Source organism: Suncus etruscus, chromosome 8 (assembly GCF_024139225.1).
Source record: "Suncus etruscus isolate mSunEtr1 chromosome 8, mSunEtr1.pri.cur, whole genome shotgun sequence".
NCBI classification, from domain to species: domain Eukaryota; kingdom Metazoa; phylum Chordata; class Mammalia; order Eulipotyphla; family Soricidae; genus Suncus; species Suncus etruscus.
The window spans coordinates 100,899,538-100,971,626 of NC_064855.1; positions in this window are offsets into that span (position 1 = coordinate 100,899,538).

Here is a 72,089-nt window from a genome sequence, read left to right on the forward strand (position 1 = left end):
GAGTATAAAGTTTGCATTATCTGATATTAGTATGGCCACTCCAGCTTTTTTATGGGTGTTGTTTGCTTGGATAACTTTTCTCCAGCCTTTTATTTTGAGTCTATGTTTGTTCTGACTATTCAGGTGCGTTTCTTGTAGGCAGCAGAAGGTTGGATTGAGTTTTTTGATCCATTTAGCCACTCTGTGTCTCTTAACTGGTGCATTTAGTCCATTGACGTTGAGAGAAAGAATTGTCCTGGGATTTAACGCCATCTTTATTTCAAAATTTGGTGTGTCTTTTGGGTAGTCTTGTCTTAGATTAGGTCTTTCAGTTTTTCTCTTAAGACTGGTTTTGTGTCTGTGAAGTTTCTGAGCTGTTTTTTGTCTGTGAAACCATGTATTCTTCCATCAAACCGGAAAGTGAGTTTTGCTGGGTATAGTATTCTGGGTGAAGCATTCATTTCATTCAGTCTTGTCACAATATCCCACCACTGCTTTCTGGCATTGAGCGTTTCTGGTGACAGGTCTGCTGTAAATCTCAGGGAAGCTTGCTTGAACATGATTTCCCCTTTTGATCTTGCTGTTTTCAGAATTCTGTCTCTATCTGTGGGATTTGTCATTGTGACTAGGATGTGTCTTGGGGTGGTTTTTCTGGGGTCTCTTTTGGTTGGTACTCTTCGGGCATGCAGGATTTGATCACATATATTCTTTAGCTCTGGGAGTTTCTCTTTAATGATGTTCTTGACCATTGATTCTTCCTGGAAATTTTCTTCCTGGGTCTCTGGGACTCCAATGATTCTTAAATTGTTTCTGTTGATCTTATCATAGACTTCTATTTTCGTCTGTTCCCATTCTTTGACTAATTTTTCCATTGTCTGCTCATTTGCTTTAAGTTTTTTGTCCAATCTCTCCTGCTGTATGGAATTGTTATGTATCTCATCTTCCACAGCACCAAGTCTATTCTCAGCTTCTGATACCCTGTCCCAGAGCTTATCCATTTTGTCATTCACTTCGTTTACTGAGTTTTTCAGGCCTGTTAGTTGACATGTTATTTCAGTTTGGAGTTTTGTCATTTCTGCCTTCATATTTTCTTGGTTCTTATTAGTGTTCTGTTCAACTCGATCCATGGTTTCTTGGAGTCTGTTGAGCACCTTCCATATTGCTAGTCTAAAGTCCTTATCTGAGAGGTTGATTAGTTGTTCAGTCATTATCTGGTCCTCAGAATTGTCATCTTCATTCTCTATGTCTGATGCTGGCCTGCGTTGTTTCCCCATTGTCACACTTGTATTGTGGGTTTTTCTACGTGTTGTGGTGGTATTCATTGTCTATATGATGTAGGCAGCACACTCCTCTGGCTCCTCCCTTTCTGGATGGGCTGACTTGCCTCTAAGGGAGGGGAGTCCTCCGTGGATGAAGCCTCACACTGGGTCAAATCTTAGGCCCGAGCATGTAACAGAGAAGACAGTCCAGAGAGAAATGTTTGCTTCTGTGATATAGCGCCGTTCTTAGTGTGATTTTTCCTTCTTGTTGCAATGGAGTTCTTTCCTTAGAAAGAGTGCACGGCCGCGTAGCGAAGCGGAGCGGCCGTGCTCCTCTGAGCCTCTTTTTGCCCCACTCGCAAGAGTTTCACGCAAGAGGACAGTAGACAGACATAGACAGGTCACACTCACAGTCTTTCACAGCTGAGCCCCACTGGGCCGGTGTACTTTCGCGGATTTTCCCCGCCTGGTGTCACACACAGGGAGCCAGCTTTTGCAAAGGATAGCCGGTTTTTATGCTCTGAAGTCCCTCCCTGAAAATGGCGTCTGGGCGAGCGAGGTTTCTGGAGGCTCTTTTTGCCCCACTCGCAAGAGTTTCACGCAAGAGGACAGTAGACAGACATAGACAGGTCACACTCACAGTCTTTCACAGCTGAGCCCCACTGGGCCGGTGTACTTTCGCGGATTTTCCCCGCCTGGTGTCACACACAGGGAGCCAGCTTTTGCAAAGGATAGCCGGCTTTTATGCTCTGAAGTCCCTCCCTGAAAATGGCGTCTGGGCGAGCGAGGTTTCTGGAGGCTCTTTTTGCCCCACTCGCAAGAGTTTCACGCAAGAGGACAGTAGACAGACATAGACAGGTCACACTCACAGTCTTTCACAGCTGAGCCCCACTGGGCCGGTGTACTTTCGCGGATTTTCCCCGCCTGGTGTCACACACAGGGAGCCAGCTTTTGCAAAGGATAGCCGGCTTTTATGCTCTGAAGTCCCTCCCTGAAAAAATGATGATTTCTATCTAAGATCATAGGGAGTTAGCAATATAAAGGAACATAGAATCAATGCTATGATTGGTGAATTCAAATGCGTTGTCATCATTGTTCTAATCATTGTGTTATTGTTGATGAATTTTGAGAGAACTGGTAATAAAATAGATCAAAGAGGTGAATTGTTATTATTATGAATACATTGATGATCACTTAAAACTTAGTTGGCTTATTCTTATGGGTCAAGTTCTTGTATTAAAGCAACATTGTTTTTATGATAAAGTCTATTAATTTTTATTCAAATCTTATAATCATTTTAAAAATGCAAAAAAGGGCCAGTTTTTATGAAATAATAATATTAATTACTATAGTACAAGATCAATGAAATGTATATTTATATACTATTCTATACAAATTATAATTATATACTAGTTATATGTAATAATATTAAAATAAAATATTAGTATGATTAGTATAATTAGTATAATTGCAATTTTCTTACTAGAGAAGTAAAATAATTTTATATTAACTTGCTATAAGAGCTTATGAAGCATGATGTTTATAGCATATAAATTCATTTGTTGTTGTTGTTTTTAATATTTTTGACTCACATTCGGGTACACAGGAGTTATTCCTGGCTCTGTGCTCAGAAATCACTCCTGGCAGGCACGGCGGACCATATGGGATGCCGATTTTCGAACCATGATCAATCCTGGATTGGCTGCTTGCAAGGCAAACTCCCAACCGCTGTGCTATCTTTCCGGCCCAATTCATTTGTTTTGGAAATACTATATAAACATATCATTGGTCAAATAAAAGTTTACATACTTTAACTTAAGTAAACATCACAGTCATCTTAGGATCTAATATTCCATGAAGGCATATCAATCTAATAAATTATTTTTAAAGTAGTTACTAGATAACTTAGTTGTATATATATTTATATATATGTATATGTACACATATATATTGTTTATATACTTATACAATAATATATTTAATGATATGTACAAAAACCTCAGTCTTTTGCGGTTATTTTTACAGAGCAAATTATATAGTTTGGGGGCCACATCTAGTGGTGTTCAGGGGTTACTCCTGTCTCTGCACTCAGAAGTTGGTTCTGGCAGGCTTGGGAGAACTTATAGGATACCTAGAGTAGAAAACAGGTATGTCCCCATTCTGCTGTATGCAAAGCAAGTTCCTTACCAGCTATGCTATTTGTATGGCTCCATATAGTCTACCATATATTTTAATAGTTAAAATCTTTTTCTAGTCCTTTACTGTAAACACCAACATGCCAATATAGTATGCATCATTTTATTCTGAGATTATATTTTATCTCTCTATTCTATACTTACTATATAAAAATTTATACTGAAAAATCAGTTAAAATACTGCATCATTTAGCTTTGTTCTTAGTTCCTTATTAATATTTAGGTGTATACCTGAAATATTGTATTATTAATTTGAAATAATATTTTGAACTCCCAAATGTTTCACACACTATTGCAAATATTTATCAAATTTAATATATGTAACATATTTAATTGGATATAATGTATTTAGTTTTATATAGTTTTCAGTGAGTAGCAGACATTAAAAAATAGCTAGTAACATATAATAGTATATAATACTATCAATGATCAATTCCTAAAAATTAAATCACTTGAATTTCTTAGAAGATGCCACTGTGCTTTGTCTATTTTACAATTGGTACTCAAGTGACAATTGCCTAATTATAAAAAATATATGGAGTAAAGTAAAAAAATAACACGAGAAAAATTTAAAATTATAATATTCGGGGCCAGAGAGATAGCATGGAGATGCAGAAGGACAGTGGTTCAAATACCTACATCCCAAATGGTCTAACGAGCATGCCAGGAGCAATTTCTGAGCAGAGCCAGGAGTAACCCCTGAGCACTGCCGGGTGTGACCCAAAATAATATATAAATAAATAAATATATAAATAAATAAATAAAATTATAATTTTTACATGCATTTTAGAAATGAGATATTTATTAATCTTTTATGCTCTTGGTGCATATCTCATAATTCTGATATATGTAGAAGCAAATGCTAAGTCTTCTATTATGCTGAAGCATTCTCTCAAAAGATCAGGCCTATTAAAATAATTTTAGCACAAAAAAGATAGTTTAAATTTTAAAATGTGCTCAAACATGAATTTCTGGCTATGATTATGACCATCAAGAGAAATGAGACTTTCTAATTTTTATCTCTATAGTTATTGTGGGTGAGTGAGAATTTCTTCACCAGAGTAGGCCCTACTATTGAACCCAAACATATACACTCTTGTAACTTCTATCACTAAAATTTATTGTTTGAATTATTAGCATTTCCAAAAATTGAAAAAAAATAATTGAATAAACAATAATTTCTACATTGAAAAAAATAAGTGTATTTGTACTATCAGTTTTTTAATTTTGCTTTAGAACATTAGAACAATTTAACTGAAAAAGTGCAGTTTATGTTCATTTTCATTTGTATATTTGATTCTTATTTTACAGTACATTTCTCAGTAAAATATTCATGCTCACTGGGATGTGTAAAGCCATTACTTTCACTTTTAAGTAATATAAATTTGCGTTTTATTTTTTTTGCTCACTTCAAAATCTGACCCATAGAGATCAGTTTGTTTTGACAAATTTTACTAAATTTTCCATTTATTTCCAATTCCCCTACAAAGATGTCTCAGTTCTTAATAGCTTGTTTAATAATTTTTTAGACTCCTGACAGATTCACACAGAAAAAATTTAATTATTCATGGGGTCTAAAAACTTAAATATGACACATAAAATAATACATTTATTGACTTTCACAAAACCTCTATTTTTGTGAATATTTTTACAGCTCATTGAGATAACATGGGGTAGTAATTATATCATTTAGTCATATAAACAGATTCAGAAAATGGGTAATATTTGATTTTGATAATTTATATTTATGCAACTTTTACTTTATAGAAAACTACCCTTAGAACTTGAGTGAAACACAGCATATATAAAGAATAATGCTTAATTCATTTTAAAGAAAATTCAAGTGCATCTTCAAATATTCTGGTTGCAGGTTTTAGCAATCTGGAATAGTATTATATTCACCAGGATGTTTTCTGGATTTATGACATTCATTCATGAGGACTACATATAAATATTTCCATAATTAATTCATTACATAAAATTAGTGAATTCCTTATAATCATAAATATTTTGGCTATTCCATAAAATCATGGGTATTTCTGTATCATGCTAATTTATTAACCAATTGTTTTGCAGAATTTGAAATAAACATTTGGCTATAATTAATATTATGAAATACTAGTTTCATGTGCAACCCATCCTAACTGAAGTTTTAAGTATCATCTTTAAAATTGAGTAAATTTCCTCTTATATGATTATACAATTTACGTTATTTCTTCCTCCATCTTTTTATTTTTGTTGTTGTTGTTCTCTGAATTATCATTCCCTTATTTTTCTTAATAATTTATCTTATTTTTCTCACAGCGGACTCAGAGAACCAGAGATTGAATGATAATAGTGAACTGAGATTTAAAACTTCAAGTTAAATTGTAATTGTTAGCTCACAAAAATTTTTGATAATAGGTGGCATTAAGCTTGAATGTAGCGCTAAGTCATGCTGAGGAGGAAAAAAATGGGAGGAAATAAAATATGCTCTTAGTTATGATATTCAAATCCTGGGGAAGCTCACATCTTCTCATTGTGTCATAAATCATCTTAATGGTGATCAAGATTAAACTGAAGCCTTTTGAGCATCTACAGATTTCCATGCTGAGAGACAATGAGACAAGAATATTGGCATAGAAAAATTATTTTAGAACTTGTTGAACTCAAATACAAGCATATTTTTATCTCAGCTTTATAGTTATCTATATTTTCTATTTACACTCCAAATTTTATAAATAAAATAGTTATGTCTAAATCCAGTCTCACATTCTTTGTTAATTGTACTATTAAACTTATGTATACTGAATCTGTGTTATTATGTTTTGGAAAGTAAATCCACTATGTGGACAATTATTTTATGATTTTAGGTTTACAAAGGTTTTTTCCCCAATTTCTTTTTATGTTTGTATATAACCTTGTGTTATCCTAAAGGTTATATAAGCTTTTAGTATTTTTTTCAATGACTAATTAGTACTATAAGCAAGCAAAATATTATCAAGTCCTTGTACAGGAAATTAATTAGCTCCAAATTAGATATTGGTATTGTAAAGTGATATATATATGTCCATGTAGAGACAGATATATAACATCTCTTACATATATCTTAAATGTGAGACTATAGAACTGTTTTTTACAAAGTACCAGTCATTATTTTTTTTTGTTTTTACCATCTTAATTGTATTTATATCTTTGCCTATTTTAGTTTCCTATAGGAGCATTTTCCTTTTGTTTGAACATTACCGTAAATATACCCTTTAAAATGATAGAGGTAGTGCTTAATTTTCTCCAGTGAGATTTCTCGGGAAGAAAAAATAACTACTGTACATATGTATGTATATACATATGTATGTAAATATGTTCATTCATATATATGCAGGATATATATATGTACAAGAAAGCCAGCACATGGTTTTAGGATTTATGCATCAACCACATACTAGTTACTTATATAGTATATGTATAGCAGTGTATATGCAGCCTCAAACCCTTCTTCCACTGACCATGCAAACTACCAGCTATAGTCATGGAGGCCTTTGTGCACTGCTAAGAGTGACCCTAATTTTCCTTTGAGTCAAGCAGCACCATATCTCAGGTTCTCACAATAAATACTTGTCAGATTGACTAAGAATCACCAGGAGAGGTTCTTGGCCCCTGAAAACTGCTTAGGAAAACTACTCTCCAGAGTAGAAAAATGAAGAAAAGAAATATTCAACGAATTGAAGGAATTTCTTATGAGAGATAGAAAAATCTAGAATGCGTTATTATCTTTAACTTAAAAATACATAATAATCTAATTCCCTTTGAGATGTGGTTGGTAGAAGTAAGTTGATATTTTGTCCATGTTACTGTTTTGAAAGTACATCTGAGTCATTTCTTCTTAAAAAGGTACATTTTCTTCCTTAAGACTTTAATAACTTAATCACATAGCTAAATGTGACTTTCTTGTCATTCATCTGCAAACTTCTCTCTTGACTTATTTTAGGTTATATATATATATATCAGTTCTAAAATTATCATTTGATGATTTGCAAATTTTATCTTCTGCCAAAACTTGAGCATTTCCTTACTTCCTGTACAAATACTATCTAAAGAATTTTAAATGATTTTATTATAACATGTTTAGAATTACTTTGGTTTGTTTTGGACATAGATTTTATTTGTTTTTCTTCATTTTTTTAGTTTTCTGCTATAATAAATAAAGTATAAAATATTTAATTTTATTTATTAAATGTGTAATACTATAATGGTATATAAGTGTAATATTTTATATAGGATTTTAAATATTATCTTGTAATAGTGTAAGTATAGTGTAACTTATATAAAAATTTAGTTTTAACTTGATATAAACTTAAATTTTGTTTATTAGTTTTTTGTTTGTTTTTTGTTTGTTTTCTTGGTTTTTTGTTTGTTTTGGTTTTTGGACCATACCCGGTGGCGCTCAGGGATTACTCTGGCTATGTGCTCAGAAATTGCTCCTGACTCAGGTGACCCTATGGGAGACTCCTGGGATAGAACCAAGATCTATCCTAGGTTCGTCATATGCAAGGCAAACACCCTACCCTGTGCTATCCCTCCAGCCTCAAATTTCGTAATATTCTTTCAGCATTTTGCTCAAACTCAATTTAGTCATGATTCATCATGTTGCAGTATTCTTTAAACCCTCAGGGAAATAATCATTTGATATTCATTCTTGAGAAGCAATTTTATGAATGAATTATAATTTAAAAGTAATGACTTATTCATAATAAACTGTTATCATATACATTGCGACAACAGTAGCAATGCTTTATATTAAAATACACAACATCAAGGGAAAGAGCTATATTGCGCAGTAGTGGGGCATTTGGATAGCAAGTGGCTGGCCCAGAAAAAAACATACGTTTGATCCCTGGCATCCCATATGGTCCCTCGACTCAGGAGCAATTTCTGAGTGCATAGCCAGGAGTAACTCCTGAACATCACAGGTTGTGCTCTAAAAAGCAAAAAATAAAATAAAATAAAAAATCACAGTATTAAATAGGAAAAATGTTTTCATTAAAGTAATGCTATTTAACCATTAAATTAAATAAAAATAAAAATACCTTTTATATAAGATACAGCAATCTGAGGCCGGGCGGTGGCGCTAAAGGTAAGGTGCCTGCCTTACCTGCGCTACCCTAGGACGGACCACGGTTCGATCCCCCGGCGTCCCATATGGTCCCCCAAGCCAGGAGCGACTTCTGAGCGCATAGCCAGGAGTAACCCCTGAGCGTCACCGGGTGTGGCCCAAAAACCAAAAAAAAAAAAAAAAAAAAAAAAAAAAAGATACAGCAATCTGTTAAGTCAGGTGGATCTTTTAAAAGAATCGGGATATTTTATTTAATGAACTTACTAGTTGAATTCAAGTTTACTTCATTTAGAAATGGGGTCATAGTTAAAATAGAGATTCTGAGTAGCAAATTGTTAAATCCCTCTGCACTCCAGAATGAGAATAATTAGGTTAATGGGAACTAACTGAAAATAAATTCATTAGAAAGGTAAGTTGCCAAAACACACATTTTGTGGAATGGAAATTTAAGAAAAAAAGTCTCCTTGGCCCAGAGATAGTAAAACAGGTAGGACACTTGTCTTGCTTGTGGTCAAACTGAGTTGATCAAAGCATGTCACTAGGTCCTTCGAGTCCACCAGGACTGTTTCTGAGTGCAGAGTCAGAAGGAATAAATCCTAGGCACAGCTCTGTAGAACATTCCAAGAAAAAAATTTTAAATAATTTAGTTATAAATTTTTACTATAAATTATTATTACATTTTTCTAACTTTCCCTCATACTCCTATACTTGTTCTTTCAAAATAACTGAGATATGGTCAACCTTATATTAAGTGTGATGCTTTTGCTCATGTTGGGAACAAGGGAACGATATGAAATTTTATTGTTTAATGTGTACAGATTATTGGATCCCTGTGTATATTTAAGAATAAAAAATTGAATTTCACCTTTCCTCTTGCTATTGGTAACTATGGGGTCTCTGAGCAGGGGAGCTGGAGGACAGGACCCTTGTACTGAATTCAAGCGCAGGGATATGGGATCCCCAACCCAGACTAGACCTTCACGGCAAGGCCGGGCATCTGAGTTTCTGGGTGTATGTGGGAAGGGCAGCCAAATACTCCCAATGCATAAAACCCGGGTTAGGCTGGTGACTGGCTCAAAAGACCCCAGATACCAGGATTTCACCGTTCCTCTTGCAACTGGTAACTGTGGGGTCTCTGAGTCGGGTAGCTGGTGGACAGCACACCAGTACTGAACCTGAGTGCAGAGAGATGTGACCCCAAGCCAAGCAAGGCCCGTCTTTAGGGGAAGAGAAACCAGCCCCTTCCATGGCCATAAATGGGGCTTTGTGGGGGACTTTCTTGCAGGAGGGTCCTTTCTCATCAGACCTGTAATATTTTAACCATGATTCCACAATGCTCATAGTTTTAGATTGTTCCTAGTTAAAGTAATGGAATACCCAAGACGCGGAGGATAATACTTGAATATATCTCTAATGGCTGTCTATATGTAGGCATGAGTTTCTATAAAGTGATCTCGCTGATGGCCAAACCTAAACTATAATTATGTATATAGTGTAATATAGTGCCTCTTATATATTATTCCACCTCCTCACACCCTCCATTTCAGAAATCTATCCTCTCATCCTCCAATCCTGATCTCTTATCCCTCCTTATTTAACATTTTTTTACCCTCAGTTCTTAACTCAATAGGCACTCAATAGGTGCTGAAACGGACCTCCTGCCCTAACAAACCACCACCCAGCTCCCAAACTGAAAAGAAACCCTCTCAGTCCCGCATCTCCTGCCCCGGTAAGAAACTACAACCACCACACCTGCTGACTCATTCATGCTATGTGACCCTTCTCACACCCCTCAAAATGTGGACTGTTGCATGGTACCGAATTCACTTCAGAAAGACCCCCAGCTCATGAACACTACCTGATCACTTATTGCTGCAAATCTTGTATCAAACTAAACAGGACCACAGTGTGTGAAGTAAAAGTGCCTTGGATTTCATCTCCTACCAGAGTATCTCAAAAGACTTAATTGGATGCCTACATTGCCTTTGTATGTTTAATATCTTTATGATAATGCATCTTAGGATGTTTATTCTCAAACATAAAGGTAGACTCCTCCATCACTTTTAAGTACTTTTTAAATTCAGTTTTATTTATTTTTTTATTTATTTTATTTATTTATTCTATTATTTGCTATTTATTTCTTCTATTATATATTTTTTTCTTTAACCTCACCTGTTGTGGTTCTGTTTGATATGAAAACCGAAAATAAAAAACCTTGCCTGTGATAACCAGAGCATATTGTGTAGCCTGCCATTCTTATCCCCAAATGCACCCGCAATATAATATGACAACATATGCTTTTGTATAGGCACAGTAAAAAAGGAAAATTCTTATGCACATAAACAAGATCTTATTGTCTAGGGATAAGAACTCATACTTTTTTATAATACAGGAACCCCTCCCACCCTGAACATGTGTCATGTGGACACATCTCAGTCTCCATGAGATTGGACAGTGTTTGTCCAACCCTGAACCCCAGATATAGAACTGATATAGTTCCCTGCAACAACACCAGGAACCAAACTCTCCTGGGAAATTCCTAATACTGCTCTGGCACCAACTTACACCAGTTCTGATATGACATTCCAACAACGAGGAAATGACAACAATTTGATCTAAGGGCTGGTTGTCCTATCGCATCACCTAATAGTAAGATGAAATCAGAAGACATGTAGCCTTTGATATGTGCAAAAACCAAGAGCACTAACTACAGAAGACTGACTTTGACAACCATGACTGGACAGAACTTATCCTGGGACCAATAAGAATAACCCAGCTCCAGGCTTTAGCCTAGGACTTGTACAAAAATCAAGATCTCTAATTACATACATCTGACTTTGATAACAGAGACTGAGCAGAACTTCTGGAACCATAATGAAGATGCTATCCTAGCTAAAGCCTAGGATATCAGCAAAAACCAAGACTATTACAGAAGACTGATTACAACAATGATGGAACAGAACTTCTAGAACCGTAAAGACTCTATCGTAGATCTTGTCCTATGGCCTGTGCAAATACCAAGATCTCTAGCTATAGAGGCCTGATTTTATCATCCACAACTGAGTGAAAAGTTTACTGGAACCATAAAAATGACCTTGGATCTGGTAATGAGTATGTATGGAGCCAGTAGTTGTTCTCATGAAAGTATGCTTCAGGGGCAGAGAAATCCTGAATCTCTTAGGCCAAGGAAATTCCATTTCTTACTTCCCCAATACTTACTGTGCTTATGCAAAAAAAAGGGTGGGGAGTGTAAAGCACAAAACCTTGACACAACAGCACACCTTTTTGTTGTTTTTGTTGTGTTAACTTTTTCTCTTTTATCTTTCTTTCCTTTATTTTTCACTCTTGTGGTTATTACTTGGTGATTTTGTTGTTGTTGTTGTTGTTGCTGCTAGGTGCGTTTTTGTTTCTGGTTTTGTCTTCTCCCAGCAGAACCACACAACTTGAATCATCTTGTTCTGCCTCATGAATTGAGGGGGAAAATAAAAATGAATGGTACCAGCAACAAACAGCCATATGAACATTGAGTGGAATTAAAAAATGAACAGACTTAAATACCAAACTCAAAGTCAACAACAGAATTTATACTGTATTTACAACAAGCTATAAACAGAGGGGAACAGCTACATTAGTACTCCCAGGGGCAAAGAAGGAAGATATGAGACACAGGCTGGGGACAAAGGGGGGAGGGAGGACAACCCTGGTGCTGGGAATGGCCCTGATTCATTGTCACTATGTTCCTTCAATATTACTGTGAAAGATTTATTATTCATGTTTTGGTCACAATAAAAAATATTATTTAAAAGAAAGAATAAAAATGTATAGATGTATTAACCAGGATAACAAAAATGTTTAAAAAAATGCTAACAAACTCATTGTATCCATGATCATTAGAAATTATCTTCAGTCATTAAATTATTCTTAAAATAAATTGCAACTAAGGGAAGTTATTCACAGGCAAAAAAGTTATAAATTGTATTGAAGGCACTCCTTGAAAACTACATTTTAGCTGCTATATGAAAAGCCTCAAGGGCAATGCTATCTCCTTATGGGAAAAAAATTGAATCTAAAATACATCCATCTTTAAGCAGAAGAAAAAATAAAGTGTGTTTTTTTTAACTCTTACCATGTGCCACAGACTGCTGAATTATTTATATTTAAAAAGTCATTCCTTTTTAGATTTCCAGCAACTCTATGAGGTAGGTATTAATCCACTCATTTATAGAAAAGGCAATTCAATTTTTATTAAAAATAATCTAACCACTCCATTAAAACTGGAATTCAATCTTTGTCTGCTTAACTCTAAACTTTGTCCTTCAAACTGCTCTGTATATAGACTCATTGTTTACCAGGAAAATAAAAAAGTCATAGAATTTGGAAGTTAAGGCTACATACAGTTACTAGGATATCAAAAATATTTCTTAACATTGAACTGTTTAATAAAAGTTATTCTTGTGTAATTGGGAGCAATAGAATACGCTTATTTTATTTTATTGGCCATCCCAAGCAGTAATTAGTAGTACTAAGTGTCTCTCCTGATTCTCAGCAACTAGGTTACTCATCCAAAGTCAAGGCTAAAGGATGTGTTACTATTTGGGCCCTATGGTGCTGAGAATTACCCTGGCAATCTGGATGTTTTTTTTTTTTTTTGAGAGGGGGAGGGAAGGTTGGTGTATGACTGGCATTGCCTATAAGGCCACCTAGTTGTACCTGAAAAAACTCTGAGAACGTAGAGTGTGGAAATGAAACAGATGCAATGCAATGCAATGAATGAGTCATAAAATGTGTATTATTGCTCTATTATCTATAACCAATCTATTGCTATATTAGAAGTTAGTTAATGCTAATCTTATTTATTATTTATTTATTTATTTATTTTTAGTCCATCCTGGGTCGGCCATGTGCAAGGCAAATGTCCAACCACTGTGCCAATTTAAATTAAATTAAATTAAGTTAATTAAATTTAAATTAAATTAAACCAGCAAATTAATTTAAATTCAAGAATTCACAGTACTTCAGTACATTCAAATCTCATTCTGAATTTTCTAGAAGTAATTCAATACCGATTGTGTCACATGCTATACTCTATAGTAATTTTCTTACATATGCTATAGAAAAAGGCAATCAAAATGTACTGAATATTTTGAAACAGAATGACATCTACACTGTTTATTTTTATTTGTTTATATATTTTGTATTTTGGTCACACGGGCGATGCTCAGAGGTCACTCAAGGCTATGTATTCAGAAATCACTCCTGGCTATTTTAAAGGGAAACATGATTTTTAAGATAGCAACTACAAGAAGATTTTTTTCCTATATATGTCATTTGAAAATAATATTTACCATATTTGTCAATATATTTTAAAATTTGAGATTTTACCTTGATTAATTATAAAAGTAAAACTAGTCAACTGAATTATATACAATTGTTCACAAATTCTCTTTTATTCCAGGTAGAGTCTGAGCAATGATATTTGAGATGGTTGATAACTCTTCTCATTCTATAGAAATTGTCCACATTTTTAATATTTTGTTATGGAGACATACCTGACTGTGCTCAAGATTTACTTCCTAGCTCAGTGCTCTGGGATCATGCTGCAGTGATTACTCTGGGGTCATATAGGATGTCAGGAATAAAACTGGATGGGGTGCTTGTACTCAAGAATTCTACCCACTGTACTATCCATGCAACCCTAATTGTCCACATTTTTACTATATTTTAAATGATAACATAGCTTTTTTTCCTTAATATTACATTGTGAATTGAAATAATCAATACCTACAACATTTTTGCTTATGTTTTAGCATGACTAAATGCTTGAAGTTTATTCCAGCTTTAATTTTTGTTTTAAACATTATCATAAACATAGTGCTTTTTCCCAATACTATTAAAATATAAAAATTATGAATAATTTGAATTTTTACCCTAAATATTTCCTAAAATATTAGATAAATAACTACCAAACTAATATGCTCAAACTTGAGTAGAAAGTACAAAATTGACTACTTGCTCCTGAAATTTTTGATTTTTCACCTAACAATATATTCATGGTGTTAAAAACTACCTTATGTTCTTTCCCAAAAGTGATCTATTTTCTTTATAAAAACAGTACTTAACACACCCAAAATGTGTTTTTTCCTTCTGGGAAATCCTACTTTTACTCTAACTCAAATAGAGTTTATCATATGATAAACAAACAAATAAAAGCAACAACAACAACAAAGAAAAAAATTTTGCTCTTGCTAAGAGATCACTGGGAGACAGTTTCAGAGTGAGTATAAATTAATTTAGAGCAATGTTTTCAACTTCTTGAACCTGCCCACCTGCAACTGTCCTATATACAGACCCAGAAACCAGAAAATAGATCCAAGGTGGTATACCAATGCTTTAAATATTTCTGTCCTTGGACTACCCGTGGACTAGCACTGGTCCATGGTTTGGTGGCTTAATAATAATGATTAGAGAATTCCTGCATATTAAGAAACAAAACTTTATACCATTACTGTTATATTAAGGCTTACTATTTGCTTTGTGCTCAGGGATCACTACTGGTATTATTTGGAGTGCTGATATCAAACAAGGGTCAGCAGGAGTACATATGGGGTGCTGATATCAAACAAGGGTCAACAGCACACAAGGCAACCTTGCACACTGTAATATCTCTCTAGCCCCCATATGAGTTGTCACCAATTAGCAACAAAAAACGTCTCTTTTGATGGGACACACCCAGCGGCACATCAGTGTTATTCTTGGATATATGCTCATAAATTACTCTTGGTAGGTGTGGGGGACCATATGAGATGATGAGGATCAAAACTGGGTTAGCAGTATGCAAGGCAAAAACCATACACACTGTGCTATAGCTTCAGACCCAATAAATGACTCTTGAATCTTGATTTATCTAAACATTTTATTAGTTTTTTTTTTAGTAACAACTACTTCTTGTTTGTAGTATACATCACATGAATACTGGTTTCTCTAGTTTATGAATAAAGCAGTTCAATGTCTTTAATGAAATTAATATTTTTTACTGAATATCTAAATGCATCCATGATATGCACCTAAATTTGAGTGGTTATCAAAGCTTTGAGGTAGATTGATTAGCAAGGCTTAACTGTTCATTATTAGTTTTTTCTATCATTTTTGCTCATATTTTCTGTGCTCACTTTTAATTTATATATAATTCCTCAGTTTTATTTATATTGATCAAGAATGTACTTAACTAATTTTAAAATTTTGTAATAAAAATATTAGCTATGCTTCATATTACCAGAAAAAAAAACTCAATTGAAAATATAAAGCTACAAAGGCATTGAGGATTAGAAGAGGCCCTCTTATTTTTTATGGGTGAGGCACAACTGAAAACTTGTTTCTAATTTTGAAAAATAAAGTATTATTAAAATGTTAAATAAAAATAAAATATAAAGCTACAGGAAGATTGAATCACATAAAAAAGGATTTTCCTGGCATTAGCCTTCAAAAGTATTCTGTTTAAAAGTACACTGTTTAAAATTATTGGTTTCTACCTCATTTGTAAAATTTCTATACCCATCCCTACCATAGAAGATTTGATATGAATTGATAATGGGAACAGAACCTTAGAGGTGGCCTATAGGACTGTGTTTGCCAAGAGTTGGGTGAGGTGTAAGAGGGGTTCATGGGACAGTGGTAGAGAAATGTTGACACTCTAATGTTGAGTGAGGTTTTGGAACACTGTAAGCATGAAACTATTAACAGTCTCATAAATCATAGCTAGTAAATAAAATTAGGGGCCAATACAATAATATTACAATATAATATAATATATAATATAGTACTATATATCAAATATATATGATATAACATAAATATACAATAATATAGGACAAATTGGAGTGAGTATTTTCTATGAATAGTAGCTTTATATAAATCCATGTTAATTGTAAAATCTACCTATTGTAGACATTGAATGTATTCACATTACTTTTGCCTCCAGTAGCTGGTAAGGTTCTCTTTTCTTATTCCTAGTGAACTCAGGTGTGTGCAGAAGTGAAGAATGTCAATTTTAGATAGATATTAAAAGAAATATAGTGCTCGTTTTTTAATCTTTTCTTTCCTATTATTGCTAAATAATAATTAGCATTATTTTAGTTCTTGGCTATTGCAAAAGTTTCTGCCTTGTGTCACTCTGAGAATGACTCAGATCAGAATTTCTGGCTTTTAGTTTTTCTTGGGCTAAAGGTATAAAGCGTAGCTTTTCCTTTGTAAGTCACTGAAGGAGCTAGATTATGTGGTTGAATTCAATAAACTTATCTAAGTTTACTGACACTCAAGTCTTTGCTAAACAAAATATGTCAATAATTTCATAATATAAAGAAAAAATGTGTACAACTGTGGGGTATCAGAAACATATTTTGTTAAGTTAATTATTCAAGATATATAAATTATAAAAATTAACAAAATATCAATCTCAGAAAAGTGGGACAAGATATGAAAAAAGTTCCTCAGAAGATACCAAAGATCAGTATATATGGAAAAAAATCTCCGCTTCATTCTTCACCAGGAAAATGCAAATAAATGAGCTATCATCTCATTCTTGTGAGACTGATGCACTTTGAAAAAGAAAACAAATCGTAACTGCATAGATGTAGAGAAGAGGAACCCTTTACCATCCACCAACTACAGGTTTATATTCTAATATATTTTTGAGAGTAATATGCATTGCATTCAAGACAAAAACCTAACTATTGAGATTGCATAAGATCCAAAAGTTTTAGTTCTTGCCATCTACCCCAAGGTTAAAATACTCCATTTCTTTTTTTTTGTTGTTTTTGTTTTTTTTTTTTTGTTTTTTTTGGGGGCCACACCCGTTTGACGCTCAGGGGTTACTCCTGGCTATGCGCTCAGAAATCGCCCCTGGCTTGGGGAGATCATATGGGACGCCGGGGGATCGAACCACGGTCCATCCTACGCTAGCGCTTGCAAGGCAGACACCTTACCTCTAGCGCCACCTTCCCGGCCCCTAAAATACTCCATTTCTATAAATCTTTGCAGTCTGATGATTATTGAAGCACTGGTTTCAATAGCTACAATCTGGAAACATCCCAAATATCCAAGAACAAAAAATTGACTAAACAAAATTCTGGTATACCTACAAAATTAAATTCTACTCAACTTGGAAAAGATACAAAATTATTCAATCTATCCCTAACCTGGAGATATCCTGAGAGCAATGTATTCTCCAGGAGGAAAGTGATTAGAATGTGGGAGACCTCACATATGAATTGTAAAGAAACATATTAAGGAAACAATGACAGCCAAAAGAACAGACCCCAAGAGCTTCTCTGCAAAAATTAGCTTATTATTAGTGAAGAGGAGAAAGGACAAAGGTGGTTACTGAAATGGGCATGAAATGATCAGGAGACACCAAGACACTGTTGTGAGGGAAAGTGTACACGGTGCTGACAGCTATGGTGTGGTAGTGTTGTAAGCTTGAAACACTATTAATATTGTTATTAATTTTATTAGGTTTGGGGGCCACACCTAAAGTGCTCATTGATTAATACTGGCTCTATGCTCAGAAACTATGTCTGGCTAATTCATCCTAGATGGGATGCCAAGTATCAAACCCAGGTCAGCCGCAAGCAAGGCAAATGTCCTACCCACTGTTCTATATATCTCTAGCTCTGAAATTCTATTATTATCAGTATTATAAATCATTATAGTACATAAAGTAAAAAAAATTACTTATTTAAAGACTAAATCATATAGTTGACATAGCTGATCATAAAACATTTATTTCCAGGTAAGTGGAAGTGTAATAATTAAAAAAGGGGAAAAATAAAAAAAAATAAGAAAACTAAGAGGAAAGAGAAAAAGTACAATGACAAGAAAATTTGTGACTTGATTGTTTCTTCAATGAGGTCATGAAGTCATTGTCAGAAGAGTTAGTAAACTTGTTGCATGTTCTTATTCTTTTATTTTGTTTCTTAACATTAGGTGGCTTCCAATATACATTGTTGTCTAAATTATTTTATTCCTACCTTGATCAATGATGGTATTAAACAAAAATGGTGTTTGTACATGACTAAAACTGTAGCTGTTTGGTTCAGGAATTCCAAGCACTATTGCTGATACTGAAGCTTTTCTTGGTGTGTGTTTTCAACAGTCAGGTCTTCATAAAATTCTTAGTAATATTAGTCCAAATGTCAGCCTAATTGGATTTTGGCCAGATTGATGTCTTTGCAGAGAGCCTAGAGGAGCTGTGAAGCAGGGCCATTGGAGGAGTGACACTAGGAGTATCTGTGTTACCCATGTACCCATAATTTTTCATGAATTAGCTTGCATATAATTTGAGAAAAATTGCCTGAAAAATTTCAGAATTACTCATTGTCAGTAAATATTACATTTAATTTCATATAATTTGTATATTCATAATAGAATTTTTGCTGTTTTTTGTTAGTTTGTCCTTATGGGACACTGTAGAGTCAAATCACTGTACATCCTAGGTTAGCACATGCAAGGCAAAGGCCTTACTGCCTGTGCCATTGCTCTGGCCCCTAGAATTTTTTGTTTGTTAGTTTTTGGGTCACACCTGACAGCACTCAGGAACTCCTGTCTCTGTGCTCATATATCATTTCTGGCAGGCTCAGGGGACCACATGAGATGCCAGAGATCAAACCCAGGTTGTTCCGGTCAGCTCCACACCAGACAAACACCCTACCACTGTGCTATAGCTCTGGACCCTCATAATAAAATTATTTTAATTGTGTTTTTATCTGTGGATTTTCCTAAATAGTGACTAGGAACTATTAACAGAAGTCATCAGCCCCCATTTTGTCAGTCATATAGTTCAGTATTTAGTCGAATACAATGTTACTTGGGACTAGCATTAATGGAAGAAATCATGGTTACTCTGATAGAACTAGGTGTTGGGACAGGAAGATATGATACTTAGCCAAACTTGGAGACTAGTAACTAATTTGAAGGTTGTATTATAACCCTTTGATCTATCTCATTGATATCATACTAATGTTCAAAGTATGATTTGGCTCTCACATTATAAGAGTAAGTTTTAAGACAACACTTTACACTATCTTTCTAAATTATTAGTGAATGGATTAAAAAAAAATCAAGCCAGAGAGGCATTACACCTTGTAAGGTGTTTGGATGTGGCCAATATAGATTTGTTCTCTGGCACCACAAATGGTTCCTAGAATACTATCAGGAGTCATCTCTGAGCACAGTCGGCTAACAGTTGGATATAGCTTCAAATAAGCAAAATTATATAAAGGATAAATTTATTTACATAGATTTTGGTTCCTGTGGCAAACTGATTTTTTAACTCTATTAATTTTCTTTCTCCATAAGTGTTTTGACATTACTACTGCATCTGCTGCATAAATTTAAGCATTGTTTTGATATTTCTCCAGTATATATAGGCTCAGAATGAACTATAGAAAATTGTGATGTACTTCTCATTGTTTATATATTTTTTTAATTTCAAGTTTACTTCCATGGATTATTCCAACATATAAGTTATAGCATCAGCATCATTGTAAACCACTGTGTCAAGGGGATTTATAATAATCAGTTTTCAAAAAAAAATCAAGTTTTAAAAACCAAGTGATATGGTAATGTGCACTGTATGGGGAGACTATACATTGAAAGTGATTATATCTATTACAGATAAACATTAAACAGTCCTTGGTCTGATGAACATACACGCATGCTTATATATCAATGGACTCTTAGGATAGATCCATGGGTTACCATTGAAAAGATGACCCAGGTGAAATGGGACCTTACAAAAGTAAAAAGAAAAAAAGTAATAAATTTAAAAATGGAGAGAAAGTGAGAAGGGAAAAGAAATTAAAGCCAACAAAAGTTGTCCATTTTCTAGACCATTCCTGGTTGGTGAGGGTAAACTTTACATTACTGGGGAAGGTCTTCCTAGATTAGATTGTGTATAGAGAATTCTAGAAACTTACATGGAATAGTATTGAGCATTGTAGGGAGTATATACCATGGAGTATTATCCAGCAGGCCTTGGGCATCCCATTTTCCTTTCTTAAAAGCAACGTAAAATTATGAGTGTTATGGTATCATGAAAAATTACTACAGTAGTTTTGGAAATGAGGACTGATGAGGAAGGACACCAGTTGAGAGAAGATTTGGTGCTGAAACTGAGGGTTGGGGGCCTGCTGTGAAAGGTAGCCTGGACAGCCCGGCTCCATCCCCGTGGGAGGAGAGAGTAGCTAGTTGTCCCTTTCCCCACCTCCAGCCCCAGAATCTCCAGTCTTCCAAATTTGGGCTGAAGTGGGGAGGCTGCCTATGGTCTTGTTGGAGGGCTTAGTTCTGGGGTCTGTGCCTAGCTCCCCCCATGGAGGCTTACCATTCTTCAGGTGAGAGAAGATTCGGTGCTGACACTGAAGCTTGGGGGCCTGCTGTGAAAAAAGAAATTATTCTTTATATACATGTTACTGCTTATCAGTTACACTTAATGTTTTTGAATAAAATAAAACTTTATCTTATTTTAATACTTTTTATTGTGATCAAAAGTGAATAACAAATGTTTCACAGTAATATTTAAGGTACATAGTAACAATGAATCAGTGCCATTCCCACTACCAGGGTTAATCTCCCTTCACCCCTTTTCCAAGCTTCTGTCTCAATCTCCCTCCTTGGCCCCCCAAAGTGCTAGTGAAGCTGTTCCCCTCTGTGTATTGTTGTAGATAGGGTATCAATTGTGTTGTTATTGACTTTGGATTTGGTGTTTAAGTCTTATCATTTTTTATTTCCACTCAATGTTCATACAGCTATTTGGTCCTGAAAATTCATTGAATGATAATTATTTTTGCATTGTTTTATTGTGATATGATTTCTTTGCAAATTATACATTCTGGTGATGAAATTGATGTCATATTGTAAGACCAGTACTACATAGCCCAATATTGCAGAATTTTTCTAATGCATTTGGATATGGATGGCTAGTATTTAGCAAGTGTTTGCAGTTTGCCTTTATAAGACCACAGAAAATTGCAGCAATATATTATAAAGCTATAACATCTAGTCTGTTTTCGTTGCCAAAGATTTGACCAGGACCTGAAATTTTATTGAAAATTCCAATGCTTTAAGATGAACCAGAGGAACTTTAACAATGAACTTTTACATGAACATAGTTTTTGACTCTGACACAGCAGCAGCAGATACAGCTCATTATAAAGAAAAGCACAAAGTTTTAGCTAATACTCTAAACTTATGTAAAAATTTATTCTATATCTGCACATAAAAATATAAAATAAGAAATGAGAATACTCTGTGATTTCTTTTTCTTAATCTCTATGAATATCTATAATTATATAAAATTACTGGCATAAAATTATCTATGATATAATTCAACTTGTATATTTCTACATTACTAGAAATACCATATATCAAACAATAAATACATTTAAATTACTATATAGATATGTGAAAATTTTATATTCAATTTTAGTCTTCTATACTTGGAACTTGTTTAAATAATAAAATAATGAAGGTAGATGACTACTTAAAGTACTTTAGTGACAAGTTACTAACTTTATAGCTTAAAATTCAAAAGATTATTTGAACTATATATATATATATATATAGCCTAAGAGTTAAGTTACTTACCTTATATTTGGCAAATAGTTCTTAGATAGCTGGAACTAAATATTCATCAAACACAGAGCTATAAGTAACTCCCTGAGCACTGCCTCATATCATTAAACAATCACTCATCAATCCAAATTTTAAATAAAATTATTAATTATTTAGAGAAAATAGTCATAATAATAATATGAATAACATGATTAAGCATAGCACATTGTATGGTAGTATTCATGTTGCTGTCTTTTAATATTGATAGTAAAGACAAAAAGTATTTACTAAAATAGGATAGGTAAAGACATGAGATTATTTGATAAAATGTTTGAAAAGCATACAAACAGATGTTTAGTAATTATCTTCAAGTAGAAACATGATACCCATTTATGTGTTGAGTACTAAAGAAAAGTTGTTTTCAACGCTAAGGGTATATTCAGAAATGGCTCAAAAAAGTTTCTGAATGTGAGTCTAAGACTGGGGTTCAACCTCTTGCTGTGGGCCACACAAGCTTCCCATGATAACATTTATTCATCTCACATGGTGTTATTACTGCTGCTACCTGTCCTGCTTAGTCACCACCTAATCCAGCGCCCAAAGTGTGCATGTGTGGGATGTGTGCTGCATTCTCCAAGTCCCCTCCTTCTATCTCTCAACTCCTCCTCTCAGTTTCAGGCACATGTCCTCACTACAACCTTCCAAAAGCAAGCCCATAGTTCTCATGGAAATACTGTTATGTTTGTTAATTTAATTTTATGTTCTTTATTTTAAATACTGTAGTTGTTCCTGTTTTTATTTTACTTCAAATTAAGATATGTGTAGCATGCTCGGAATTTGTTTTTAGTTATTTTTTAAACTATAGTCTGGCCCTTTCAATTGTCTGAGGGACAGTGAACTGGCCTCCTGTTGAAAAAGTTTGAAGAACCTAGGTCTAAGACATAACATAAACATATGGCTATTAAAAATTGAAATGAATCTTTAAACCCAAAATGTCCTCATATCAGAGAATCTAATAATCAAATAATGCCATCACCCTACGAAAATACTTAGTTTATTGAGATGCAGAAATATAGACAAAGTTATCTGACAAGAAGGATATATTTACAATATTAAAACAATCAGGCTTTTATTATGTCAATTCTCAAGTAAAATTTACATATACATATTTATTTTACTCTTTTACTCAGGAGAATAGATTTATAGTTTCAGATTTATTACAACCAACGAAAAGTAACTTTTGTAATATTTGAAGGCTATTCTGATAAAATAAATGAGCTTCAACACAATTTATGTCTTGAAACTGAGATGCCAGCTTATTTTAAATGTACATTAATTTTGACTAGACAATGTTATAAGTAGCTTTGGGAAATTAAAGTGTACATGAATGAGAAAAAAGTAATAAACCCAAAAAGGAATGAATAAAAACATAGGTAAGATGCTCAATCCTACATGTTTTGTTTAGAAAACAAAAAACAATGTGGTTAACAAGATATATCAGAAAATGTGTTAATTCCTCAAAAATTATTATTATTTATAAAGAACATTTCATAAGTAATAAATAGAACTTCATTTGAAAATCAAGCTGAAAATATTTCCAGTAAATAAAATAAATACAAGAAGAATCTATGACAAATTTACAACATCTATCTAGCTTCAATATACAACTTGTAAAAAGGAAAACTGGGAGAGGGAAATTGGAGTACTAATCAAAGAAAAAAAGATAAGGTAATTTCTGGAATAAAGGGAAAAACCATTTTATTTTCAATCAAATACTATATTCTTCTTTATGGCACTTAGGAAAATTAATTCACAAGCAACACAATAGTTAAAATTTTCAAATTTCTGAGATTAACAAAATTATTACTAGATAACAATAATTTCTTCTAAACATAGTATGGTTTTTCTGGCCATTATCTCTTCACCACTATAGATCTTAGTAATATGGAGTAACAGACTAGTCCCAAGAAGAATACGAGTATTTAGCTATTTCTTTGAATCTATCTAAATAATTTTAATGATAATCAGTTTCCTTCTTTAGTTGGTATGAAGTGCAATTCCTTGCTTCTGGAGCTACCAATTAGGATGTAGGAATATTGTTCAAATATTCATTATTTTGTATTTTGTATCATTACTTCCATGTTGAAATTACTAAGTCTCTTTTTAAAGAGGAGATTTTATTCATTCATACATTCATTCTTTTATTTCTGTTTGGGCCATACCCAACTATACTCAGGATTTACTTTTGGTTTTGCACTATGGGATCTCTCCTGGTGGGCTCTGGTGGCATATGCTGTGCCTTTTCTGGATCAATTTAGCACCAGATACATGGAATGCAAGAACCCTACATGCTGTACTATTTCTCTAATCATCCAAATCTTTTTCACACAAACTATTATTTGATGCATGTTGAAGCTATCAGTATCAAAAATTCTTCACCACTGTTCTTCAAAAAAAAAAATCTGTGTAAAAATGTTCTGCAAAACATTCACAAAGTTTTGGTTTCTCTCACTTAATGATGTTTCCTGAGAAGATATGTGTTTATTCTGTGATTAAAATTTACCACCACCGCTACTTTATCGCATATAGCTCACTTACATCCCTTTTCCTGAACAGTATAGCAACTTTTGAATAAATGATTTTCCTGAATTGATTCTTCTTAAATTTTCCATATCCTCAGATATTATCCCTTATATTATTTTAGAATCTAACTATTGCACTTTCTTCTAATTTTATATTACCATTTTAAGCTGATTTTACTTTACTTCAACCATTTAATTCATATCCTAAATCTATTATTACAGATAATAGCTTCTTTACCTAAACCTTGATCTCAGTAGCCAACACTCATGATAAGAGAGAAAATCTGAATACTGCTTTTAAACAAAATTTGAATGTTAAAATTTATATCCTAGAATATAATAATTATACTCTTAAATTGCACAACAATATTGAATAGGTACAATTTTAGAAGTTATGTACACATTGATTAATCTGTAACAATGATAAAATAATAGGCTTTTAACTCATGAACATTTTTTGCAGGTGTTGTACAGCCAAGTAATATTTCTGGCTTCTGCACTCCTAGCAATTTTAAGTCATGCTTTTGGTCTTTTTCAAATTTAATTTAATTTATTTTTAATTAAATCACTATGAGATAGAGTTAAAATTTTTTGATAATTGAATTCCAGTAAATGTTTCAACACCCACCCTATCAGAAGTGTTAATTCCTGTCACAAATAAGCTTGTCACATTTAGCATAGGTTAGTTAGTAAAATGCATGAAAACTTTTCAATTTAATGAATGATTAGACACACAAAATGAATGATAAGCTAAATAATGTAACCCTTCAATGAATATTATGCTAACACTGACATTCAATAAACCTAAAATAAACACAATCTTTTATTTTGCTATAATATGATTTGTTTATATTAGCAAAAGTTAATAAGAGGTGAAGTTTAAAATAAATAAATATTAAAGAATTATTTAAAAGAAAAGCATTTTTATTATATTGAGACTGTTAATGTATTCAGTAAACTTTGTAATTAAGTCAAAATTTTTGTTTCCTTTTCTTATTTTTTCATATGTGTGAAAATTCGCATATTTTATTTTGGCATTTATTTATTAAATTTAGAAATATAACTACACTGAAATTAAATACTTGAATTTATTATAAACATTACTTTTATCAAATGTACTTGAAAACAAGGTCAATATATGAACTGCATTCCCTTATAAGTATACACTAAATTTTCAAAGAAAAATTTTTGGAAGATAGATTTTATTCGAACTAATTTAGAAATATGCAATGGATGAAAAAGAAGCTTATATGAAATGTACTGTAAACCCCATACTCATTCTGTTTTTTTTACCTACAATGATACTATATTGTGTAAAGAATATTAAATTGCAATTTTCTGTGTATTACTACAGGTTAAATTAAAAACAATTAGTCAAAAGCATATATACATTGTACTGCCTTCAATATGTTTTGGTTTAACAACCTAGTTAAAAATACCCTGCTTTAAACTTTTTAAACAGACTATAAATACATGATCATATGCACTCACCTAGATTATTTACATCAAATAAAAGTTTCACTTTAAAGTAGAGATGACACATGTAATTGCAAGACCCTGCTTTAGCTTGAACATGGAGATTTCTTAACTTTTTCTACTCTGGAGAAGTGTTTTTCCTTGAACTCAACTCTTCTCTTTTCTTTCCCTTTAATTTTAATTAAATATTGTTCAATAAAAACTACCTTGCTTCACAAAAAATGTTAGGAAAAAGATATGATAATATACTAACATTACAAACCTGACATAAATATTAAAATTTCATATTTAAATCATAAACAAATTGTATGTTATTTCACTTATAATTAGAAGTTGCCAATATGTAGGATTCACTTTTAAACATTTAAATGTTTCTTGTTAAATGATAAAAAGTTATATAAATATTTTTAAAGTAAAAACATAATTGACTAAAGTCATTTAGGATGTTTTTAAAAATATTTCACTAACAATATTAGGGAATGAAATTACTGAGTATGAACTTTAGTAAATCTTTTGAAGATTTATTTATTTGCTATTTGAAAATAAGTGCTTGTGTTGGCTCTAAGATATTTTTTCTCAGAATAGGCTCCTAAGTGATTTTGCATTCATCATAAAGCCAACAATATATTTATTCATTTTTAAAATCAAATGTAACCTTAAAGTTGATGAGCGTGCTATATGCATGTATAAATGATGTTTTCATCCCTTGCATCTGTTCATATTAATAATGATAATTCTTAAGCAGTGATTTTCATCCTTGCAAGTGCTACAATTTTCAACTAATTAATTAATCCTATAAGTGATCAACTGCTTATAGATAATTAAACACACTTACCAGTACACTTGCAGAGTAAAAATTAAAAGGAAAAAGCATATCAATTCTGCAGTTTGGGGGTGTGTGGGAACTCCTTATCTAAGAAGAGAGATTGAACAGGGATTGACTTCATGCACATCTAAGCCTCTGTGCAATCTTACTTTTAGCTTCATATCTGAAGCTACATTTTACATAAAAAAGTTTCTACAATTTTGAGAACTGTATGTAATTATTTGTATAATTCCTGTATTGAGATTTATGAATGTCATAGTATATCAAAACTATTCCAAAACTCAGTACTTCAGAAACTTAAATGATCTATCTCTTTTTCAGAGTGTTTTTTAATTTTTAATATAATTTTATTTTGATCATAGTGGCTTACATATTGTTGACAATAATATTTTAGGTACATAGTTCCATAAAATCAGGAGGGATTCCCATCACTGATTTGTCCTCCCTACACCTCCGTTCCCATCCTACCTCCCATATCCTCCTCCCTCACCCCGGGGCTGCTAGAATATGTGGTCCCCTCTGTACCTAGCTTACTACTTAGTAGTTTTGCACCTGTTTGGTCTTGGTACCTCCCTTATTTCCCCTCTAACTGGGAGGCAGGACTAGATAGTTCAAGTTATTTGGTTTTGTTTGAAGAAAAGTAATAAACGAGGGAAAAAATCAAATATGCCTAAAATGGGCAGAATTCTTCTAGAGGCTCTCATCGGTTTGAGAGATGAAGGGGAAAAAGAAGGTGAAACACCCCAACAGTACAAAAAGAGGTGTCAAATAAAATATCCAGTGAGCACTCCAAAAATAAAGATAGCACCACAAAAGAAAGCCATGGTCTTGAGATAAAAAACATAGCAGAGCACATAAAGAAAAAAAAAGAAAAGAAGAAAAAATATATAAATGGAGACAACAATTTCAATAACTACACCAAAACAAAGAAATAGACAAAAAGTAGATAGGTAAATAAAAAATAAGTAAATAAACAAAAATAAAAAATGGTTTGTGCTTTTTGCCTTTTTTTTTCCCTCTCCTGCACAGGCACAGTAAATATTGGGGTCATTCGAAAAGGAATATCTCTTGAGATACGGGGTTTCTCCACCCTTGGGGTATAATGTCATGGGATTAACTATAGACTCCTTTCAGGTTCATTTACTCTCTCCTTGGTGCTTTCGTGGTGTTTGGAAGACTTCTGCTCCATCCTGGGTGATAAAATCAGACCTCTATATCTAGAGATCTCAGTATCTGCACAGGTCCAGGAGGGGAACTTATGATGAAGTCTTTCTTTGTGGTTCTAGAAGTTCTGTTCCCTCAGTGTCATTTTAATCTGTCTTCTGTGGTTGGTGGTCTTGGTCTTTGAGCTGATCCTAGGATGGAACCTAGGATAGCATCTTTCGTTGTGTTTCCAGAAGACCTATTCCATTGCAATTGTGTCAGCCAGACCTTTGGACCTGGATATCATGGTTGTTGTGCAGGTCGTAGCTCAAACCCTAGAATAGGACTTTATATTGGTCCCAGGATACATACAGTCTGGTCATGATTCTAGCAGCCAGTCATCTGTAAATGGCGATCTTGTCTTTTGGACAAACCAAAGGGTGACAAGTCTTCTGATTTTGTCTTATTGTTAGCTGGTGAGGTAGAATAACCTGCTCTTAGGTCAAGTTGTTCCTATTTTCCTCGTAGTCAGGATATCATATTAGAGCTGGCACTTGGTGTCCCAGCAGTATTAATGATGTCCTGGATGGGATTTGTTTCTGGTAGCTGTTGTGAAGAACTGTGTCGTTTCTAAGTCTGGGATCCAGGGTTGAAAGCTAGACAGATGGCGTCCAATCACCTGGGGTCTAAGTTGGGTCCACGTGATATATTTTCAAGATGGAGATATCCCTATATTGGAAACAAGTATGAGTTCTTATCCATAGTAGGTAAGAGCTCGTTTTTATACATAAGATTTTCCCTTTTTTTTTTTTTTTTCGTGTGTCTTTGCAGGGAGAAATGGTGTTACATTTTATTGCCGGTGCATTTGGGAGTAGAAAGAGAAGAAAACAGAAACAGGTCACACACCCAAAAAGATAAATAGGAATAAAAATATATGTGCTCACATATGTATATGAAGAAAAAACATTTAAAAAATGAAATTAACAAACTAATTAAAGGTACAAAGTAATGCAAGAGACTATCTTACTTTTAGGGAAAAGCAGGTAGAGAAGTGGTGTAATACAGGTCTTACACTTATGATGGAAGTATAGGTTTCCCCATTGTCTTTTGAGATTTTCTTGTGGTGTGTGGGTTCCCGGGTACCTTTACATCACACACCCTGACCTTCTTGAGATTGGCAAAAGATTTGCAGCAGGGAGGTCTTGGAAGATTTCTTGCATTGGGGATACTTTTAGAGCTAAGTCCGGTTTCAAGTAACAGTCCACCTTAGGGGGAGTTGGTAGGGAGTGCCGTGTATCATGAGTCAGCAGGGTAATTTGTTGACTTATCTTGCTGGGGACGAGGTGTGGGTTTGATTGGGTGTCCCTCGCTTAGGTGCTGGGTACTGGTTTGTTGGGGTAGGAGGTCAGTCTCAATGCCTAATGGATTAAGAACTGAGTGTGAAGAGTTTTAATAAGGTGGGAGGTCTGGATGGGATTGAGGGGTGAAGAGATAGTCAGATTTCCCAAGGGGTAAAGGGGAAAGTATATGGAAGGGGGAGCAAAGAAGAAAAGAGAAAATACATTAAAAAGTAAAGGAGAAGAAAAAAGAAAAGAAAAGGAAAAAAACGTAGTGAAAAGAGAGGAGAAAAAGAGCAAGGGAATTGTAGTTTGCTTGAATGTTTTCTATGCATTGGGCCTATAGTATAAGTCTGTAGGTCACAGTTGCTGCTTTGGTATTCTGACTGGTCACGTGCTTCAAATCCTAGAAGAAGGTATGACCTATAGATAAAGTGTATGTTAAGGAGTTTTGTCGGGACATTCTCGTAGTGCAAGCTGGGTATGGTATCTCATGTGACTGAGCCCTGAGATGCCATCTTAGTTTGTCCAACCTTTGTATCCAAGAACACCTGTGGACAGAAAAGCTGAGAGGTTATTTTAAATCTAGTAAGATTAAGGCATTAAAACATATTGTTATGAGATGTTTCCATTGGAGTCAGTAATTCCCCATGGTATTCTTTACCTGTGATCCTGTATAAGATCCCTAAGGGATTATTATGTGTCTTTGTAGTAGAAGGCTGATAAATACCTGTTCTTCTTTATGCTGCTGTTTCTGCTGTTGCTGGTTTCTTTGTGGTACAATGTGTAGTCAAGAGTTTGTGTTGTTCCTCTTTCATGTGTTTTGGGCACTGCTCCTGAGTATATGTTGACTGTTACAGTGTTTGGAGTTTCTACCCTGTTAGACCTTGTTATTTGATTTTTGAGTATTAATTGTATATAAGGTGTATGTTCTAGGTGCTTCAGAACAGTGCTATCATTCTGTGTTTATCTTTCAACTTCTGTCTTACTTTAATTAACATAATATGGTTTAGGTCCATCCACATTGCCGCAAAGTCTGTGATTGTATCATTTCTGACTTCCAGGTATTATTTCATTGTGTATAGATACCACATTTTAATGATCCATTCATCTGTTGTTGGACATCAAGGTTGGTTCCAAGACTTGGCTATTATACTGAGTGCTACGATAAATAGTGGGATGCACACATACTTTGGAATAAATGTCCGTCCAACTTGGAGGTAGATACCTAGGAGAGTAATTGCTGGGTCAAATGGCAGCTCAATTCTGAGTTCTTTGAGCACTCTCCAGACTGTTCTCCATAGGTGTTGGACTAGAGGTCATTCCCACCAGCAGTGGATGAAAGTGCCTTTCATACAGCATCCCCGCCAACAGAGATTGTTCCCATTATTTCTGATGTGAGCCATCCTCACTGGTGTAAGGTGGTATCTCATTGCTATCTTGATTTGGATCTCCCTGATGATGAGTGAAGGTGAGCATATTTTTATGTGTGTGTTGGCCATCCTTCTGTCTTCCTCAGAGAAGTGTCTATTCATTTCATCTCCCCATTTTTTATGGCTTTATTTGGGTTTGGGTGGCTCAGCTTTCTGAGTGCTTTGTATGTTCTAGATATCAGCCCTTTATCTGATGTGTTGAGCCTAAAGATTTTTTTTCCATTCTGTTAACTATCTTCTTGTGTTAAGTAGGGTTTCTTTTGCGATGAAGAAGCTTTTTAGTTTAATGTAGTCACATTTCTTTATGTTTGATGCTAAAGTTCTTGCCATTGGTGTTCCATCCTCAAAGATCTTCTTGATATATAGGTCTTCGAGTGTTCTGCTCTTTTATTCTCAATAAACTTTATAGATTCAGGTCAGAATTTAAGTCCTTTGATCCACTCTGAGAGGAATTTTGTATAAGGAGTGGTATGGGTCAATTTTCTACTTTCTTATATGTTGTTTTCAGTTATACCAACAGCATTTGCCTCTTTTGTCAAATATTAATTGGCTGTATATCTGGAGGTTTATGTCTGGGAATTCTGTTCTGACTCTCTGCTATGAGGTCCTGTCTTTGTTCCAGTACCATGCTGTTTTGATCATTGTAATATATATAAATATATATATATATGTTTTGATGTATGTATGTATGTTTTGATCATTTATAGTATAGTTTCAGGTTAGGTAATGAGATGCAACCCAGCTTCTTGTTTTTCAATATGTGTTTGGCTATTCTGGGTCTTTTGTCATTCCAGAAGTATTTCGTGATTGATTGTTCTAATTCTTTAAAGAATGATGTCTGAATTGGATAGGAATTGCATTATATCTATATAGTAGTTTGGGTAGGATAGTCATTTTGACTATGTTAATTCTACCTACCCATAAGTATGTGATGTTCTTCCATTTCTTTAGATCCTCTTCAATTTCTTTCTGACGTATTCTGAAGTTTCACTGGTATAGGTCCTTCACTTCCCTTGTAAGGTTGATTCCTAGGTACCTGATATATTTTGATACTATTTTAAATGGATTTGTATTTTTAATCTCTGTCTCCTTGACTTCATTATTTGTATATAGAAACACTACTGTCTTTTGTGTATTGACTTTGTATACAGCCACTTTGCTCTATTGGTAAATTGTTTCTAGGAATTTTACTGTGGACTCTTTAGGGTTATCGATGTATATCATCAAATAGATAGTTTGAGTTCCTCTTTCCCAATTTGGATTCCTTTGATTTCCTTCTCTTGTCGAATTGCTATTACTAGGACTTATAAGGTTATATTGAATAAGAGTGGAGAGAGTGGACAGCCTTGCCTAGTTCCTGACATTAATTGAACTGCTTCTAGTTTTTTGCCATTAAATATAATGTTGATTTTGGGATTTTTATAGATAGCTGTAACTAACTTGAGGAAGGTTCCTTCTAACCCTATTTTGCTGAGTGTCTTCAACATAAAAGGGTGTTGGATTTTGTCCAACACCTTCTCTGCATTGATTGTTATGATTCTGTAGTTTTTGTCTTTCTTGTTGTTGATGTGATGTATAATGTTGATTGATTTGCATATGTTGAACCAACCTTGTATTCCTGGTGTAAAACCCACTTGGTAATAATGTGTGATCTTTTTGATGAAGTACTGGATTCAGTTTGCTAAGGTTTTGTTGAGTATCTTTGCATCTATGTTCATTAGTGAGATTGGTCTGTAGTTCTTTCTTGGTAATGTCTTTGCCATCTTTGGGAATGAGTGTATATCACCTCATAAAAGGAGTTGGGGAGGATTCCTGTTTTTTCGATGATTTGGAAGAGCCTATGGAAAAGTGGTAGTAAATCGTCTCGGAATGTTTGATAGAATTCACCTGTAAATCCATCTGGGTCTGGACTTTTGTTGTTCTTAGGGAGTTTCTTAATTACATCTTCAATTTTCTCTGAGCTTATTGGTCTGTTTAGGCTTTCTAGATCTTTCTTTTCCAGTCTCAGAAGATGGTATTTTTTCCAGGAATCTGTCGGTTTCTACTGGGTTCTCTAGTCTAACTGAGTATAGTTGTTCATAATAAAATCTCATGATATGTTGTATTTCTTGGGGTTTCGTTGTTATCTCTCCCCCTTTATTTGTGATCCTACTGATTTGGGTGTTTTCCCTCTTTTTTTTGGTGAATTTTGCCAGTGGTTTGTCTATCTTGTTTATTTTTTTGAAACCCCAACTCCTGTTCTCATTTATTTTTTGTATTGTTTTCTTAGTTTCTATGTTGTTTATTTCTGCTCTGGTTTTTATTATTTCTTGCCTTCTGGTTGTGGTTGGATTTCTTTGCTGTTGTTGTTCCAATTCCTTGAGGTGATCCTTTAAACTGTTGATTTTTTCATTTTCCTGTTTCCTTACATAGGCCTATATTGCTATGAGTTTCCCTCTAATTAATGCTTTTGCTGTGTCCCACAAATTTTGACAAGTTGTCTCTCCATTATTATTTATCATAAGGAATCTTTTTATTTCTTCCTTGAGTTACTCTTTGATCCAGCTATTGTTGAGCAGCATGTTGTTTTATCTCCAGGTGTTAGTTTTTCTTCATTGCTTCTTCTTGAAGTCAATTTTGACCTCTGTTGCATAGTGATCTTATAGGGTGCTTCTAATGATCCTTACATTTGTAGTCATATATAGGTTGAATTTGTATCCTAAGACATGGTCTATTCTGGAGAAGGTTCCATGTGGGCTTGAAAAGAATGTGTATTCTGCTTTCTGGGGATGGAGGGTCCTATATAAGTCTATTAGCCCTAGATCTTCTAATTTTTCATTTAGGGCTCTTATTTCTTTGGTATTTTTCTGTTTTTTGGATTTTTCCAGTGGTGATAGTGGAGTATTGAGGTCCCCTACTATTATCACATTTACCTTCATGATTTTTTCCATGTTTGTGAGCAGTTGCCTCACATATTTTGCTGGCACTACATTAGGTTCATAGATATTGACCAGGGTTAGTACTTCTTGATCTAATGTTTTCCTAATCTTACTACTACTTACTAGTAGTGACCTTCTTTGTCTTGATCACTTTCTTGAGGTTGAATGCAATTTGGTCTGATATAAGAATGGCTGTCCCTGCTGTTTTTTGTTTTCCATTGGCCTGAATAATTATTTTCCATTCTTTTATTCTAAACCTGTGCTTATCCTGTAGTTGTGTGTTTCTTGCAGACAGCAGAAGTCCGGTTTATTTTTTCTAATCCAGTGTTCTACTATGTGTCTTTTAATGGGAGAGTTTAGTCCTTTAACATTTAGGGAGATTATTGACAGAGATGACTGTTGTGCAGTTGTGTTATGTAGGGTGGTTGTTGTTACAATCTGAGGTTTGGATTGCATAATTTGTCTCTGAGTATGTCGTTTAGGATTGGCTTTGTTTGCACAAATAATTCAAGTTCGTTTTGGTTTGAGAATGTTTTTAGTCTGTCCTCCCATATGAATGATAGTTGCTGGGTATTAGACCTAAGGTTGGAAGTTTCTTTCATTCAGTTTTTTAAATATGTTATTCCACTGTCTTCTTGCTTGAATTATTTCAAATGGGAGATCTGGTTTGATTCTTATGTCCCTTCCTTTGTACTTGAGGTTTTTTCTCCCTTATTGCATTACGAAGATCATCTCTATCTTTGCTTTTTGCCATTTGGATTACTATATGTCTTGGTGTTGGTTTATTAGGGTCTATTTTATTAGGGACTCTCTTCACTTCCTGGATTTGCACTGAAGTTTCTTTCCAGAGGGTGGGAAAGTTCTCTGCTATTATTTCTCTGGCTATTTTTTCTTCCCCTTTCCCTATTTCCTTCCCTTATGGTATACCCACAATTCTTAGATTTTTTTTGTCCTTGTTCATTAGATACTGGACTTTTTCTTCCAGTGCTTTTCCTTTTATTTCTTTGTTGTCTTCTTGGTCGTTTTTTGTTTGCAGTTTTTTTTTTCAAGTTCTTCAATGTGCTTCTCCAACTGCTCGTAAGGCTTGTATGTTGTCTTTTAATTTCTTCAATCTTTTGTATGTAATCTCTCATGTTCTTTAACATTTCTTCTTTAATATGGCTGATTTGTTCATCCATAGATTTCTTATACTCAGTGGCTAGCGTTTCTCTTTCATTTTCTTTATCAATTCCTGCATTTCCTTCTTCATTGATGCTTTTAGGTCTCCTTTCTATGGATCTATGAGTTTTGGTGGACTCGGAAACTTGCTAGGCTTTGTCTCTGTATTTCCAGATGTTAGGGTTCTCCTTCATTTACCCATATTTCTTTGCATTTATTGGTGTGGTTTGGAGTCCAGTGCCTTCCAAATTCAGCCTGCTTTGTCCCCCTGTGGCTTGGGGATTGGTCTCCTCCCAGAGTGTGGTTCTAGAGGGTTTGTTGGATGAGCTCACTGAGGTTTGGCTCCTCCTGTGCTCTCTATGTGGCCTGATCCATTGCTTTTCCCTTTTGTTGCCAGCTAGTGCAGTTCTTCTCCTGGCCACAAAGGTGGAGGGCGCTGTTGGGCCTAGCTCCTTTGCCCCTCCTTCCCTATCTAGAAGTTAGCCTTGCCACTTCCTTCAGTGGATCTGGTCAATTTCCTTCTCCTTATTCCTGCCAGCCGTCTCCCCTATCTGGAAGTCAATGGAGCTCTGCCCCCTCTGAGCCTCAGCCAAGAAATTCTCTCAGTCAAACCTACCCTGTAGCTGCCCTCAGCCCTAGGGTAGTCTTAGGTCCACTCCGGGGCTCAGGGGGGTACTTGGTCTAGGTTACCCAAAGGTCCAGGTGGCAGGCCCCAGCTCACCCAGTCTATTGGTCCTAGCCCGTCCCAGCGGTGCAGTGGGTCAGGTGCAGGGTTCTCCTCACCCCGTCTGCACTCATCTTGAGTTTGAGGTCCCTGGGGAGGGGTACGAGGTGTGGCACGAGGTGTGGTGGCGAGGTGCCCATCTGCCCAGAGTGTTTTATAATTTAAATAAAGGTCAGATATTATTTTTCCTGTTTTGACTGAATACTGTTTTTTGTATACAAAATCACTCATTCTTTTAAATAGTTCTGACCATTTTTTTAAATTTCAGATAACACTTTATCTGAAAAAAAAACTAATTTATTTAATACTGTCTCTTGTTTATCAGTTATAATGGTTTATAGTAACCGAAACCCTCTGACATAAAGCTTTTACATTTAGGAATGTTTTATATTTACATTGGGAATTTTTTCATTCTGAAGATTTTTGTCACATACTAAAGGAGATTTAACTTTCTTGTTCTCACAATAAACTTTGTATCTTGCTTTCACTTTCTTCAATAGTATATTGCTTTTTTATTTTATACTCAAGGTTTATAATTTTTAATTTCAATGTGACATAATTGCAGTGATTAACATACACAAAGAAATGAAATAAAATAACCGTATCATACTATCTATGGAATAATTAGTATTTTGTTAAAAATTACAGACATTACATGTGATATAGTTTATGGAGGCAAAAGCACAACAAAACTATATCACATTGGTTTTGCACATTAATTATGACATATGAATTAAATTAACAAATAACTTTCTGTCTTTTTTTTCTATTGACTTAACTTTGGATTTATTCTTCATCCCCTTATATTTGGAAAAAAATAAATTAAAGCACCAAGATACCAAGTTCTTAATAGTTGAGTTTTAGATATAGAAAGGTCCAGCATCAATCTCACCACCAGCACCAAATCCCTTCACCCACATTCCCAAAGTCCTTCCCATACTTTCCCTCCACCCTGCCATCTTAAAAGGCACCATTTTAAGTTTGGTTGTTTTTAGGTCTCATGATATCATTGTTGTTGAATCTGTGTTTTAAATATTGCTTTCATATTTGATTCTAAACTTTCAATTGCCCTTTTATAGTTGTTTATCATGTCTTCTATCTTAATGTGTTTTTACTTCTAGGGCACATTTTCCTAATTGTACAGTAGATTAACACAGTTTATTTCAAATAGTATATTTTTAAACCAAACACTTTATATTTGCAGCTACCAATATTTTGGTTTTTTTTCTGATAAATATGAGAATATAGCTACCAGTTTCTCAAGAACTATAACCAATGGCATATAAAAACAATCATCAAAGTATGAAAATCTATGGCAAATTTAGGATTTATACTAGAAACTGTCCTTTTCCAAAACACATCAAAATATTTTTATTGTATAAAATGTCCAGGGTGATCAATTATTCTCTATACCATACAAAAGGATGACAAGTTACTTAACGTGCCACTTTATTTAAATACAAAGACATATCTAATTAATATATTTTATAAATATAAAAAATATTCATATCAACACTTAGGCAAATAAGCACATTTTTTATCCTTCAATTATTGAAGGAAGGTTAGATATCACATTGTAAGAAAGTAATGATTATTTAAAAATAAATTAAGTGAATAAATGCTTAAGATAGTACTGTCTTTGGTAGGGCTTGTCAACTTGGGGGTCTGTATTAACTTTTCTAAAATAAATTTCTATACCTTATTTATTTACTGGTTTCTAACATTTTTCTAAGTTCAAATTAATGTTACAGAATTAATTGTGTCATTATCTATGTAAAAGCTTTAATGAAGGGGCTGGAGTGGTGGCGCAAGCTGTAAGGCCTTGCTTACTCTAGCTTAGGATGGACCACAGTTAAATCCCCTGTGTCCCATATGGTCCCCCAAGCCAGGAGCAATTTCTGAGTGCATAGCCAGGAGTATTTCGAGAGTCACTGAGTGTGGCCCCCCAAAAAACAATTTAATGAAAATTTAAGTTTAAAATAGGTAAATCATCTATCTCATAAGTTTTCATCTTTTAAAAAGTTATATTTTAGCTCAAATTTAATCACTAAAATATCCCAATACCATGTTTTATTCTGAATGAATGTTTTTTAATATTAAAGTTAATCAATTTTTCAGAATAACTTGAGAAAATTTTTTGATTAACATAATCAGAATGTTTGGGGTCATGGCAGCAGATCTGTGGTGTTGCTATTTTGAGAGAAATCCAGACTACAAACTTTCACATGAAGGAATATTGAATCTCAAGGTATTAATTTGGGAAAGTAGTTAAAGATTAGAAAGGCCAGAGTTACAATACAATGTCCCTATGTGTGAAATGCATTTTCTAATTTGTATTATTTTAATTAATAAGATCTATGACATAGCAACTCCAACATGATTGTTAGATTTTTTAATTGCATAAATTATAAATATGTACATTTATACAAAATACAAATGTATGCATTTATATTATATAGAAATCTCACCACCCCGAGTAGAGTATCATATGATTCTTTTTTTTTAACCTACTTATCTTTGAGAAAATTACAACCTTAAGCAAAATAAAAGCTTTCACAACCTGAATTGCTTTCATATCCCCACCATTTTGTTAATTATGCTACTTTGTCCCTCTCTGACATTTTGTCAGTTTTACTTAGGTAATGGTTGCATACATTATTGAAAATTTAGTTATGAAAGTCTAATTTGATAAAAAATTTACATAATGGTTGATTGCAAATCAACTCTCTGAGAGGGTAGAACTGAAAACTAAATAGCTAAGAACTTCCTGAAAGCTTAGTCTGTGAAAGAATACCTACACTAGAAACCAGTAAATAGGCATTGTCTACTGGAACATAATTAATAAGATGAGGTCTATTAGTTTCATTATTAAACTGTAGAATTTTGACTTTTCTTTGAGATTTGCTACTTTATATCCCTTCTTTAAAAAAGCCACTTCCAAAATGTCGACTAAAGCTGTTGGCACAGATTTCTAATTAGATCATTGCCAACACCTCTAGATTCTTGAGATTTGCATCTTTGAACAGTAAAGTTAATTTTTAGAGCAGGATTTGTATTGCTAAACTTTTAACATTGTTACTGTAAAATGACACTAAAAGAATTACGATGTTATTTATTTGGCTCAATATGAATATTTGGCATAGTAAAATAAGGATAAACATGGGTTATTTTAAATAACTTTTCAATTAATAACATGTTTGATGTTTTTTCCTCTGCTACTTATTTGATGTTTCAGGATTTCCATTTGAATTTAGTTTAAGAATGAAACTAGGACCACACCTTAGCTTGACACATCCAAGAATTTTCTTCTATGATTTAAAGACAAATTAATATAAAACTTAGTTTTCAAACAAACTGCATGTGTGTAAGCAAAGCTAAAAACAAAGAGATGAGTATAGACTCACAGAAACCTTATTTTGTCTAATGTTAGTTCCTTCATTTCAAGTACAGTCAAAGAATCTGTGTAGAAATTATTTTATAATATATCATGTTTTTTATTTCTGTCTCCAATTAAATGGGAATGCTTTATAATTTTTTCTTTGATAAAGCAAAACTATCAGTCATTTGTTAATGTGAATTGTTTTCTAAGACCATAATCCAGCTTGTATTACAGATGATTTGATAGATAAAATTTATAATCAATACAATAGCAAAATGTTGTAAAATTAAAGTTATATAGGTAAGTTGCTTTATTTTATATCTTCTAAATTTCAAATGCAAAAAATGCATAGTATGTAGTGCAGGTTATTATGAAATAGGTGAGAATCAGTTGATAAAAAACCAAAATATATATTTTTTAAATGACAACTGCATGTCTGTTGATAAAAATATATGAGTGGGATTCTTCAATAGCAGATGAACTAAAAAAATATCTGCTAGTTCTGCAATAAAAACTGCATCACAGGGGCCAGAGAGGAGGTGCAAGCCATAGGGCATTTGCACATGCTAATCTAAGACAGACTGGAGGTATATTTTCCCACATCGTCTCCCAAGCGAGGAGTAAGCCCTGAGAATTACCGGATGTGGCCCAAAAACAAACAATAAAACAAATAAAACTGCATCACAGAAAATACTAGTATTTGAATAGGAATAATGCAGACAGCAGAAATTGGTGTTCTAAATAATCACATGTTTTGCCTTGACACACATTCCTTAAAAAAGCAGGTACTGGGGCCAGAGCAATAGTGAAGTGGTAGGGCATGTGCCTCTCAGGCTGCTGACCTAGGATAAGTCAACCCCAGATGTCCCATATGGTCCCCCAAGCCAGGAGCAATTTCTGAGTGCAGAGTCAAGAGAAACCTTGAGTGTCACCAGGTGTGGCTCAAAAACAACAAAAAAAAAAAAAAAAAAAAAAAAACAAAAAAAAAGGAAGGAAGGAAGGAAGGAAGGAAGGAAGGAAGGAAGGAAGGAAGGAAGGAAGGAAGGAAGGAAGGGAGAGAGGGAGGGAGGAAGGGAGGAAGGGAGAGAGGGAGGGAGGGAGGGAGAAGGGAGGGATGGAGGAAGGACGGAAGGAAGGCAGGAGGGAGGGGAGGAAGGACGGAAGGAAAGAGAAGAAAGAAAAAAAGAAAGAAAAGAAAGAAAGAAAGAAAGAAAGAAAGAAAGAAAGAAAGAAAGAAAGAAAGAAAGAAAGAAAGAAAGAAAGAAAGAAAGAAAGAAAGAAAGAAAGAAAGAAAGAAAGAAAGAAAGAAAGAAAGAAAGAAAGAAAGAAAGAAAGAAAGAAAGAAAGGAAGGAAGGAAGGAAGGAAGGAAGGAAGGAGAAAGAAGGAAGAAAGAAAGAAAGAAAGAAAGAAAGAAAGAAAGAAAGAAAGAAAGAAAGAAAGAAAGAAAGAAAGAAAGGAAGGAAGGAAGGAAGGAAGGAAGGAAGGAAGGAAGGAAGGAAGGAAGGAAGGAAGGAAGGAAGGAAGGAAGGAAGGAAGGAAGGAAGGAAGGAGAAGGAAGGAAGAAAGAAAGAAAGAAAGAAAGAAAGAAAGAAAGAAAGAAAGAAAGAAAGAAAGAAAGAAAGAAAGAAAGAAAGAAAGAAAGAAAGAAAGAAAGAAAGAAAGAAAGAAAGAAAGAAAGAAAGAAAGAAAGAAAACATGGTATGAAGCAACCATATTTATGTTTAAAAGGAGATTTGAAATTTTCTTTGGGAATTCATAGAATTTATAAGCATAAGACATTTGGTGATTAAAAAATAGCCAAGTTGGAGTCTCAGCTTACTTTTTTATTTTAAATCAAACTAAGTTGTTTTGGCAAGTTATCAAATCACATTTAAAGAAGTAATTTGAAACATAAATCAGTTATACCTATTCGATGTATTGAGCTATCTATTCACAAATATTATGCTATTATTTTTTGTTTGCTGAGTAGTATCATGTAAATAATTTCTGGATCTTAAGTTTCTCACATCAAAAGATATTTTACATTACTAGACTTAATATATTCGATGTAACATGATATTATTAGATTTAATATACAATGGTGAATAATATTAGATGAATTATAAATTAAATCTAATAAAATCACCAAGAATGCTGTGAACACAAAATGTGATAACATATATAAATTTTCATAACATTTTCTGTTTTGAAAAATTGAGGTAATCTCTAACCCTTTTAATTATTTTTCTCCAGCAAAAAATAGAGAAATTATTCAATTGCTTCTGTAAGACAATAATGTTGAAAAACAATAGATTCTCTCATTTGCTGAATAGAATGTAAAAGTTTACAAATGGGAATATAATATTTATACTTTTTGTATTATTCATGATAATTTCAAATATATTAAGAATATGCATAAATGTAGGTCAGGTTATTAATTTATAACTAAATTTATTAAGTGCACACTTTTAATAAATATTAAATATTCAGAACTAGTAAACAATATTTTATGAATAAATGTGGGCCAGGGTATTATTAATAATAACTATATTTTAGAGTGGACAATTTTTAATGAATAATAAATATTCTGATCTACTTAAGCAGCATGGTGGAATATTACTCATTACTACAAATGATATGAAACATATTTTTGATAATATGAAACATATAAACGAGTAAAATATGAGTAAAATTCAAATCATAGGATGAAAAAGAAGCCATATAATATCACTTTAATTAAATGAATGGCAAAAGAAATAAAAATATAAGAAACTAAAGGCAGATAGCAGTTATTTGTGATTATGGGTGAATGAACAAGAAGCAATTTCAAATGGATTTGTATCTTGGGGATTGATAAAAGTTTGCTAGAATTATACAAAAGATAGTCACATAATCATATAAATTCTATTCCATTTAAAGATATTGGAGTTACACATTTTAAAAGAGAAAATACTTTCTATACATATAACTTTAAGAATAAAACTATGCTTAGGGCTGAAGAGATAGCATAGTAATAGGGCATTTACCTAAGACGCAGAACAGTGATTCAAATCCTGGATCTCATATGGTCCCCTGAGCCTGCCAGGAGTGGTTTTATAGCGCAGAGCCAGAAGTAACCCCTGAGTGCTGCGGGGTGTGACCCCAAAACAAAACAAACAAATAAACAGAAAAGAATAAAACTATGCTAGATCATTTATATGTGTGTTTAAAACTGAGGCATTATATATAAATCATTAATTTGACATTTTTCTTATTGCAAGTAATTGATAGCCATTTGACTAATCATCAACTGATTATAGGTGAATATATTCTAACAAAACTATAAATCCATTAATGTACTTACACTCATAAATATTTAAAACTTTGAAAGTACTTTTAAATTAACCATGTACATCTCGTCAGATGGATATTATTATTAAGTTCTTTATTTTGTTCATGAGATATCTAAAGCAAAGAATAACACTGGCATGTTAAAGTAATCTTGGTTGGATCCAAAACTTAGCTCACTTAATTTTGAAAATGAAGAACTAATAAACAGAGTGAAGGAGCTACTCTTTTGTTTTGTCTTGTTTTGTTTTATTTTGTTTTTTTTGGGGGGGGGTCATACCCGGCAATTTTCAGGGGTTAATTCTTGCTCTATGCTCAGGATTCGCTCCTGGCAGGCTAGAGGGACCTATGTGATCCTGGAATTTGAACCACTGTCCTTCTGCTTGCAAGGCAAAGCCCTACCTTTATGCTATCTCTCTGGCTCAAGCTACTTCTTTTTTTTTTTTTTTAATAAAATAGAAAATTAAAAGGAAAAGGAACAATAAAAGAAACTCCCCAGTAGAAGAATAAATTAGCATAAATCTAAATTCAATAAAGTTTTATCCAAATGTGTCAACACTAATATGTTGGAAAGTTTTGTTATTAAATAGTCCTGTGTCTGCATTGTCTAAGTTTATATCCAAATTTTAACACGTTGAAGTTTAATAATTGAATAATGTACGCATTTCTTTGTGACTCATATTCATCTTAAGCAATGAAATGTAGATTATAAAACCTAAATAATAATGTATTTGACTATCAAAATTAAATCCTTAACAGTAACTAGGGTCTAATAAGTCCTACATTGACATCATATTTTAATTGGAATCACACAGCCAATAATTTTATTGAAAAGTATCTCACATGGTTCTGTAAGGGTATATTTAGATTATATTGTCGTTTAAATTAGAGTACATTAAGTAAGGGATATAACTAAAACTTTCTACCCTATATAAGTGAACTTCAATTTTTCCATCAAAGACATTAATTTAGAAAAATATTTTAAAAGCCTTTTCTTCAGAAGAAAAAAATTATGCTAGCACATTAAATTTAGACAAATTTTCAATTTTCTCAAAGGTCTACAACTACTGGCGTACCTTGAAAATTTTAGAATTGTCAACCTACGCAACAATGTAAGTCAGATACTTAAAATAGAAACCTTACTGGTAGTGGCCAGAGTAATAGCAGAGTAGTAGTTTGTTTAACTTGCAAGTGGCTGACCCAGGGCAGATACGGGCACCACCCCCAGCATGCCATATGGTCCCCTAGCCTGCTAGGAGCAATTTCTGAGTGCAGAGCCAGGAGTGACCACTGATCAGCTCCAGGTGTGGTCCCCAAATCAAAACCAACCAAACAAAAATCTTACTGGCATTCTTTACATGCATGTACTATATATATACATATATATATATATTTCATTATTCTAAATATATATAATTCAATAAAGTTCAAACTTAATTGCTTAGGATATTTTATTATTCTATTTTTGTGAAAATTATATTGATACACACTGTCAGAGACCAAACCCTAATATAAAATTTAGCAGGACAAACCAGTCTTGTGTGGCAAGAGTACATATCCTAAGGCATTGGCTAGCCCCAGAGCCCTAAGAAATATCACAGTTTCCTATCAGGCATACATTCCAGGAAGCTTGTAACATCCTTGAAATATCACTAACCCTGAGGTGTTCCTGTGCCCCTTATGTAAAGATGGCATGTAAAGATTATCTGTAAGCTGACTTATGTAATGCTGGCTATTTTATCCTGCTTTCTCTCCACCCCCTGTAAAAATTGTGCTTAAAAGAAGCCTGTACCTATCAATAAACGGAGCCTTAACAAACCTCGTTTTGCTTGGCCCCCTTCTTTCTCCCCATTCTCTTTTTAGGCTGGGATCCCTCTATACCCACGGAATAACCTGTCCTGCAGGCCAGGACACACAACCTGTTTTTATACATAAAGATAAATCTAAAAGAATTTTTATATATTTATGAATAGTATATCAGTAGAATCTACTTTAGTTCATTTATATGTGTGTTGTCTAATTTGGTTTATTAAGCATAAATATACAAATATATTTAGTTTTAGTTTAAGTAGATATAAATCATTTAAACATTTTTCAGATAGTAGAAAATAGAAAAATTATTAAATATCAGCCCCGAATTGTCTTTTCACATATCCTTTATAGGGCTCCTAATATTAGAACATCAGTAGAAAAATAATTTAATATTAAAATCATCATTTAAATGATTAACCATTTTAATACACCATTTAAATTTGTGAATAATATTACAAAAGTTTCTTAGTTTTTTTATTGTACAAAATTATGTTTGAGTATATACTTATACTCCAAATCAACCTGAAGCATATGAGAAAATTTAACATATAAAATAATAACCTCAGTTAAATATTAGTTAGTATATATCTAGTTAATATTTTATTTATCCAGTTTTTTAGGTAAGCAAATGGTATGTTTCATATGTTCAGATTATTCTAAATCCCTAAAATGTCCCCTACTTAGAGAAAGTTTTACTTTATTTTTAATTGATTTTTATTATAGTTTAGATGATCAATTTACAAAAGTAGTCAAGTCAAATTTATTGCATAGACCTGTCTTACTCTCCTATAAAATCACCCCAACATCGGCTAGTGGAACCTATGTTCCCAAAACGAGGATCTGGTGAGACATTGTTCTGGAAGCAAACATTGATGCAGGAAATAATCCACACAGTGAAAAGGTACAAGAACGGATTCAGGAAATCCATCACTTAAGCCAGGAATCCCACCACACAAGCCTTCTGCTTCTGAATAAAGAAAGCAGCTTAGTGGAGGAAGACTGAAGAATGAACTGTTTTGCTTTATTTTTGAGAATTTTATTTATTCTCCTTATTTTATTTTACTTAGTTTTTACTTAAGCTCATATCTGAAAACTAATTCCTGGTTGAAACCTTACTAAAAGTCATACAGCAAATTGATAGCAAAGCCACAAATAGAATCTAGTAATACTTATTTTCAGGTTTAGACTTTAATCATTGAACCAGATGAGTTGCCACTTTCTCTGACTAATCACCCTTAGCATTTAATCCTTCTTCCAAGAGTCTCATTTATAGAAATGACATAATTCACAATTTCTGCATGGTTCACATGACAGACAAAGGCATGTGTGGGATTAATTTGCTGAGGATAACAAAAAATACAAAATTGAAATGACTTGGGAGGATAACTACAAAATATGCTTGATATTTTCAAATGGCAATAAGCCAAGAACATGACAAAGATGTGCACAGTATCACTGAATTAATTCTGTTAGTCTCTCTCTATCAAATTCACACAGTGGCTGAAAAATATATGGTGAGTCATTATTTACCAGAAACATGATGCATAAAACTTTAAGACACAATTCTATTAATTTACAGGTTAATGTCCTCAAACATGCAAAGACTAAATATTTCTTACCGTGAAATTCATATCCTAAGCTTTATTGAACAGAATAAAAACAAACCAGAATTTAGACTAATGCAATGTATGTGTAAAACCTTGAATTCCAGGTTGCTGTATATTCTCTAAAGGGAGTGAATGTGGCTGCTTTGTCCTAAACTGGAGTTAAGTCTGCTGCTATTACTTACCTATCAACATAGGACTTTATATCAGTCCCTCGTGAAATATGCTTAATAAAGGGAAACCATATAAACAAACATTAAAGAGCACTATCTTCCAGAGCTATGACTACTTGTTTGCAATACATTTCTTAATATACCTCTTATTAAACATTTTTGTACATAATGCAATAGTTTGGAATACTAAAACTAACTTTTGAATATTATTAAAAATAGTTTCTGACTTGTCTGATTAATTAAAATTGGGAAAGAAATAATCTAGTCTAAATTGCATCTTTACTTTTTGATAGAATATCCTATAATATTTGCATGTTGATACATATATGTGGAATTTATATCTTTTTTAATCATGACTCTAGAACAGTGCTTCTCAATCATGAACCTTGTGTGAGTCCTGTTGAGGTCTTCAACATAGTCCAAAGGGGACTCAATAAGAAATCTCAGAAATGGTGAGCGATAGTATGATTATAGGGAAGACAACTGTAGAATAAGAAGGCCAAGGAAATATAGAAACTGGATTGAATGGGGTCAGGATTAGAAATGGATAAAAAACACAGTTCTAGAAGTAAGATTTATGTAATGAGAAAGTTATGGTAGAATCTTAAATGAATTTTAATGAGATTTTTAAATATTAAATGATATTTAGAATCTTAAATGAAGAATGTTTAATAAGATTAAATATAAAATATCTGAATGCCAATCTGTGAGGGTTGGTTGTATTTAATTATTAGATCATTGCTAACAAATATATTTGCAAAAACTTTATTGTTAATGAGAATTTTTTTACCAATTTTTAAAATGAGAAAAATTTGCTGATAAATAAATTTATCAGTAATGACCTTACTTAAAATATCTGAAAATTTTAATCACAGACATTATAACCTTCAAAATATTATTAGATCAATATGAAGATATATATCAAAGGAATATGCATACATAATGATGTAGAATTATACATATGAATATTTTTAAAAATGCATTACACAAATTTTTATGTTAATAATTTTTATTTTGTCCAAAGTGGATTACAAATCATTTACAGTAGTATTTCAGGTACATAGTGACATTGAATCAGGGGCATTCCCACCACCAATGTTGCCCTACCTCCACCCAGTTCCCAGCATGCATCCCATATCGCTCCTCCTTTGCACCCTGGGGCTGCTAATATAAGTGGTCCCTTCTGTGTCTAGCCTGTTGTAGATTGAGTATCGATTCTGTTGTAGTTGGCTTTAGATTTGGTGTACAATTATGATCATTTTTTTATTTCTACTCAATGTTCATACGACTGTTTTGTCTGGGTGCCCTCCATTATTTCCCCCTCAATTTGTGAGGCAGAACAAGGTGGTTCATGCTATGTGTTTCTGTTTGAAGGTAAAACATAAAAAGAAAAAGAAAGAAAGGGGGGGGGGGCAAAAACTCAAACAAAAACCGGGAGTAGTCCTTCTAGAGACTATAAATCTCGGTTTAGAAAAGAATGGGAAAAAGGAAGGAAAACATAAAAAATACAAGGAAAATCAAACCCAAAATAAAACAAGACAAAAAAAAATAACTTGAAAAGCTCTGCAGCAATATAACAACAACTAAACACCAATTTTCTACAGAAATAAATACAATCATTTTTTACTATGATATTTAAAATATCAACAAGGGTCTTAACAGTTACATATATGTTATGGTGGAAAAAGAAAAGGCTAATCTTTAAAACATATTAAGGTGTTTGTTTCACCAACATAGGAGTGATATCTATGAACAGAACCAGCAGAAAATCCTGAGCTGAAGTGAGTGTGGCCCAGACATTCCCCCATCAAATATATACTTAATATACAGGATATGAAAAATATCTTATATGATATAAATATCATGTAATTATAATTAGCTATATGAGAATAAGGTAATAATTTTGCCTCTAACCTATACAAAGACAACTACAAAATACTACTTCAAGCAATAAAGATTACTTGATATGGAAACACATTCCCTGCTCATTATTTGGGTGGATTAACATCATTAAAATGGCAATACATTCTATAGTAGAGATACAATGTAATTCTTATAAGGACAACTAAAATATATTTTTTAAAAAATAGAGCAAACACTTCTGAAATTTATTTGGAAAAATAACCTTCTACAAATTGCTGAAGTGATCCTTGGGAAGAAGACAGGAAACATCAGTTTCCTCTTCAAATTTTAATATAAAACAGAAATAATCAAAACAGCACAGTATTGTTATAAAGACAAACCCTGAGATTAATGGAATACATTTGAATATCCTGAAACATATCCTCAGGATTATACTCAATAATATTTGATAAAGGAACAAGGAATATGACATAGAGCAAGAAGTGGTCTTTAGAAACTGAACATACATGCCAAATAAAAAACTCTGAGCTTTTTTTAATGCCCTGCATGAAAGTTAAAAAAAATGGATTAAAGACCTTGATATCAGACCTGAAATCATACAGTATATAGAGAAAAAGATAGGCAGAACTCTTAATGACATTGAAGGTAAAGGCATCATCAATGATGAAACACCACTGACTAAGCAAGTGGAAACAAAGATAAGCTAATGGTACTACATTAAACTAAGAAGCTTCTGTAATCTCAAAGGAAATGTGACTAGGACACAAAAACTAATTTATTAATTGGAGTAAACTATTTACCCTATACTCATCTGATACGTGGTCAATATCTAAGGTATACAAGATAATGGTAGAATTATACAAAAAAAAAAAACACTAACCCCATCAAAAATTGGGGAGAAGAGATGAACAGAAATGTTCTCAAAAAAGGACAGATGACCAAAAGACACATGAAAAATGCTCATGTCAGTAATTATGGGTAGATAAAAATCAAAACAACAATGACATATCTTACACCAAAGAGACAGGCACAAAATAAAAAAAGAGCAAGAACTACCAGTGATGATTGGAACTCTCATTTATTGTTTTTGGGAATAGACTCTTGGGCATTTCCACAAAATTAAAAATTGAGCTTTCATATGAACCAACAATACTGCTCCTGGGAATATACAATAGAAGTTCCAAAAACAGAACATAGAAAAGAAAAGTGCAGGGGGCATTAGTGATAGCATACCTTGGTAGGACTTTTGCCTTGCACAAGGCAGACCTAAAATGGGTCCGGGTTTAATGTCCAGATTCTCATAAGGTCGCCCAAGCCTGCCAGGAGCAACTTCAGAGAGCAGAGCCAGAAGTAACCTCTGGGAACTGCTAGGTGTTCACAAAACCCCCCAAACCCAGACCCCTCCCAAAAATGTCTGCACTCATATGTCCATTTCAGTACTATTTACAAAAGCCAGAATCTGGAAATAACGCAAAAACAGATGAGTGTATAAACAAATTATTTACATCTATACAATGGAATACTATGCAGCCTTTAGAAAAATTTAATCATGAAATTTGCTTATACATTTATGTATATGGAAAGCACTATGCCGAGGAAATGAGTCAGAAGGAATAGGATAGACATAGAAAAATATCACTTCTTTGTGATAAATAATCAAAGAAATATAATAATGATAATGTTACATAATGACAATAGAAATGAGGTCCAGGAGGACTGAACCATGGTAGAAAGCTTGTCACCAAGAGCAGAGTAATGTAGTTAGGGTAAAGAAGAGAAAACTATGATTTGATTTTTGAAAATTATCATACTTAACAAGAATTCAGTGTTGAAAGTAGGTAAGGTTATATAACGTAATATAGTAACAATTATAACATTAACAACAATATTACAAACAAACCACAGTGTCTAAAAGGAAATAAAACAAAATAAAGATTAATACAGATAGGGAGAGATGGAGATAGTGAGAGAGATATGGAGAGTCGAGGGAGGGAGGGAGGGAGGGAGGGAAGGAGGAAGTATTGAAGGAAGAGAGGTGGGGAAGAGGTTCAGAGGGAGGGAGAGAAAAAGCAAAGAAAAAGTTTTGCCATACAGGCAGGTGGGGGGACTGCAGGATGCAAATAAATTGCCCTTTGTTGGTGGCAAATATATGTGCACTGGAAGGGATGGATGTTGGATATTGTATGAACGAAACTCAAATAGAAACAACTTTGTAAATATCTCATAGTAGTTTAATTTAAATTGAATTTTTAAAATTGCCTTTAATATAATCTGAATGCATTTAAATTACTGAAAATTTGTTCCTTCTAATCTGTATAACACTCTACAGTTAATAACTTTGTTGCTAAGCACATTAATATGCATGTTAAAATGCCTTTCTTTTACTGTACTTTATGAATTTTACCAAATGAAATATATTTCATAAAAGGAACAATGAAAAATATGCCTACCAAGGACAAACAGTTATTGAAAAGGATATATATATTTTTCAACGTTATATTTTATGTTTATTTTATAAGTCAAAGAATAATTATGTCAGATGCTGAATTGTAATTCCAAATAACAAAACCATGCATTCATAAGTCAGATAAGCATGACGAAGAATCCCATTAACTAATCCATTACATTAGCTAGTTATCATTATCCCAATAGCTTGCAGAATGCTGACAGAGCTTAATGCCAAGTAGTCATCAAATAGATCAAATCAATGAACCAATTTATTTTTATGTTCTAGATGAACTGTTGATTCAAAACCCACCTCATTGTATTCACCTCTGTAAAGTTAAAAATGGCAAACAATTAAGTAGATGCATCTGAATTCTAAATGAAAAATATATCAGTAACTTGGACAAAATGGAGCTGTTATACCAATATCTCAAGGAGTGAACCTTGGATTTCAGAGCCCAGTTGAGGTGGTTCCCCCCAAACTTAGGAAATTATGATATATATATATATAATTATTCATAAATTCTGAAGAATATAAGCATTCATACATAAATTTCAGACTCAATCTTTTATCAAATAAGAAACAATACTTTTTATTGTATTATTTTTTCATGTTCTCTAAAATTAATGGCAAAAAGACCATTTTTTGTTTTCTAATACCAAAAGGTCACATATATGAATCATATTATGAGAGCCTATAATGAATATTTATCTCATTTACCCCATTTAATCCCCTTTCTTTGCATTCACCAATTCAAAATGCTATATAAAAATTGCCAATACTTGTTTCACGAAGACGGTAACATGACAAACTATGTATTTCTCTCTTTTTGGGGGGAATTCAGCATAAAATTATATTTCTAATATTAGATTCACCTATAATAGTAATTGAATCAATCAATGATTTCATGTTGTCAATATAGTATTGGTTAATATTTAATAACAATTAAGCTATTTGTTTTGAATTGGTTTGGTAGTTTGCCATAACTGAAAGTGCTCAGGGCTTACTTTTGACTCTGTACTCAGGAATCACTCACTGCTAGTAAAGATCAAGGGACTATATACAGTGCTGAAGTGTAACATCAGTTACCAGAGTGCAAGGCAGATGTTTCATACAAACGTAAGTTACCAGAGTGCAAGGCAGATGTTATACACTGCTCTCTTTCTCCTGCTAATGGTAAGGTTTTTCTTAATGATTAACATTGTCCTACAATAATAAATCCCTGCATTTTAAAAATAGAGTCCTTTTAGAAAGAGTCAGTGTATTTATATGTTCCTGAAAAGCCTTAAGGATAGTAATGAGCGAAACAAAATGATCTGTTTATGTCTGAGACTAAAATTAAAAAAAAATAGTATTTTTATTTTCTCAGTGAGTTTAGGATTTATACTATTGTCTTCAACACAAAGTATAAAGATAAATAGTTAACAAGCACAATCAGCAAGTTTTCTGTGCACATTTTTTAAAGTGAGAGTGTGAGTCAGTGTGTGTAAAATTATACACATACCATATTTTTACATGTACATTTACATGTACTTTTACTATATGTGTACTTTAACATACATGATTATAGTAAAAAACAATTTGACCATTTGGATTTCTTTTGAAAATTCCCAATTAATATTTTATTTGTTTAGAAAAACTGCTTACTTGAAAGTCTAGATGTTTAGTTTAAGATTATGAAATGTATTTTTCATCTGACTGATGCTGCAGGCAAATTTTCTACAAAGAATAGATGGATATATCAACTGAACTGTAGTATGAAGGATCAGCTCTTTTCACTTTATGTCTAATCTAAAACTAGAGCACAAAACTCATTTAATTCAAAAATATATATAAATATGCTGTACTACATTTTAGTACTGTTATAGATATCAAATATCTTTTTTTATTTAACCAACTTTATTACATACATGATTGTATTGGGTTTCAGTCATGTAGAGAATACCACCCATCACCAGTGCAACATTCCCATTATCAATGTCCCAAATCTCCCTCCTCCCCACCCAACCCCCACCTGTGCTCTAGACAGGCTTTCTATTTCCCTCATACATTCTCATTATTAGGATAGTTCAAAACGTAGTTATTGCTCTAACTAAACTCAACCCTGTTTGCGGTGAGTCTCATAAGGTGAGCTGTAACTTCCAGCTCTTTTCTCTTTTGTGTCTGAAAATTATTATTGCAAGAATGTCTTTCATTTTTCTTAAAACCCATAGATGAGTGAGACCATTCTGCGTCTTTCTCTCTCTCTCTGACTTATTTCACTCAGCATAATAGATTCCTTGTACATCATGTATAGGAAAATTTCATGACTTCATCTCTCCTGACAGCTGCATCATATTTTATTGTGTATATGTACCACAGTTTCTTTAGCCATTCATCTGTTGAAGGGTATCTTGGCTGTTTCCAGAGTCTTGCTATGGTAAATAGTGCTGCAATGAATATAGGTGTAAGGAAGGGGTTTTTGGATTGTATTTTTGTGTTCCAAGGGTATATTCCTAGGAGTGGTATAGCTGGGTCGTATGGGAGCTCAATTTCCAGTTTTTGGAGGAATCTCCATATCTCTTTCCATAAAGGTTGAACTAGACGGCATTCCCACCAGCAGTGGAGAAGAGTTCCTTTCTCTCCACATCCCCACCAACACTGCTTGTTCTCATTCTTTGTGATGTGTGCCAATCTCTGGGGTGTGAGGTGGTACCTCTTAGTTATTTTGATTTGCATCTCCCTGATGATTAGTGATGTGGAGCATTTTTTCATGTGTCTTTTGGCCATATGTATTTCTTTAATCTATTCAATGACTTGTAAAGTGGAAAGGTACTTTAAATTTTGAAAAATAATGATTTCTAAACTGTACCAGAGAAAACAATGCCTTTCTTTAGAAATATATTATTTAAATATGTATATCATTAAATTTTATTAGTATATTCTTTACATAACTCAGCATTTATATAAATCACAATCATTTGTTTTTTTAGTATAATCTGGCTTTTATTTTTATTATATCTCTGAAAAGTTCACATATGACCAATATCAGACCCCAAAATTTTCCCTAATGTTGTAGCATTTAAATTTTATCCAGTTGCATTATTATTACATATTACAGGGAAATACTGTACTGGGACTAAATTTGTTTTCTATTCTGCTCTATCCTGTGTAGCTGTGGATTATAACACTTTTTCTAAAATTGAGTTTATAATATATATTAGCAGAAGGAGTGATAGAGATATAAACAATTTTGTTTTTAAAATGTTTCAAATATTCTAAAACTATGAATGTATACCTATTTGCTCCAATATTTCAGTGGAACTTTGATTTGAACAGTCAAATAGCCAGTCAAATGGCTTGAATACCAATTTTTCTTTTCCACTGATCTTGTCAATGTGTGCTTTTATCTTCTCTTTTTTATACCATTTTCTTAATTTTCTCTTATAAGTACTATACTGAAGTAGACTAAATATAGAATGTCAATTTTTTTTGTTCAGCATCTTCTGATTATGACAAAGAAAAAAAAAGGCCAATAAAATTTTGTTTTGTCTATTAATTATAACCTACCTAAATTAAAAGTACATACAGTTTTCAGAGTTCCTCTCTTATCTTATCTAACAATGAAGTAATAACTTGTCACCAACAAAGTATATGTCAATCAAAAATACCTATGTGCATAATAATTAATATGATATAATACCATATTTAAAAATTACTATTATTTTCTCTTTGGGGGGTGGGGGAACACACCCAGCAGCGCTCAGGAGTTACTCCTGGCTCTGCGCTCAGAAATAGCTCCTGGCAGGCTTGAGGAATCATTTGAGATGCAAGGAGTAGACCAGGGTTTGTCACAGGTTATCTGAGTGCATGGGAAACACCCTACCACTGTACTATTGCTCTGACCCTGAATACTATTATTTTCTTTACTCAAATCATTAATTTCTTTACAATAATAACAAGGCTACTAGGCTACTTAAATTTGGGGGGGGGTTGGGTCATACCCGGCAATACTCAGGGGTTACTCCTGGCTCTATTCTCAGAAATCGTTCCAGGAGGGTTCTGGGGACGCTGGCATTCAAACCATCTTCTACATGCAAGGCAAACACCCTACCTCCATGCTATTTCTCCAGCCTAGGCTACTTAAATTTTATAAATTAGGTTAACAGTTATTCAATGCTCCTGTCCCCAATATATTTTCTATATTTCTGGGTATAAAAATATCACATATTCTAAATGTTGCCTTTGCTAAAGAGATGCCAAACTTAGAAATAAAGGCCTAAAATAGACCTTTTTGATAGAACAACTGACAAAGAAATAAACTTGTAATTCTAGAACCAAGAAAAATGCCCCTGCCATCTCTAACATGGAAGGAGATAGATTTGAGAAGGAAACATCCTGTTCATTTATAGTTAGAACAGTTCACATCTCATATCTTAACTTGGTGACCTAAGTTACAGATTTGTCTTTCATACCCTATGTTCACTTGGTGACCTAAGTTACAGATTTGTCTTTCATACCCTATGTTCAATATTCATTTACTGAAGACATACAGTTTTTGAGGGGAAGGCACTACCAAACAGTGTTTTGGAAATAAAGGGGTACTCTTAGCACTTGGTCAGCAGTTCAGAGACCAACAATGTGGTGATATTTCCCACCCTGCAGTGGACCATCAGGCCACCCTAATGATGCTTAAAGCTCCCAAGGTCTCATGTTGAGGTGCTAGGGAGAACATTTGGTACTTGTATTTGAACCTCTGTTGGAGACTGGTCTCATACACACTTTATAATGCTTGTGCTGTTCCAATGCTCTCCTTACTAGGTTGTGAAAATATTTTTTCTATTATTTTTGCTCTCTTTAGATTCATTTCTCTGCCTGTCTTTTTATCTTGTTTAGTAATCTGTATGGTTTTCACCGTGTTTGTGTGTATATAAAAGAGAGAGAGAGAGAGAGAGAGAGAGAGAGAGACTGACCAAGACCAAGACATAAAATCGGCAGAGACACAGAAACAGACACAAATTGGCAGAGAAAAAAGTATTTGTGCCCTTATTAAAATGGACTTTTCTTTAATCTCCTTTTCACAAGAGAATTTTTGGCCAAAACGAAGGCCAAAGATTCAAAAAACTGATGCTCAAATGGATAATTCCATACTAGGCTACACATAAGTTATTTTCATATGCAAGAATAATACAAGCATAATTAGTCTATAAGAATAATTTGATGACAGCATTGTAATAAAAAGTCATGTGTGCCTAATAAGCACAAAAGAATCTTCATACTTTTAGAGTAATTGATATAAAAAAGAACTGTTAAATCTTCCATTTTTCTTAGTAAAAATGATGTACTGAAATTTTATTTTCAATGAAAGCTCACAGTTTATATGATTTTTTTTCAAGATACAGATTTTGTGGGCCGACACGGTGGCGCTAGACCTAAAGTGTCTGCCTTGCCAGCGCTAGCCTAGAAAGGACCGCAGTTCGATCCCCAGGCATCCCGTGTGGTCCCCCAAGCCAGGGGCGACTTCTGAGCGCATAGCCAGGAGTAACCCCTGAGCGTCATCGGGTGTGGCCAAGAACCAAAAAAAAAAAAAAAGATTCAGATTTGGGGAATTATGTGACTATGAAATAGAAAAGTTTCCTATAAAATATGTATATACATAGTTTATAATCATATTTATCTGTTGATATTTGTTTCTGGTGATATTTTTTCTGTTTAATACAGAACAATATGCCCATAATGAAAACTATAAAATATTTATAATGTATGTGTGTCTTTATTAATTTACTGAAAAATTCTGTTATCTAAATGATACTATTGAGTTGCTTTGAGCTAAATAATATATGGTCATAAGAACATGAATCATCTTATTTTACCTGATATTGCTATATTCTCCTGCAAATTGAGAAAATGAAAAATAAGTGGATGGAAACCAGGGGCCAAGTGGTCTAAGGAGCACTGAGTTGGAAAAAAAAGGTCAGATATAAATACCCAAACTAATGTCAAAGACAATAGAATCAAGAGACACTAGCAGTCCAGGGAGCTTAGTGTGGAGATATGCTGGGAACTATGGTGGAAGGAGTAAAACACTGGTGATGGTGATGGGAATGGCCCAAACTCACCGTCACAACTGTGAAAGACTTATAATTCATATTGGTTTCAATAAAAAAAATACATGGTCATAAAAAATGTATAAATTCCTTCTACTATACAATATTATGTGGTAAACAGAATAAATTGAATTAATGCTTATAGGTTTAGAGATTTAGTGAAATAATATTTAAAAATTTATTGAAATGTTATTAATAATCATACGTTTATCCAAATTGGGAATATAGGACATTGAATGATTAAGACCTTAATATCTTTTTAAAGATGCTTTTTTTAACTTAGCTTTTCAGAGGTAAAAACTTTTTCTCTTATTTCTTGTAATTAAAATAAAATCAGGGTTGAAGTTTCAGCAAACTGAAATAGTTCACAACTCAGAATTAACCAGAAGCCTTGGACAATCCTTCTGTAATCAGCATCTATTCTTTTTCAAATTCTGCTTTCTTTCTGAAAGAATAAGGCTTTTCATTTCCATAAGAAAAACATTCTTCAATATATTTGAAAGCGACAATCAGTTTTACCTTCAGGCTTCAGTTGTTACAATTTTAAAACAATCATAATAAGGTATTGTTTTAGCCTTTATTTACTGGAATTTATTCCTGGACCCTCCAAATTTGTATAAACTTGCACATATATCATCAATCTATAAAGGAAATATGGATACAGATTGTAGTCCCATGAATGTCATACTTTGCATATGTCATTGCTTTGCATATGAAGTAAGGTATAGGTAAAATGTAACAAAAGGACATATATACTAAATTAGCCCTATATATTTTAAAGTTGGGTGATATCTTGTGTTGTGTATGTAAATATTTCAATGAGATTATTATGTTACTGATTCTACCCTGGTGGGTGATTGTGCCCTACCCTAGGGTGTGACCTGGCATTCTGCTCCCACTTTAGGGTGGTACCTGATTCTCCTTCCACCATTGGGTGGTACCTGATCCCATCATTGGTGGTACCTGATTCTGGGGGATAAAAACAAGGATCTGTGGAAGGCGAGGGGCTTTTGGCTGGAACTGATGCTGAGGCTTTTGGCTTAAGTCTTGTCTTCCGAATAAAGCTGATATTTTCACAAACCTGACTGTCTGCTAGCCTTTTACCCGCCGCATTCACCTCAGAACCCAGGCTGAACAGGGTGGTAGACCTGTGCTCTGAGATGAAGGGAAAGACCTCATCCTCCATCCCTCCATCAGTCAACCCCATCAAGGGCAGTATTGCAACATTTTGTAATAAACATTTTAATCATTCTCAGATGTAAGTAATTTTTGTTAGTTAGCAATTCAGTAATATAATCATTATCACAATTTATTTATTTATTTTTTTTTTTTGGTTTTTGGGCCACACCCATTTGACGCTCAGGGGTTACTCCTGGCTATGTGCTCAGAAATCGCCCCTGGCTTGGGGGGACCATATGGGACGCCGGGGGATCGAACCGCGGTCCTTCCTTGGCTAGCGCTTGCAAGGCAGACACCTTACCTCCAGCGCCACCTACCCGGCCCCTCATTATCACAATTTAAATGAATGTAAATAGTACTAATAAAATAACCGAGGTTAATTAGTATGTTTACTTAATAAACAATGTGATTAATACATTAATTTGATTTAAAACAGTCTATTTAGTATTTGCATGTCAATATAAACATGTGTATATATGCATATAAAGCCATGTTGTATACTTATAAAAGCAACTTTTTAATACAATGAATTATTTAATTTATAACAAATAGATTTATTTCAGTATTTAAATACATTATTTTTTATAGATTTAGTTTGTAAATAAATAGATTTACTAATATTGAATTAAACACAGGATCTCACATAGGCAATCCTTGAGCAACATTCTCAGCATATAGCCCACCCCTTTTTCATTTTCTATAAATCTCTTAATTTCTCTAGCATTTCTGTAAAGGCTGGTTAAGTGGCAAAGGTTTTCTTTCTTTCTTTGCTCAAAAGATCTTTATCCTTTTTTTTATATGTGTGTGATTACTTACCTGGAAAGAGTTTTTCTTGTTGTTGTTGAAAAGTGTTATCTTTTCATCTCTTTATCATGCCACTCTCTGCCTTTTGACTGATAGTTAGAGCTCCTCTTGAAAGAAGCCTTCTAACATGTGGCTTTTTTCCCCCTCTTGCTTTTAGGATTTTGTTTTTGTCTTTGAATTTTGCCACTTACTGTGAAAAGTCTTGTATGTGCTATAATTTATTTTATTTGGAATTCAACTTTCTAGGCTTAAGGGCTTAATTCCTTCTTCCAATGTTTTTAAAAAAGTATTTATTTTTATTTTTTTTTAGTTACCATGCAGTTACAAAGTTGTTCATGATTGGGTTTTAAGTATGCAACGTTTTAATAACTAACACTTCACCAGTGTCCACTTGCCCTCACCAATGCCCCTTTCCATGCCATTTGATTTCCACACATCAGTCTATCCTGTAGTTTATGGCAGTGTTAAGTGATATGGTTTCACACATTAACATAACACCTTTCAGCATGGCCTTTTAGTACCATATTTCTGCTTAAAAAAATTTCTTCACCATAGTCCTGGGAGAACAATGACTATCTTAAGAATCTCTTCAAAAAGAAATTTGAATACTTTATTTTTAAAAGCCCTTTCAGGTGCATACTGTTCTTGTTGATGGCATCACAGAGTGTTGGTATTTTCTTCTTTTATTTTTTTTCATAATTTTCTCTGCTTTGATAAATCATCGGGTAGTTTCTACTGCTCTTAAATTAAGTTCATTGAATTTTCATTTTCTTTTATTCTGACACTGAGTTCTCTGTTGTCATTTTAGTTGAGCTACTGTATTATTTAGCACTGTGAGTTCTACTAGAATTTTCTGAAGCTTTCTCACAGGCACTGTCTTTGAGGATGTTATCTTACATTGATTTCATTGCAGTGAATCTCATTCGGACTCTTTAAAGTCTTCAAGTTTGCATTATTCTACACTTTCAATGATTCTTATCTTGTTGCTCTCCCATTTGTAAGGTGAAATTCCCCATCTCCCTAGTATTCATGATGCTCTACAAGAGAATTAGCACATGGGGTTTTTGATCAAGAGAATTTGAGCAACAATTTGGCAAGTAGAGATTCCTGGCTAACTGTAACTCTAGATTAAGCTGACACTGACGGTGGTATCCTAGAGTTTATAATCATTAACATTTACACTGGCTACCGCACTGTATTAAATGATCCTGGAGACAAGTAAGGAGTATTTAGCCTTGAATATTTGTTTCACAATCTCTGACTTTCTGTTCAATTGGGCCTGTGTGTGATAAGGATTTGAGAATATGAGTATCTTTTAACTCAGCAAGTACAAGTATGCAGAAATGATGATTAAACATAGTGTAGTTATAAATGTCCAGGGTTATCACTGTGCTGAATTTGAAAGCAAATGGAAATACACCAAGATTTCCAGGTTGCATTATCCAGTTAGCACTAGAGAGTTATGGCTGTTCATAATGGAGTGTAACTGGGGATTTCATGTCATGGTAGAATTGAGAAGATAATGGAACTTTATTGAGAAGATAATGGAACTTTATTACTAATGGTGACTGAACATTTTGGGGGTGACAGGAAGCAAAATCCAGTTAGTAATGGGCTGTGGCAGCAGGTCCACCAGACTATACATTGAGATTTATGAAGGTTGCTTTCAGTCTGTTAGAATATAATCTTTTTAATTTTTAGGTGTGAACTCACAGGAGATGGGTCTGCTGTCTTTTAAAAGTAATTAGTGATAATATTTATTATTGTAATCTTGTTGTTGTTGAAAGGGGTGGTGTTTGTGTTTGTGGTGTTCAGGGACTAGTCATACTTTTTATCCCAAAGTTATTCCTGGTTGAACTTAAGGAACAATTTATAAAGATCAAAATCAGATCCCTCCAGTCAAACCATGTGCTCCAGAATTGAGCTAGTTCCTAGTCTCAGAAGTAAGCATTTCTTTCTTGATAGGTTGTCTGCCAGCATCTCGCTAACAAAACTATATACTTGGAGGAGGCGAAACACTTACGAGAAATTTGATACTGAATATAACACATGATAGTGAGATCCAGTATGTCAATAAGCAAAATGCTGTCAGCAAGGTTGAGAGAAGTCACTAAGATAACTCTGGCTTGCAGTTATGACTGTTTGTAAGTTAATGTTTCTTGATTCAATTACAATTATTGAAGTAAAAGTTTCTAGGAGTGTAGAGCAAATGTACTCATAAATTCTTTTCATTCTAATGACCCTCTAATTCTTTAGATTTGCTTTTTCTAGTCTATGAAACTTATACAGATATTGTCATGAATGACTATTGTTAAAGTTTAATTTTTCTTCATGATTCATTTTATTATAAGTCTTGCTGAATAACATTTAATACATTTCTCATCTGTTACTCATGCTCTGTTTTGCAATTTTACTATTGCATTGTTTATACAACACATATAAAAACATATGCTTATCTTCTTTCTTATGGACTAGATTATAGTTCTGTAAGGGAAAGAGCATATGGGTCTCTTTTAAGGTGACAAAAGTTCTGGTGACACAATGTTTCTCAGGCTGTGGGATTTTCATACTTATAACTGAGAAATTTTCTGGCAAATAACAATATTTGGCTATCTCTAAATTCACTGCTGCTTGTTTGTAAGTTTTGGGACCACATTGAGCATGTGTGAGAACTCATTCATGGATATATGCTCAAGGATCACTCCTGTTTATAACTAGGGAACATGTGTCATTCACAAGAAAAGCACATATTCAATCCTATACTATATTTAGTCTGACAAAATCTGCCTTTTTATTTAACTCAAAACAAGCTTATATTTAAAAACTATTGAATTTAAAAAATTAAGTTTTTGTAGCATATGTCAAATTGAAATTATTTTAAAAACATTAATTTTCACAATATTTGGCATTGTTGTTTGGTCACAATTTGTGAAATTCATGGATTTTTTTTTTCTTGGCCACACCTGGTGATGCTCAGGGGTTACTCCTGATATGAGTTCAGCAATTACTTCTGGCTAAGGGGAATATAAGGGACTCCAGGGGATTTAACCACTGTCCATCCTAGATTAGAGCATGCAATGCAAACGCCCTACCACTTGCATAACCTTTATGGCTCCTGTTCATGTATTTTGAATAATCTTGTGAAACAACTATATTCTCCACACCACCTCATCATAAACAAATACATACATATAAAACACTCATTGTTTACAGGGGCTATGTATGTAGAACTCCTAAAATAATATATATTCCCTTTTATATTTTTTATGTTTAACTTATTAGCAATCTACCACTTAAACTGATAACTGAAAACAAAAATATTCTTCCCAAACACTTAGGTCTTGTTTTTCTATACACTTTCAGGTCTTCGAAATATTCTTTCCTCAGTATCTATTTTCCATGGTAAACATAACATGGCATAAACTAAAGAATATGTCAATCTTGCTCATTGCTGATTCCTGGTATATAATACAATTTGTAGTCGTTTGTGATTCCCCTGTAGATCACCAATTTATAAAACACACATATTTATACACATGCATTGTTTATGGTGTTTACAGTAATCTTTCATAACAGTACACATTATGAGAGTCACATGTCTCTCTGAAAATTAAACTAACTCTACAATTTTTATACCCTTAAACACAATAATACCCAGAGAATAGATGGGTGAGATGAAAAGCAACAGAGGAATGAAAACTGTTAAGTGTTTTCTGAGGGCATAAACAGACTAAAAGCAGGGAGAAGATGAGACTCAATATTTGGAAATACCCTAGGAAATTTATCCAATTGGATAGGTGACCATGAAAATAATTCAGGTAAAGGATTTCCCAGACTAAGTAAAGAAAACAGGAATGTTATATTACTCAAAACACTATTTTAAACACTAAACATATACAAGTGACCTATGTTCAGAAAAGAAATAATGCAGGAGCATTTTTATATTTGCTGTTGTTTTATGGTCATAGATTTTTAAAAAGTAATAAGATTTATAAAATTACATTTTACTGTTTCCTAAGGAGAAATAAAATGGAAGTACTCTGCTTTAGAATAGTGATTGGAGAATCCTTTGAGGGCCACAGACTTTATGGACTTGAAACTTGATCAGTGAAACCCAAATGGACCTAGACATGACAATGAAGTAAGAATCCTTAATAGATTCAATTACGTACTGCATGGACAGCCTTTTAGTGCAATTGAAATGGCTTTTACTATATCCGTTTGTCCCCACATAGCCTCTTTCCTTTTCTTCCTGAACCTGTCTGTCTGTCTTTTTTTTTTTTATGACCAGGCTGAAAATATATATCACTGTGACACCTCTTCTGATTAACCCTGACTCACTCTGATTGTTTTTTTGTTTGTTTGTTTGTTTACTTTACTTCAGAACCTGCATGCTAGCAGGGCAGTGTTAATTTGTTCTCATTTATTTGCTGCCTTTTAAAGGTTGTTAAATCTTTTTAATCTCTCACTAAACTGTCAACTCTTTGAAGACAGGTCCCATGAATTTTATCTCCTTTATGCCTTTTTGAAAACTTAGTCTAGTGATCTATTCATATGCACACAGAAGTGTGCATAATTAAGGCAGCCTATGACAAATTCAGCTTTTTTTAGTTTGCTAAAGTAAATACACTATGAAAAGGTATGGATGTGTGATACAGGTGAATATAGGTGTGAGAATATACACATGTATGCATATGTATTTGCACATACATATTCCAAGTGTTCAAATTCTCTAAATGGCAAATATTTCTATGATGTCATTTTCTAAACTACACGTAAACTTAGCATTTATAAATTGTATACTAATTTTGCATGTAATACTTACTGAAATACCTGTACAACTTATTTTCTTTAGGGGACTCCTAAATGGTGTTTAGAATGTAATGAGTCTCTCTGATATTTTCTGCCAAAAAGTTCATTGGAAGGGCCTTGCAGTAACTGGGAATACTTGGGTCACCCAGCAGTGTAACCTCCCATAGGCCCCAAAGAGTGATAAAGGACCAAAGCTCTGTAGCTGTTCATATTTGGGAGCAGGAATCAAAACAAGGGACCCTATACTGTATTATCTCTGAGACCACCAAAGGGAATTTTAATCTCCATTTTTTGAAATAGGATTTCTATGTAGCATATACACTTAATGTATACATTCACACTTTGCATAGGTACAAAGTAGCATTGATTTAATTCAAATAAAAAATCATTTCATTTATTACACCGACACACCCTTTCCTGTACCTTCCCATTCAGTATTCTTCATAAGGCAGCATTGCCTTATTTTTGTTACTTGAAAATGATCTTTGCTCAAATAAATCTGCTAATGTTAATTTTACATCACTAATAATATTCAAATATATAATTATACTACAGTTCAATTTTATGACCAACAGAATAAATAATAATTAGGTATATATTCATATAATATTTATATTATTTATATAATAAAAACTATGCCCTTTTCTGAAGCAATTTGGAAAAACATTGCAATATCTCCAAATTTAAACATTTATTTATATTGCTTTTAACACATTTAATTTGATCTTTAGTTTTTCTATCAGATAGCTTTATAATTTAGTGTTTTTCATATTCCATAAAAATGTAAGCCCTATGAAGAAATTATAAAATAACTGGGGGCCAGAGAGATAACATGGAGGTAAGAATTTGCCTTTCATGCAGAAAGTCATTGGTTCGAATCCTGGCATCCCTGAGCCTACCAGGAGCGATTTCTGAGCATGGAGCCAGGAGCAACCCCTGAGCTGCCAGGTGTGACCCAAAAACCAAAAAAAAAAAAAAAAAAAAAATCCCACTTGATTAATTTGATACATAATTTTATATAGTTATATATTACTAATCTATATAACAATTAATTTAAACTTATTTTTATTTAGTTTGTAAATAAATGTTTATAAAATATTTATAAATATTTTAATGTTTATATTTGTATAAAATTAATACAAAATATCTATATTTAATAATAACATTTTAATATTATAAATAGTTCATAAATATTTATAAACAAATTAAAACTTACTTTCTATTGTAGTCTAGTAGTTAATTTTATTTTTATATATTTTTTCAGATTTTAGGGAATCTAAAATATCTTATTTATACTATAAAAAAAATAAGTCAACTAAATCTTGAATAAAATTGTACTCAAGTTATGAAAAATAAGCCTTTAATAAGAAAATATCACATTGTTCCACAAGCTTTTGTGACATATGTTTGAATGCTAAAGAACCAATATTTCATAGTTAAAGTTCATGTTCCTTGAAAGTCCTGGTTATGAAAAGCTATGCTACTTTATACTACTCTGATAAATTCTACACTTTATTAGGATTCAATCTTTATGCTTGGCAAGGTGTCCTAGCATATATTAAATGCAGAATTGAAAAAGAATATTTTTGCATGTAGACACAACACTTTGAATACATTAAGAGATACACATTAATCATCTTGGTTTCCCTGGTAGTTATAATAAATTGACTTATAAATTGCTATGAAACTAGTTATTTTATTCAGGATACTTCAGATAAATACATTTAATAAACAAAGACAGGTAGGCAGTAGCAGTTGGTTGACTTTAAAAAAATTCTTTCTAAAATGACAAAGTTTTTGGAAGTACATCTAAAAGGATTTAAAATTTTCTCATGAATAATTTTATAGTTCTAAAAAGTCTGGCTTCATGAAGGCAAAGCTTTTCATTTAGTTTATAATCTTGTCTTTGAACTGTACTCTGAACTTACATACTCATTTTAGATGCAGTATTTTGGGTGGTATGCTCTGTAGTGGCCAGCACATATAGATTTTTTTTCTTGACAGCTTTTTATGTAATATTAATTTTATATTTAACCATTCATATTATTATATTTCCTTAATCAGATCTTAATATACTTCCCCAAGACATGAGTAATATAGCAAAGAATGATCTCTATGTTATTCTAAAGGTATCTATTTCTCAAATAACTGAATTAAGGCTTTACATGTGTAAAGCACAAGTAATGCAGACACAGTACTTGACTGTGCTCACAATCTTCATATTTTCTTAGCTATACCTACCGAAAGATGTGAGGCAAATGTGTTTTTATACATGAACAGACATAATATAAGGTTAATGGACAATATTTAATATTCAATATAATTTTTAACATTATCTACAAAATCAGCATTATCTGTAGTTCATAAAGACAGAGAATGCTAGAAAAATCTAAAGACTATTTGACCAACATCATATAATTAATGAATAGTAGCAGTGACATTAAATGTCAGGAAGTAATCTTATGCCTGAATTTATGGTGGTATTGTGGGTATACTGAAATTTACTTACATATCTACTGCCGACTTTGCTGTCACTCTGGATCCATATATGATATTTTCTCACCATTGACAAAAGCCATGTTTTTAACCTTTACAATACTTTGGCTTCTTTAAAAAAAAAAAACATTTCCGTATATGTCCATGTGATATTTGTAATTTTATTTTTTTTTAAAATTAAGGACAGAGTGGGTGAATATTGTTTACAAAGATAAGATGATTATGGTACTATTTCAATATAGATAGGAGTAGCAGCTGAAATAGCAATAAAAGCAGCATAGTAGAAATAGTGGACTGAATGAGGAAAAAGAGGAGAAGCACAAAAAAGTAATCTACAGTGTTTTTGTGCTATTACCCTGGAAATGTCCTTAAGCATTAGATATACAGAGGGGTATAAGGTTAACTAGTAGTAAAGAATCAAAATATAAATGTGTAAAGCATAGAAAACAGTTGACAAAGAAAAAAAATGAAGGAACAAAGAAAATAGCAGGCACCTGCTTTATTCTTTTTTTTTTTATTTAAACACCTTGATTACATACATGATTGTGTTTGGGTTTCAGTCATGTAAAGAACACCACCCATCACCAGTGCAACATTCCCATCACCAATGTCCCAAGTCTCCCTCCTCCCCGCCCAACCTCCGCTTGTACTCTAAACAGGCTCTCCATTTCCCTCATACATTCTCATTATTAGGACAGTTCAAAATGTAGTTATTTCCCTAACTAAACTCATCACTCTTTGTGGTGAGCTTCCTGAGGTGAGCTGGAACTTCCAGCTCTTTTCTCTTTTGTGTCTGAAAATTATTATTGCAAGAATGTCTTTCGTTTTTCTTAAAACCCATAGATGAGTGAGACCATTCTGCGTTTTTCTCTCTCTCTCTCTTATTTCACTCAGCATAATAGATTCCGTGTACATCCATGTATAGGAAAATTTCATGACTTCATCTCTCCTGACAGCTGCATAATATTCCATTGTGTATATGTACCACAGTTTCTTTAGCCATTCGTCTGTTGAAGGGCATCTTGGTTGTTTCCAGAGTCTTGCTATGGTAAATAGTGCTGCAATGAATATAGGTGTAAGGAAGGGGTTTTTTGATTGTATTTTTGTGTTCCAAGGGTATATTCCTAGGAGTGGTATAGCTGGGTCGTATGGGAGCTCGATTTCCAGTTTTTGGAGGAATCTCCATATTGCTTTCCATAAAGGTTGAACTAGACGGCATTCCCACCAGCAGTGGATAAGAGTTCCTTTCTCTCCACATCCCCGCCAACACTGTTTATTCTCATTCTTTGTGATGTGTGCCATTCTCTGGGGTGTGAGGTGGTATCTCATTGTTGTTTTGATTTGCATCTCCCTGATGATTAGTGATGTGGAGCATTTTTTCATGTGTCTTTTGGCCATTTGTATTTCTTCTTTGTCCAAGTGTTTGTTCATTTCTTCTCCCCATTTTTTGATGGGATTAGATGTTTTTTTCTTGTAAAGTTCTGTCAGTGCCTTGTATATTTTGGAGATTAGCCCCTTATCTGATGGATATTGGGTGAATAGTTTCTCCCACTCAGTGGGTGGCTCTTGTATCCTGGGCGCTATTTCCTTTGAGATGCAGAAGCTTCTCAGCTTAATATATTCCCATCAGTTAATCTCTGCTTTCACTTGCTTGGAGAGGGCAGTTTCCTCCTTGAAGATGCCTGTAATGTCCTGGAGTGTTTTGCCTATGTGCTGTTCTATATATCTTATGGTTTTGGGGCTGATATCGAGGTCTTTAATCCATTTGGATTTTACCTTCGTACATGATGTTAGCTGGGGGTCTAAGTTCAATTTTTTGCAAGTGGCTATCCAATTGTGCCAACACCACTTGTTGAAGAGGCTTTCCCTGCTCCATTTAGGATTTCCTGCTCCTTTATCAAAAATTAGGTGTTTGTATGTCTGGGGAACATTTTCTGAGTATTCAAGCCTATTCCACTTATCTGAGGGCCTGCTGGAATTGAATCATCTTGGATATATGTTACTTTTGGGTTGCTTCATGCTGTTTATACTCTAAACTTCATATTCACATAGAGTAAACATAAATTCACACTGTCTAAAAACTCACTGAATTTGACTCATGCTCCTCATCTCAACACTTTAATGTTAAAAATTTTCCATTTATAACTCATAATCTTAATTAGCTCTGGGTGGATGGAAGATTAAAGATTAGAATATATATATTTACTTATCTTGCAGACCTCATGCTTAGAAGTTGTTACGTATATTGTAGGTTGTTCTGTAGACTTTCAGACTCACTTATTCATATATAAAAATGAGTTGTATAGTACGAAAAGTATTACTTTCTCACAGAATTCCTTTTCTCATGTCTAAAAAAGTACTAAATATAAGGTTAAATGGTGTACAAGAAAGCTAAATGGACTGTCCTCCAAATAATTTTGAACAATATAAATAATTAATAACATGCATAAAATATAACTTATGGAGTAATCTTATTTGATTAACTTTTGTTGATTATATTTAGTGAAGAAACACAATAAACAATCTTCACATGTTTTGCTTTTCTGCAATAAATATACAGACTTATTTTAAGTTTGTTACTTAAATTAGGCACTTAATTTAGTAATATAGTAAATGAGAAAATTAGGTACTTAAAATATTTCAGCTGATATTTGATTGTTTTGTTTAATTCAGAGAAATATCAAAGAACATAATTTACTGGTAGAAGTGGTTGATCCCATCAATGGAGATTTATAAAGTACTTGAATTGAAAAAAAATGAGAGATGATATAAACATGACACTGAAATTATTAAAGTTAGGCCAGAGAGATATTTTTTAAATGACTTTGCAATAAATTGCCTCCACATTGATCTCTAGTCCCAAATATGCCCCCATAATCATTTCCAGGAGTAATTCTGAGCACAGACCTAAGAATAACTTCTGAGCACTTTTAACTGTTATTCCAATACAAAATAAAATAAGATTGAAGTAATGATTAAGAAACTTGACTGATTCAAAAATAAAATGAAAGAAATTTAAAATTTTAAAAATTTAAAAATGAACTGTAGGGACAGAGATATAGTACAGAGTTAGGGCATTTAATTTGCATGAAGTAAACAGTATAAACCTGGGTTTAGCCCAGGCATCCCATATATTACCCCAAGCCTTCTTCGAGTGATTTCTGACTACAGAACCAGGAGTAACCCCTGATCACTGCTGCATGTGCCCCCCACAAATAAAACAAAATAAAAATAAAGATGAATTTCATAAATAGTTTAAGTTTGGAGGTATCACTATTGTGCTGACACAATATATGAAGTGTTTTGGTCTTCCCTTATTAGAAATGATCAAGTTAAGGAAAAGCAAAAGATTCAGAAAGATAGTACAGAGCACACAGTACTTACTTGCTTGGACATAAAATGAACACTCTTCTAATTATTGGCTCACAGAAAAAAAATAGAAGTAGTAGTCTGAACACAAAACCAGAAACAATTACTGAGCATAACCAGGTAAGGGAAAATAACTGAAAAAGTAAATAACTTAACAAATTGAGTTTTGCAAAAGAAAATTAAGGGACTGAAGAGAAAGTTAAATGAATTAAATATATTATTTGCAGATAGAAAACTTAGTTTGATCTTCATGATTCCTTGAACACCATCAGGAGTGTCTGTTAAGCACAGAGGCAGATGTAGCTGCTGAGCACCATGCCCCAACCAAAATTAATTACTTAGGTTTGAGGAAGAGAAGAATATACCCTCTCTCACCCAGAGCTTAATCCTGGCTCTTCACTAAAGAATAACTTCTGATGGGCTCAGAGAATGATATGGGGTGCCAGGGATGGACCCAAGATTGGCTGCATGCAAGGCAAACACCTTATCTGTGCAATAATACTTCAAACCTTAGTATTGGTAATTACATGTAACATGTAAATACAGGCTCAAATAGAGATTATAAACTTATTAAATATAAGTGTAAAATATTCTTTTAAAGAGGTGTAGCTAGTAAATGAGATTATGGATATATAATAAAATGATTGTGTCATTCTCATTTTGTAAATATAATTTCATGACTTTGGCCAAAGGCTAGGAATATTCACTAAGGTTCCACCCAAAAAGAAACACTCAGGCAACCATTCCATCATGTCAGGATTGAAAATGAAGACTTAGTTATCTTGAATATCCTCTGATAACCTTGGTGATAGATTATAGGAGTTCTAAGTTTTCAATGTGTTTGTAGGCACAAGGTTGGGGACATAAAACAAACATGTATTGTAGTAAAGTATTATACAAGTACTTTGTACAACATTTCAAAAGGAGACATTTAAAACTTTAGAATAAACTGTGAATATCAAAATGTATTAAAGATGACACAACACTCAAAATAATATTGAAAATAGTAATGTAATTGAAACACAGTTTCCGCTATTGAATATATAGTAAACTCAGAGATAATTTATTTGAAAGTAAATTTAATTGAAGACTAAAAAAACTATTAAATAGAGGATAAAATCAAGCCCATGGTTATAATAGAGAATCTTGGTCCACAATATTTATAATTGAGTTTGTTGTGTTGATATTTTTATTTTCTTTTCTTTTGGTCACTCTCATATATGATCAGTTATTCCTGGCTCTGTATTCACATCTTACTTCTAGAAGAAATAGAATAGTATCAGGGGAACTTGAATCAAACTTAAATTAGTGGGATATAAGCAAGGGCATTATCTGCAATAATATCTACATAGCCCTTCTTTTATGATTTATAAAACGATTTTATATTGAAGGATATGGATAAAATAAAGCAATAAAGACTGATAAAAGAGGAGAGGTGTAACCTTACCTGGCACATTAAATCTTTATTAAAATTTCTGAGTCATTTAAGGATTAATGATTGAAAATTTAGGATTAATAAATAATAGAAATGGATATTATCAAGGTTCCTATTTAACGTTTCAAATTTATTTAAATTAGAGCATATTTATTTCTTTTAAGAAATTGACATAAGGAAAAATTTATATCTCAGAAAATTTTAAACAGGCCAGAGTCTTAGACATCCAGTAAGGTTTTGCACTTGGCCAACATTGGTTCAATCTCAGGCATCAAATATTGTCTTCACGTTCATGAGAGAGCATAGATGCAAGAAAAATCCATGAAAACAACTGTATGTAGCCTTAAAACAAACAAAAAAATTGAACAAATGAAGCTAAAATGGTATGGCCACCAATACAAGAGGTATAGAAGATATTTCCTCAGGAATAGAGAGTATTTTGTGGCTTTAGCTATAGAACAATGTGTAGATCTCTTGCACTGCATTAGGACTACCTGGACTAGATCCCTATAGTCTTCTGAGCACCACCAGGAGTGATCCCCTCATCCAAACTTCATGAGCACCAGAAATTAAAATAACACTTGATATTTAGTAAAACAGTGAAGATGTAAAACTTTAAAGCTGTAGGCACAAGGGAGGAGCATCTTTAAAAAGAACTCCTTGGAGATCAGATTATTGTAAATAAAAATATCCTTATATTACCCCTGATACACAAAAATACTAATCACTCATAGGGCCAAAGAAATGGGAATACTTTAAATAATGGATATCAAATAAATTGAAGGGACTTCAGAAAGCAAAATAGTGACTGATGGAAGGTAGTACCAAATCCAACCAAGTAATAATGAGATAAATAAACCAAATAAATACATACACACCACCACTCTTATTCCAATGATTTGTTGTTTTAGCTAAAATATTTTACAGTTACCATACTAATTTTTCTCATTTAAGATATTAATATATTTCCCCTTTATGTTGGGTTCATATCAATCTGTTCTCAGGGGTACATCCAGCTTGTTGTCCAGGGTTTTCACTTGGCAGTGCTAAGGAAACTATAAGGTATAGAGGATTGAACACCCAGGTTTTCATATATGCAAAGCATATAGTTTCTCCCACTGAACTTTCACTCCAGCTGCAATATTGTATCCTGTAAAGAGTCAGGTCTAAAAAACGTAAATTACCCTTTAAAAAGTAAGGAATAAAAAAAGGTAAATTCCCACTGAGTTTTCACTCCAGTTGCAATATTGTACCCTGTAGATAGTAAGGTCTAAAAAACATAAATTACCCTTTAAAAAGTAAGGAATAAAAAAGGTAAATTTACAAATCCTTATGAAGTGTAATATGCTGGCTACATGGGTTACATACAAGAAGAGCAGAGAGATGAGTACCAAGATTTGTAGGGCTTTTCCACAAGCAATATTTGAAATTCATATATTTGAATGAATAAATCTTAGTAAAAATCTAGAGTGAGCAGCAAAATGTAACTGTAGTAGCAAAAATGAGATTTCAATAAAGAGCAAAATTTTTATATGTAAATTAGTACTAATTTCAGTGAACTCAAAACATTATATAAAGCATAAACAGTCAACATATA